The sequence below is a fragment of the Miscanthus floridulus genome, chromosome 6 (assembly GCF_019320115.1).
Source record: "Miscanthus floridulus cultivar M001 chromosome 6, ASM1932011v1, whole genome shotgun sequence".
NCBI lineage: Eukaryota > Viridiplantae > Streptophyta > Magnoliopsida > Poales > Poaceae > Miscanthus > Miscanthus floridulus.
Genome location: NC_089585.1, coordinates 45,741,200 through 45,811,432, shown reverse-complemented (window position 1 = coordinate 45,811,432; position 70,233 = coordinate 45,741,200). Strand labels below are relative to the sequence as shown.

Genomic DNA, 70,233 nt, shown 5'->3' with positions numbered 1-70,233 from the left:
CAGGCTCGTCAGGACGAGTTCCAGCGGCAGCAGCAGCTCCTTCAGCACCAGCAGCTACTAATGCAGCAGCAGCTCATGGGATTCATGCAGCATGTAGTGACAGCTATTGGGGTCCCCATGCCACAGCCTTCGCCCCAGCTTGCACAGCCTCCTACCACTTCGACGACTCCAGCAGTACAGCCCATCGGGCTTCAGAGTCAGGGACAGCCTCCAGTTCAGTTCACGACACCTCCAGTACAGGTGTCCCAGTGGTTAGCCTCACCGGGTGTTGCCCCGCAGTTCACGCCCTTTCAGACGGGCTTTACACCAGAGCAGTCTTCCTCGCTGTTCGTTGGCCTGAGTCGTCAGTCTCTAGGAGTCTTGGAGCATCATTCAGCGAGTTGACCCGGCATGCCTACTCCGCCTCACATGCATACTGCCGGTCCGTCTACAGCAGCTCCAGCTATCATGACCACTCAGAGGCTCCCCTCGTCTGTCGCCTCGTCAGATCCTACGACAGACTTACTTGCAGCGTCACAGGCAGCACCAGCCCCAGCTCCGACCCAGACCGCTTCAGCGTCACTTCCTGCTTCAGAGGGTCAGTCAGTTCAGAGCTCAGGATCTGATGATGATGCCGCCCAGTTCCATCTTGCTCCACGTACTTCAGCGCCCGACTCGTCCGCTGCGGCCCCGCCGTCCGACCCTTAGGTTTTGGTGTTTGACGCCAAAGGGGGAGAGGGTTTGAGTATGTAGACTTAGGGGGAGCGAGTCTTAGGGGGAGCTAGTTATCTAGTATTAGCTTATTATATACATTTGGAGTTTTATTTGTGTGATACACTATTACTTATGCATTCGTGTGTTTACTTTCATGCATACTATTATATATATGTGATAGTGCTATCTACGTGGTTGTGATATTTGACATGTGTGATTTCTACTTCGCTTTTCTATATGTCATATCACTTGTGATTATGCTCATTTGCGTTTGCTTCCGCGTTTATACTTCGAAGCAAATGAGCTTTGTTATTTGTACTCATGCTTAATTCATATCCTTTGAGTACATTGTGTTGGCTTGGGTCATATAAGCTTGACTAACTCTTTGTTCTTATTGACAAAAGCTTATATGAACCAAGCCCGTCAAAAACCTCACTCCATAACATACTCGAGGTAGTATTGTCATCAATCACCAAAAAGGGGGAGATTGAAAGCATCTAGGCCCCTAGTTGGATTTCGGTGATTAATGTCAATACAAGATTACTATGACTAACGTGTGTTTTGCAGAGGCAATTAAGTTAGGTCATGGTAATGGAGATCGATTGGGCAATCGAGGTTGTCATGCCCCTACGATGGAAATCGTTTCGGTTTTCAAAGGATGGACGACAAGGTTAAGGATGACTAGTTCTAAGTGTCGATTGGAGTTGGAGAGACACTTAGAGTAGTTTAGGACTTTGTTTTTCCTTTGGCCGTACTATGAAGGGGGGTATGAACGGGTAGCTTGACCTAGTTGAGTCTAGTGAGTTAGGTGTGGTGCACACTTGTTAAAACTAGCTCTAGGTAGCTCCTATGAATGCCTAAGATCCTTTGGAGCAAACTTCATTCACATTTGTTCGAAAGTTGGAAGTGAATGGAGGGTCAAACACTGACCGGACGCTGGCTCCGGTGCGACCGGACGCTGGCCGCAGGGTCCGGTCAGTTCGTTTGACTGAAGTGGTCAAGTCTGTTGTGACCGGACGCTGGAAGGTCATGTGACCGGACGCTGAGGGCTAGCGTCCGGTCGACTCCAGTAAGGGTCCAGACTTGGAAAAGAGTGACCGGACGCGTCCGGTCAGTGTGACCGGACCCTGTGTATCCAGCGTCCGGTCGTTTACAGTAAGCATCCAAGAGCGACCGGACGCGTCCGGTCGGTACTGACCGGACCCTGGCTGCGTCCGATCATCACTTGAATGCTGGTTCGCGGGTTGAACTGACCGGAGCGTCCGGTCATCACGACCGGAGCGTCCGGTCACCCCGCAGAAACTCATAACGGTTAGTTTTTCAGGCTGCCTTATAAATAGAAGCTCCACTCGTGAGTGGAGTGACTTTTGCTCATTCCAACAGCTGAGAAACACGTTTGTGAGTGCCAAGAAGAGCAAGGTCCTAGTGAAGTGTTTGTGATTTGAGAATCCAAGAGAGTAACCTCACTAGCAAATCAAGAGTAGCAAAGTGTGCATCCATTGTCTCATTAGGCTTCGTGTGGTCAAGTGAGAGTTCGTGCTTGTTACTCTTGGTGATCGCCATCACCTAGACGGCTTGGTGGTGATTGGGAGTTTGGTGTTCACCCGGCGGAGCTTGTGGGTGACCCGACTCAAAGTTGTGAGCGGCTTTGGGTGATTCGCCGCGACGGAGTGTCGAAGAATCAACCCGTAAAGAGCACTTGATCCTTGCGCGGATCAAGGGGGAGCTACACCCTTGCGCGGGTGCTCCAACGAGGACTAGTGGAGAGTGGCGACTCTTCGATACCTCGGCAAAACATCGCCGCGTTCCTTTCTCTCCCTATTTACTTTGAGCACCTACTTTGAGTATTTACTTTGAGCAATTCAATACTTGTTTTACATCCATAGAATTGCTTGCTAGAGTAAGGTTGAAATATAGGTTGTGAGTTCGTTGTGCATTAGTTTAATAGAAACACTTTTCTAGGCACAAGGGGTTAATTGGGCTATCCGTAGGATTTGTTTATTGCAAGAGAATTTCGAATTAGCCCAATTCACCCCCCCTCTTGGGCATCTTGATCCTTTCAACTCCGTCGTGGTGAATCACCTACCACCGCTCACAACTTGAGTTGGGTCATCCACAAGCACCGCCGGATGATCAGCAATCTCCCAATCACCACAAAGCCATCTAGGTGATGGTGATCACCAAGAGTAACAAGCACGAACTCTCACTTGACCACGACAAGCCTAATGAGAAGGGTGGATGCACACTTCGCTACTCTTGATCTCACTAATGAGGGCTCTCTTTGGGATTCTCAAATCTCAATCACCTCACTAGGACCTTGCTCTTATTGGCACTCTCAATGATGTTTCTTAGCTATTGAAATGAGCAAAAGTGCCCCTACACACGAATGGATAAAGTATTTATAACATGGGCTAAAAAACGAACCGTTATGTGCCTCTATGGGGTGACCGGACACTCCGATCATGTTGACCGGATGCGCTGGTCAGTTCACCCCAAACTCCAGTGTTTATAGTGTGATCGGACACTGGCCAGCGTCCGGTCAGCACTGACTAGACACGTCTGGTCATGATTTTCCCTCTCTAGAACCTTACTGGAGTTGACCGGACGCTGGCCCTCAGCGTCTGGTCACTTGACCTCTCAGCGTCCGGTCGCACCAAATGAAAATACCTCGGTCAAATGAACTAACCAGACCCTGAGCCGGCATCCGGTCAGTATTTGACCATCCATTCACTTCTAACTCTCGATCATACATGAATGAAGTTTGCTCCATTGGATCTAAGGGCTATTTTGGAGCTACCTAGTGCTAGATTTAGCAAGTGTGCACCACATCTAACTCACTAGACTCACCTAGGTCAAGCTACCCATCCATACCCCTCTTAATAGTATGGCCAAAGGAAAAACAAAGTCCTAAACTACTCTAAGTGTCTCTTCAACTCCAAACGACACTTAGAACTAGTCCATCCTTAACCTTATCGTCCATCCTTTGAAAACTAAAACGATTTTCATCATAGGGGCATGACCACCATGATTGCCCAATCGATCTCCATTACCATGACCTAACTTAATTGCATCTACAAAACATACATTAGTCACAGTAATCACATATTATCATTAATCATCAAAACCCAACTAGGGGCCTAGATGCTTTCAATCACCTAGTACTTGGTTAGGGGTAATCTCCTTTAATCCTCCTCTTATGATAAGCAATCTCAACATCTCAAACCTTGGAGGTAAGCACATCAAGAACTGATAAGAGACATCATCATCATTGAACTTTTCTCCCAAAGCCTTCAAGTCATTAACAATCACTTGCAACCGATGGAACATCTCCGGAATGCTCTCAGCATCCTTCATCTTGAAGCTTGTCAACTTGTCCTTGAGGATATACAACTTGGCACTCTTCACCGCTGGTGTGCCCTCAAATGTTTCCTCCAATCTCTTCCATACCTCATTAGCTCTATCACAATCCTTGATTTGCTCAAACACCTTGGAATCAATGGCATTGTATATGGTGTTGAGAGCCATTGTATTGCATTGCTTGTTGTCCTTGTCTTGCATGGTGAGGTTGTCAGGATCAATAATAGCATAGTCACTCTCGGTCACATCCCATACTTGATCATTGATTGAACCAAGATATATCTTCATCTTTCTCTTCCAATAATCATTACATGTGCCATCAAAGAACGGTGGTTTGCCCCCCACATGGTTGAACACAACTTGAACCATAATTTGACACCGATGTTGTTAAGCCTTAAATCAAATGCTGACCACACCTCTGATACCACTTGAAAGGTCCTAATATGGCTAGAGGGGGGGGGGGGGGTGAATAGCCTATTTAAAAATCTACAAACTAACTAGAGCAATTTGATTAGTATGACAAATAGCGAAATGCAAACTTGCTCTAGCTCTACAAGGGTTGCAAGCCACCTATCCAACAATTCTAGTTACTATGATCACTAGACACACAATTTGCTAAGTCACTACTCACTAAGAGCTCTCACACTTGCTACACTAAAGAGCTCCACTAGATGAACTTAAACTACAAAGCAAGCTCTCAATTCTAGCTATACTAAAGAGCTTACTACAACTAGTTTGCAAGAATGTAAATGAGTGAGTAGGGTGGTTATACTGCCACGTAGAGGAGTGAACCAATCACAAGATGAATACTAATTCAATTTTTGGGAGAACATCAAAGGGCAAGAGACAATCAATTTTTCTCCCGAGGTTCACGTGCTTGCCGGCATGCTAGTCCCCGTTGTGTTGACCAACACTTGGTGGTTCAGCGGCTAAGAGGTGTTGCATGAACCTCGTCCACACAATTGGACATAGCAAGAACCTACCCACAAGTGAGGTAACTCAATGACACGAGTAATCCACTAGAGTTACCTTTCGGCGCTCCACCGGGGAAGGCACAAGACCCCTCACAATCACCAGAAGATGGCCACGAACAATCACCAACTTGTGCCACTCCTCCACTGCTCTAAGCCATCTAGGTGGTGGCAACCACCAAGAGTAACAAGTGAATCCGGCAGCAAAACACAAACATCAAGTGCCTCTAGATGCAATTACTCAAGCAATGCACTTGGATTCTCCCCTAATCTCACAATCATGGAGAATCAATGATGGAGATGAGTGGGAGGGCTTTGGCTAAGCTCACAAGGTTGCTATGTCAATGTCAATGGCCAAGAGAGTGAGCTAGAGCTGGCCACATGCCTTTAAATAGAGCCCCCAACAAAATAGAGCCATTAGGCTATCACTGTAGCCTAACTCGAGACGATCGGAGGCACCGGTCAGGTTGATCGGACGCTGGACCCCTACGTCTAGTCTCCTGATGATCGCCATGTGTCATCAGCTTCAAATGCTGAGCGCCTGATTTTAATGGCTAGTCTGCTTCCCACCACGTGTTAAGTTACGACCGGATGCGCTGCTCAAAGTGACTAGACGCTCCATCACTAGAGTTCAATCGTTTCTAGTAAGGTTCCAGAGATGGTTTTTTGTGACCAGACGCGTCCGGTCATGTCCGTCCGGACTCGCCCAGCGTTCGGTCACTCACCCTCTTCTCTATGCACCACCACATCAGCAGGACCAGATGCTGAACAGTGTTCAGCCAGAGTCTGGTCACCTACGTCCGATCTTAGGCCGAGAGTACCACCTTCTTTTATAATTGACCGAACGCTGGAACCCGGAGTCCGATCACTTCAAACTTAGCGTCCAGTCACTATTTGACAGTGAAAAAACATCTCCATCAATTCACCAACTTCTCCACCCTTGCTCAAATATGCCAACCACCAAGTGTATCACCTTGTGCATGTGTGTTAGCATATTTTCACAAACATTTTCATGGGTGTTAGCTTTCCACTAGATCCTAAATGCATATGCATTGAGGTAGAGCATCTAGTCACACTTTGATAACATCATTTCGATATGAGTTTCACCCCTCTTGTAGTATGGCTATCGATCCTAACTGTGATCACACACGCTAAGTGTCTCGATCACTAAATTGAAAAACTCCTATCAATTTGACCTTCACCACATGTCATCAGCTTCAAATGCTGAGCGCCCAATTTTAACGGCTAGTCTGCTTCGTGCCACATGTTAAGTTGCGATCGGACGCGCTACTTAAAGTGATCGGATGCTCCATCACTAGAGTCTAGTCGTTTCCAGTAAGGTTCTAGAGATGTTTTTTCATGACCAGACGCGTCCGGTCACGCCCGACTAGACTCGCCCAACGTCCGGTCACTCACCCTCTTCTCTATGCATTGCCACATCAGCAGGACCAGACGCTGAACAATGTTTAGCTAGAGTCTGGTCACATGTGTCCGGTCTCAGGCCGAGAGTACCACCTTCTTTTATAATTGATCGGACGCTAGAACCCTGAGTCTAGTCACTTTGAACTCAGCATTCGGTCACTGTTTGACAGTGAAAAAACACCTCCTTTAATTCACCAACTTCTCCACCCTTGCTCAAATGTGCCAACCACCAAGTGTATCGCCTTGCGCATGTGTGTTAGCATATTTTCACAAACATTTTCAAGGGTGTTAGCTTTCCACTAGATCCTAAATGCATATGCAATGAGTTAGAGCATCTAGTGGCACTTTGATAACCGCATTTCAATACGAGTTTCACCCCTGTTGTAGTATGGCTCTCGATCCTAAATGTGATCACACTTGCTAAGTGTCTCGATCACTAAACCAAAAAGCTCCTATCAATTTCACCTTTGCCTTGAGCTTTTTTTTTGTTTTTCTCTTTCTTATTTTCTAAGTCCAAGCACTTGATCATCACCATGGCATCACCATCATTATGATCTTCACCGTTGCTTCACCACTTGGAATAATGCTACCTATCTCATAATCACTTACATGAACTAGGTTAGCACTTAGGATTTCATCAATTCACCAAAACTAAACTAGTGCTTTCACATGCCCTCAGCTGCTCTACCTACAGGAGAGGTGGGGCCCCTGTATCCCCCTCAACCTCATCGTCAAGGTCATCTATTGGGGTAGCCCCTCCCTCATGGATGCTTTTGATGTATCCCTCGGGGGTACCTACGATGAAACATTCTCGTGAGGGGTGATGGCTCCCCCTGATGGAGTCTGAGTTAGAGGGTGACTCCGATTCTCCCACGAGAAGGTCGTGGAAATATTCCACGATGTATTTGGTCATCCATATGAACTCGTCATTCATAGGGGATGGGGGCGTGCGTTGCGCCACAAGGTGGCCAACCGTCTCTACGGCGTTGTGCAGACCGAATAGGAGCACTGTCGGGGGGCTCCGGATGAGGTATTCTGGGCAGAGCGGCTCTCCTCTAGCAAGCTATGTCATGACATTAGTGAATGAGAAGGTGAGGCAGCATAGGTCCTCCTAGGACGATCGGGGTCCTTAGAAGGTACCAAGCTAGCTCTCTAGCCTCCCATAATCGAAGCTAAGGAGCTGATCGATCCTAGGGGCATGGGCCTCCAATGCGTGTAGCTATAGCTCCTAAAGCGCCTCGGTGATCATGTCAAGGCTGACGGAGTAGAGAGGCCAGATAGCGGTGGGAACCTACGCCAACTCTCCCTCCATCATAACGATGAAGTCTAGGTTCCCAAAGCGCACATGCATGCCTGGGACCCAGCTGACGCTGTGACTAGCCATCTGAGGCTTGATGTGGACATTGAGACGCGCAAAAAGCCCCTACCTAGCGTGCCAACTATCGGAGTTTTTGGACCACCGATGAGTAAGATTGTATTTGCGCGTCTGGCTCAGATGGTGTGCTCGAAGGATACAAGGGTTTATACTAGTTCGAGCGAAATGTCCCTATGTCCAGTTCACTGTTGCTCATGTTACTAGCACTTGGTTTGTAGTAGGGGTTATAAACAGGCAAGAGAGAGAGATGATCCCAAGTCTCTGGTGGAAGGAGTGAATGGGTGCTAAGAGGTCGCTTGCTGGTCAGTCGTGTGCACGTGTCATGCTCTTGTGTTGAGATCCCCCTTTCATGGGGTGCCTTGCTTCCCCTTTTATAGGCAAAGGAAAAGCATGGGTTATAGAGGAGGAAAAGGAGAAGAACGAGAGAGAGAGAGAGAAGAAGGCTTCTAGGGTTGTCGGGTCTTCTTCTCCTTCATGTGGATCCCACTGATCTTGTAGATGTTAATAGGGATGGCTCCATGTCATGGCCCTATTCATTACTGGAGCCATGCACAGGCGTCATCTGCCAGTCAAGGCATTCCACTCTGTCCCTATGGACGTCATGGTGAACTAATATGCCTGTCAGCGTCTGTACGAGGATTAGGCAGAACAACACCGACATGCCCAACACTATTCTTGATGTGAATCCATTGGTATGGACCGTCATGGCCATGGGTTATATCAAGGTGTGCCAGCCTCTTCCTTGGCATCATAGTTTTGACCTAGGCCCATATGCTTAGACCTAGAGTGGTTGGCGGCGATATGGGTGCCCGTTGGATGAGATAGAACATGCGTCCTCGAGGTCGAGCGAGATGGAGCCTGTGACCTTGGGTGAGATGGAAACCACATCCTTGGGGTCGGGTGAGACGGAGCCCACACCCAAGGGGTTGGGCGAGATGGAGCCCACGACCTCTAGGTCAGGCAAGACGGAGCCCGTGGCCTCAAGGTCAGGCGAGACAGAGCCCACGACTTTGGGTGAGACGGAACCCGCGTCCTTGGGGTGGGCGAGACAGAGCCCGCACCCAAGGGGTCGGGCAAGACAGAGCCTGCGGCCTCGAGGTTGGGCGAGACCAAGCCCACGGCCTTGGGGTCGGGCGAGACCTTTTAATATGTCTCGAGCCATCTGGGGAAGTCAGTGTGGGCGCTAACTTCCTTGCTTTGGGTATCCCTAATATCGATACCCGACACATGCTATCTTGTACTATCTCATCTAGCATCTAAAATCATACATGGCAATTTTTAACACTTTTTTTAAACTATTTTTAATTATAACATTGTTTTTTTCAAAAGTAACACTTTTGGACGCGCCTGTTTGCATGGCGCGGCAAATTCACGCTGTCGCGCCATGCATGGCGACGCGACATGAGGCAGTCAATGGCCACTGCGACCGCTGACGTGGCAGGGCTGACGTGCCATGCATCATGGCACGGTGAGGCTTTACTCACCCATTGTGGTGCTGGCTCCCTCCCTCTGTCTGTCTGCCCAACTCGAGGTGAGGCTGCTCGCGATGCCTGTGCCATTGCCTTCTAGCTCCCCCACGGCCAGCTGCCGACTTTCTCTCCCTTGCCGGCCCCCTCCCTACCTTCCCTGAAGCTCCTCCTTGGCCTTGTCAAGGTAATAAAGCTCCTCCTCGGCCTCCACGGTGGATCAAAGGATTTGAATGAGTAGTTAGGATATGGAGGAAAATATGAGTTCGTTAGAACGTTGGATTGAAGGATTAGGATTAGGATTGCCAATGTTAAGGTTACTTGGTTAGTTAGAATTATGATTACCATGTATTCTAAGGTCAATTTTTATATGATTTTTGCTTGTTTGAGTTTGCATCTCAACTTTTATATGTGAATAAATATATGGACACACTGTTGATGTACCAAATTTTATTTTTTAGTGACCAAAGTATAGTTTTTATATAGTTTGCATGTTTACATCTAAGATAGAGTTTGCACCAAAGTGTAGGTTATATTTTTATTTGTTGTAATGAAAATGGTTCTCATTGACATTAACTTATGATGTTTTGATTTTTGTTTGTTAAATTACAACCATTTTGTTAGATGCAAGACATGTATCAGGAGGAGTTTTAGTGAAAACAGGGTCGTCCTAGAGAATTATACCCCAACGCATCTAGCAAAGATGCCCCCAGACCTCCCTGTCCCTAACTATGACTGTGGTTTCTCGACCGACGTGTTTCAATCGAGACATCCAAACACAGTGGTGCGTTGCTTCTACACATGCAGTCGCTTTAATGTAAGTAATTATTTCCACTATCTTTTTTTCTTCATTTGTGTAAGTAGGCTACTAATATTTTGTTGAAATCTTGTTGTGTAGGCCCATGCGAGGTGCTTTTTCTTTTAGTGGATCGATGGTGTAGACAAGTTTGACCCTAGGTACCTCCTTTTTGACGATTGGTGTAGAGGGAGACATCCACGTGAGCACTTCAAGCGGTGGGTTCCACCCCCTAACCCCCCACCAATGACGGCTAAGGAGAAGCACCTAGCCACAGTTAGACAACTCGAGGAACCTCCTCTATGCGAATGTAGAGACCGAGCTATGATAAACCCTGAAAATACGTTGGAGTTTGTGTGTCCAAACAAGCACGAAGTAAGTGGAAAGTGTATATGTTTAAATATTTATCTCTATATGTGTGCGTGTACTAATGTATTCTCTTGTAGCATTATGGATTTGTAAAGTGTCATTTCAATGAGTGGCTCTATGGTCCTAAGAATCAATGGCCGGAGCCACCAAAGGCAAAGAAAAAGAAGAAAGAAAGGTTAATTTACAAAGCACCTCCAGTCATGTGCGAATGTGGTGTTAAATCCAACTATGGTCTAGTCCCTTCAGAGCTTGGAATAAGCCATTATTGCGGCCATATGGTTGACTATGATGAGGTTGGTTATTTTTGTGGTAAACATAAAATTGTATTTTGTTTTCTTTTGCTAGGACATATATGATATAATTTTTTGTTTGAACAGAGCACTAGGAAATGTAGGTGGGAATGTTATGATGATCAAGCTAAGTTCTTGGATGAACTAAAGGGGAGGCAAGTAATTGCACGAAAGAGGAGATATGGACCTAACTACGTCAACCTATTCGTTAAACAGCACAAAAGAAGTTGCGTGAGTTTATTAGATAGTGCGGTATTCATAACCCGATTGATGTTAGGCTTGATAAATGGGGGTTGGAGAGACAGAGTGCATTAGAGGAGGAGAGGGCAAGGAAGGAGGCAAGGGAGGAGACAAGAGTACAGATGTATGTCTTGAATGACCATGCTGTTGCATTATGTGCTAGTGAGTGCTTGAAAGCCTTTTTATTTTCATTGTCTGATTTTAAATGTAATATAATCACGTTGCTAACTGGTTGCATTTTATATATGAAGGGATTGGATGCAGCAAGGACCATGCCTCAGAGGTGGCCCGTGCAAGGTATGGGGAAAAGAAGTTAGATGAGCACAGAACGCGAGCTGGTCGCACCATCTAATCTTCGATTGTGTTGGCCGATGATGGGGACGAGGATGAGGACGACACTGTCAGGTTGAGCGATCTCATCGCTCTAGTGGAGGTGGGCTTGTAGATAGAGGAGGCTGAGGAAGACACTAGTAGACTTAGCGAGCTTATTGCTCAAGCAGATGCGGGCTGGTAGGCGGAGGAGGACGCATTCTTCTCTCAGGCCGCAGAGACCGTAGATGAAGCAGAGGTCGCTTACTACATGCGACAGATAGATCAGGGCAATGTAGGTGAGCCTAGCCACATGAGCCAGATGGAGGACAACACGTTCTTGACTCAGGCTGCAAAGGCCATAGGTGAAGCAGATGATGCCATACCTAAAACCCCCCTCGTTATATGCTAATGCCCACTTAGCCTTCTGTTCCATCTATGCCTCTAACCAGGCCTTGCTCGCTTTATTTAGCATCTTGTCTAGTTCTCTCTTTGTCTCCTTGAACTGGTGCTCTATACGTACACAACATAGAGCCTTTACCTTGTCACATATCTCCTTCTTCCTCTGACACCTCTAGAAATTAGCGGCAAAGTGTCTCATGCACCATCTGTGCACTAGAGGCGGGAACCCATCTATATGCTCAGCTGCAGCATTAAGAAGCCCTAGGTGATGGTCCAAGATCAAACATATAGTGCGAGATGGGCCAAGCACTTGTACACATAGAAGCCACGTGAACTATGACCATGACTTATTATTCTCTCCCTCTGCCAAAGCAAAAGCCATGGGTACTATCTAGTCCTCTGGATCAACAGCAACAACCATCATCAAGGTGCCCCTGTACTTTCCTATCAGGAAAGTGCCATCAACAAGTACGATTGGCCGACAAAATTGAAATGCATGTTTTGTTTGCGCAAACGATCAGAACACACGATGCAGGACATGCCTCAACGGGTCTCGAAAATACATCTCTTCGGTGTCCACAAACCATTTCAAGCCAGGGTTGTAGTAATGCATTGCTCATAAGATGTGGGGCACCTTGTTGTACGCTTCCTCCCAACTACCCCAATGAATTGCTAGGGCAATTTGCTTAGCACGCCAAGCCTTTCCATACTTCACATCATACTTAACGAATCTAGATATAGACTGTTGTAACAAACACACCAAAATGTCATTATGTCATCAACGAGCCTCAATATAAGACGGGCAAGGTAACGTGTAGTGAGCTACTGATGATTTTCCTTCCCCCTATTTGATAGGAAAGTGTGGGGTTTGACCACTTTACTTATCCTCCACTTGCCATCACTCTGTCTCTTTCGTGTATTTAACCTCCACATACAACCATTTTTGCATATCACGTGGTACCTTAGCTCCTAGTCTGAATGAGTGATGCTGTATGGCCTATGGTGATACACAGCATAATCCTAAAGGAAGAGCTTCATCTCTGACATTGTATTGAATATCATCCCCTTACTAAAGATTTTTTTCTCATGGTCATACAATGATTTCCTACACATCTAGAGACCGAGACCGGTGTCACAAACTACCATATCCATCATGCTGACATCCCTATAGTTTGGAACGTCCTTGAAAGGTACATTCATCGACCTTAGTTGCTCAAGCTCTATCGCTGTGTAAGATGGTGGTGGAACATACTGCTATGCTTCGCTAATTCTGCCCCATGAATCATAGGAGGTATCATCAGCTGGCAAATCTGTGACTAGTCTACCTTAAGCCGGCATAGCATGCAAAACCTCAGTTGGTACTGGTAATAGCATACCATGAATAGGTACTGGCATGACATCAACCGGTGTGGGCATAACATGTCTACCTCCTAGGTCATTATCTAAATCGTCTGAATCACTGCTAGCTACATCACCAATCCTGTTCTCCTCCTCCTGCTCCTCCTCTTCCCGTTCAAACTCGTTCACATCGAAGTCATTGCTTATACAGCCTACTTGACTTGAATAAAACTGCTTCTGCGTCAACTGACCATCCAAATCCATAGTACCCATAGTTGGTTCCACATGAACCCCACATTCTTGTTGAGTATCATCATCGAAGGACGACCCCTCCTGGAGATCATGCATCATGTACCCATTCTCCACAACCACCTCAGCCAAGGCCACATTGGAACCTTGGATTACCGTATTGTAGCGGGACCAGTGAGCATGGTCCCGCAAGGGCATCAACACGTAGTGTGCCCTAGTCTTTCCACTATCAAACCTTCCCTTCAGTGTATAATCACCGCCAAACTTTTCATTCAAACGGCCACAAAGATCGTTGAAGCTAGGAGGTTCATCAAACCATTCCAATTCTTCTTCTATATCCTCAAACATATCATCTTCTCTCCTAACACTTTCTCCGTAGAAACTCTAACACAACAATCCATCTACAAAAGTATTTCAGAAACTTCATCAGGTCATCGAAATCGTCGTGCGTACTAACTGACTACACCTATACTAACTACACCTATACCAACTAACTATACTAACTAATCTAATATTAATACCTATACCAACAATTCTAACTAACTATACTAACTAACTACACTAAACACACTAATATTAATACCGATACTTACTATACTAAGTAACTTTACTAACTATGCATATCTAGCTAACTACAAAACTAACTATAAAACTATACATAACTTATATTTACTAACCTCACTAAATAACTTTGCTAACTAATTATATAAATCTCTATCCAGTCAAACTAAATTTGAATCATAACCCTAGCAAAAAAATTGACAGAGATGCAGAAGAGCATTACCTCGACAAAGATTATGGGTCACCACAATCCACCAATGGAAAGGAGATGGCCGACGGCGGCAATGGCCTACCGGCAGCGACCTACTTCTGGAGGGCGGCAGTAATGGCCGGCCGGCCGACGGCAATCCCCCCTTCTAGAGGACGATGATGGGTAGCGCAACAATATCCTTCACGGCTCGAGACAGTGCGAAGAGATGGAGGGGCGGCAACGAGGACGGGCGGCGCACAGTAATGGGGAGATGGAGGGGCGGTGGAGGCAGTAAGGGAGGCAACGAGACAGGGGGAGATGAAGATGGAGTGAGGGAGGACAGGCACACGGCGGCGGGCGCGGCGGCGGGCGTGGCGGCTGGGGTCGCGATGGGCGGGAGCGCCGGGCGAGGCGCGTCGGGCGTGGGCGCATTGGGCGGGGCGCGATGGGCATGGCGATCGTAGGCTCGCCGGGTGGGCGCGGCGGACGGGAGTCGTGGCAGCGTGTTTTCTTGTCTAAGGACGGAGACACTAAGAGAGGGAACAAGGGGTCTGCTATGCTGTGATGCATGGCACGGCAGCCCCGCCACGCCGTTACGGGTGGCGCGTCAAACCTGCCATGTCAGCGGTCGCCGCAGCCGTTGACTACCCCCTGCTGTGCCGTCATGCATGGCGCGGCAGCGTGAATTAGCCGTGCCGTGCAAACAGGCACGTACAAAAATGTTAGTTTTGAAAAAAAATAAACAGTGTCAGCTTTAGAAATAGTTTAAAAAAGTGTTAAAAATAAAAAAGTGCTACATGGCTACATATGAGATTATTTAGTTCGATTGGATCAATGAGTTTTTCCTGGTGCGAGAGATAATAATTGCGACCCAAGACATTTTATTTTATTTTTTACTTTGGTACAATAGATTAGTTATAGTTACATGTGCTACAAAAAATTACTTAGGCTGTCTCCAACAACCAAAACTTAAACGCGACACCTATTTCACGGTTTGGGTTACGCACAGGGGAAAGGGTCACGGACCCAAAACCAACTCCAACATCCAAGAGGGCCAGAAACGGAAGGCGGGGAGCCGCAGAACATCCCCATGCCACATCCCTCGACGCCGGACGCCGCAAGAGGACGCCACCAGACCAGATCCGGTGGGGGAACGAATGGATCTAGCCATGAAGTTCCTAGATTCGGTTTTGGAGGCCCCAGATCGACCCAGCAAAGAACGGCGACAAGCACAGACCAACACTCAACTCCGGAGCCAGTGAGGTAAGGAGAGGAGGAGGAAGGGAGAGAGGCCGCACCTTGGGGCTGGGGCACCGCCGCACCACCGCGCCGGGGGAGGGGAGGGCGCTCGTCCCACGCCGCTGCACCGCCGTGCCTGGGGGCCTCCCTCGCCGGTGGGCTGTAGCGCGGACTTCACACCGCCCGTGGGCGCCGGCGGTGCCCGTCCCCGTCCCCGTCCTCGGCGCGGCGCGAGGGGGAGAGGAGGAGGAGGAGGAGGAGGAGGAGGAGGAGGCCGGCCGCAGCCGCCGTGCCCGCCCGCGCCATCCGTCGCCGCTCTGTCCGCGTGGGGATCGAGAGGGAGAGGTAGAGACCGACGGGTGAGATGGAGAGAGGATGCTTATTTGCGTTCCGCGTCGCCTCGGACGCAAAATGAGTCATGTGATTGCCTACTCCGTTGAAGCCTGTATTTTTATCGATAAAACACTGTGCACCACGTATTTTTGAGTATGGGTAGGAGGGGACATCTTTTGATCATTCTAGCTCAAGCAAGTCCTCAACGAGTGCACATGGTTAAAAGGAACATATATCATGGCGGATGGGGGCGACTTGCGTGACATTTTGCATTGCACACAGAGAGCAAGGTCGCCGTTGACTCCAGAGTTGACCCATCTTCCCCGGCCGACTGCATCTGCAAACGGCAGGAACCCAGCCGGCCAGCCCGAGTCGGCGAGTCAGGCCGTCGTCAGGCGGCAAGCGTTCTGCTCTTCTCGTAAACAGGAAACTCGCGAGCCCCGACCAATAGGAAGCCGAGGTCCAGCCGTAGTGACGTCGATTTCGATTAACCCGAGCCGAGCAGGCGCAAATCCGGTGTCACCGAAGCCCATCTCCCATCTCCAGCAAATTAACTCTTCTTCCTCCTCGTCGCATTCCTCGTCCGGATCTCCAATTCTCCCGTCCCGTGCGCCTCCGCCCCGGTCTCATCCCTCCGCTCCAGATCTGCGCGCCGCCACCGGATCCGCAGCCGGCATGGAGGAGACGCCGCCGGGGCAGCGGCTGCAGCCGCCGCCGGCGCACGCGTCTCCTCCGTTCGCCCCGGCGCCCTTCATTCCGCCGCCGCGCGTCTTCTCACCCGGCCTCGCCGCCGCGCGGAGCACGCCCAGCCCCGGCTCGGGGCCCAGCCCCGCGACGGCGCACCTCAGCACGCCACCCGGCCCGCCCGTCTTCTCCTCGCCGCTGCGCCCCGCGGCCGTGCCGTTCCGCGCCACCCCGGCCTCACCCCACCTCGTGCCCTTCGCCGCCTCGGGGGGCTACTCATCGTCCTCCTCCGCCACTGCCGCCACCACCGCCTCCCTCCCCACCTCGTCGGCGCCGCACTTCCTCAACGGCGCTGCCACGCCTCACGGGGACCACGCCCCCGCGCCGTCACCGCTCCTGGGGGACGGCCTCGACAACCCCTATGTACAGTTCTCCGCAAACAAGGTACGGTTAGCCCCGATGCAGCCATGATCGCCCTTCCTTCTCCTACACCTCAACTGTGGTGTGTACAAATAAGCACAGTACCATTTGGATCGGATCACAAATCCATCCCCGTTCATGGCATGCCTCCACACGCACACCCATTCACAAGGTTTTGAAAGCCAGCGCTGATTCTGGTCAGCCTTTTGCTATTGTAGGTGTTGAAACAGAAGAAGCTGCTCAATGCCCCTAGCTTGGGGTTTGGAGCTCTGGTTTCTCCAGGGAAGGAGGTGTCACCTGGCCCAGAGGTTGTGGAGCGTGATCCACGCCGTTGCCTGAACTGCGGGGCATATGTGAACTTGTACTGTGATGTCCAGATCGGCTCCGGGCAGTGGCAGTGTGTCATTTGTAAGAAGCTCAATGGCAGCGACGGGGAATTTGTGGTCTCCAGCAAGCAGGACCTGCTTCATTGGCCAGAGCTCGCATCCACGACTGTGGATTATGTGCAGGTGGGGAACAAGCGGCCAGGCTTTGTCCCAGTGTCCGACACAAGGGTGTCCGGCCCCATTTTTATCCTCATAGATGAATGCCTAGATGAGGCGCACCTGCAGCATCTCCAGGGCTCCTTGCATGCCTTTGTGGATTCGCTCCCTCCTACCGCAAAGATAGGAATAATCACCTACGGGAGAACTGTCTCAGTGTATGATTTCTCAGAGGGGGCAGCAGTGTCAGCGGATGTGCTACCTGGAAACAAGTCACCTACCCATGAGTCTTTGAAGGCTCTAATCTATGGGACGGGTGTTTACCTGTCTCCTATACATGCTTCGCTACCTGTTGCACACACAATATTCTCATCTCTGAGACCCTATCAGCTGAGTGTGTCAGAAGTGTCAAGGGATCGGTGCGTTGGAGCAGCAGTAGAGGTTGCCCTTGGTATTATTCAAGGGCCATCAGTGGAGTTGTCTCGTGGAATCATCAAGAGATCAGGTGGCAACTGTAGGATCTTGGTATGTGCTGGTGGCCCTAGCACCTTTGGACCTGGATCAGTGCCTCATTCGGTTAATCATCCGAACTATGCTTATCTGGAGAAGACAGCTATGAAGTGGATGGAGAGTCTTGGTCATGAAGCACAGAGACACAGTACTGTCGTTGATATCTTTTGTGCTGGACAATGTCCTGTGAGGGTCCCTGTTCTGCAACCATTGGCAAAGTGTTCTGGAGGTGTGCTCTTAGTTCATGATGACTTTGGAGAGGCCTTTGGGGTCAATTTGCAAAGGGCATCAACTAGAGCAGCTGGTTCCCATGGCTTATTCGAGATCAGGTGTTCAGATAACATGCTTGTTACTCAAGTTATTGGCCCTGGTGAAGAGGCGTCTCCTGATTCTCATGAAACATTCAAGCATGATAGTTCATTTTGTATCCAGATGCATAGTGTTGAGGAGACGCAGAGTTTTTCTGTGTCTATGGAGACAAAGGGTGATATCAAAAGTGATTTTGTTTTCTTTCAGTTTGCAGTCCATTATTCCAATATATATCAAACAGAAATCACTCGGGTGATCACTATGAGGCTGCAGACAGTTGATGGTTTGTCTGCATATCTGGCAAGTGTGCAGGAGGATGTTGCGTCGGTTATCATTGGTAAAAGAACCGTATTGCGTGCCAGGACTGCCTCTGATGCTATTGATATGAGGCTCTCAATTGATGAAAGAGTAAAGGACCTAGCTCTCAAATTTGGTACTCAGGCCCCAAAATCAAAGCTTTACCGCTTCCCAAAAGAACTAGCATCACTCCCAGAGTGTTTGTTTCATCTGAAAAGGGGACCACTTTTAGGTAGCATAGTCGGGCATGAAGATGAAAGATCTGTACTTAGGAATTTGTTCCTGAATGCGTCGTTTGACCTTTCGCTCCGTATGCTGGCACCTCGGTGCATAATGCATCGTGAAGGTGGTACATTTGAGGAGTTGCCAGCATATGATCTTGTCATGCAATCTAATGCTGCAGTGGTACTGGACCATGGAACAGATATTTTCATTTGGTTGGTATGTTACTTACTCCTTTCACATTTGACTTCAACTCTTCCACATAGTTATCGTTTATGAATCTCGATCCTTATTTTTCCCTGCATGCACTGTATCTGTTAGGATGCCTTTGTTCTTGATTGTCATATTTGAACCGTTTACATGTCCTGTAAGATGAACAAAAGTGAAAATGGGAACTTGCATCAGGGTTATGTGGTTAATGCAACAAGTACTTAAGAATCCGAAGTTCCGAACCACAGTGTGTGAATGTAATGTAAAAATGAAGGAACTGAAATTATTGGATTATCACCGATAGATACCCAAAACATAGGAAACTAGTTCATACTTAGAAACTAAAAAAAACGTATATGAGTTTATCTGAGACTTGGACTTATCAAAGATTTATTTTTGAATCATTTTTGACATTTCCTTTATAGCTTGTTTGTTTATTGCCAAAGAACAATAGTTTTATATAAACACCATTGCTTTGTCTTTTCAGGGTGCTGAGCTAGCAGCCCAAGAAGGACAAAGTGCAGCAGCTTTAGCAGCATGCCGTACTCTGGCAGAAGAGCTCAGCGAGCAACGTTTTCCAGCTCCCAAGATACTATCATTCAAAGTCAGTTTGCTTGTTCTCATTCTTCACTGTTACTTCTAGCTATTTTTTCTCATGATATCTGGGCAAATTTGGATGTGAGCACACTTTTATAGCGCCCTAACCAGAATACATCTAATATTTACTATTTCAGCAATAGATTTATTGTCTTAACTAGTGTAGGCCATGTCTGGTGGATTGCAACTTATGATTATAAATTTTGGTGCTGGACTATTGCTACGTATGTTCACTTCCATTTGAATCTTTAGTTTGCTTTGTAGTGCTTAATAATTTTTGCTTTGAAGTGCTTAATAGTTTATATGACATTGGACTGAAGATAACTGTGGCATGGGAGTTTTCTTAGTACCAATGTGGAAAAATCTTTCAAATTATTGAGTCTTTTAATACTTTCTCAATCAAGTAAACTAGAGTGAAAGATCACTTGCACAGAGCATGCTTTCCTTTTATAATTGACTGTTCTTTCTTATATTTCGGCACAGCATGGAAGCTCTCAGGCTAGATATTTTGTCTCACGCCTGATCCCAGCTCACAAGGACCCTACATATGAGCAGGTATTTTCTTCCTGTGACGTTACAATTTCGTTCATCTGAATTCACCGCACCTATGTGGTCTAAATGGAAACGGGTTGTCCTGCTGCAGCCCAAGTTTGTTAACAGATGAACTTTTGTGTGTTTCAGGAGTCAAGGTTTCCGCAATTACGGACGCTTACTCCTGAGCAAAGGGCTAGGCTAAAGAGCAGCTTCATCCAGTTCGACGACCATAGTTTTTGCGAGTGGATGCGCAGCCTCAAATTGGTTCCGCCAGAACCAAGCTAACACAAGTATTCTGAGCAGTACATTTTCGAACGGTGGATAGCAACAGAAGATATGGCGTGGCATCTGATAGAGTTTTGCCCAAACGATAGCTGAGATCTTTATGACCCAAATTGTGGCATCGCCAGACATGCCTGAGCTGATCACACATTGGTTTGGTGAACAGCCATTTAGGTGCGGTGGAATTGTATGATTTTGCATAATTCTTTTTTGTCTTCTCCTTTTGACCCTGATGTGGTGAGTAATTTCATAAACAATGCCTTGTCAATTGTCATAAAGGCAGAGAAATTTACACAGGGGAAGCCACAGCCCTTTTCCTAGGAGGATAAGATTGTCGCAGATGTTACATGTATACAAGCTTTTTTTTTGCAGATGGTCTCATTATATATTATTTGAAATTCATTCATTTCTCAGGGGAAGCCACAGCCCTTTTCCTAGGAGGATAAAAGCCTATGCAGTATAACTCTGCCACTGTTCCCCTTTTTGAAACGAGGGGCAGTTTTGCTCGGTCCATTCATCCACTTTTTGGAACGAGCACTTGGTCTTAAACTGAATATGGGCTCCGTCGACGGCCCACCCAGTTGCTTTATCCATCGTCTCCTTCACCTCCATCCACACTCCACAGCCACGCCACAGCCGTTGCCCACCACCACCCAGAGCACGCGGCGGCTTGTCGCCGTGCGCGCCGGCACCACCACCACACGAGGCGCCGGAGGAAGCCATCAAGCGCACGCGCACGCCCATGGCCGCGCCTCACGCCTCGGCGGCCACCGCAGCCGCTACCCCTGCGCTGCGCTTTCCCCACACTTTGTCCGCCACGGGCCTCTCCTCGTCGCCTCTCGCTGGGGGCTGCGGCGGCTGCCGGGCTCGGTTCCGCCCCAGCCGGCGCGGCCCGGGTATGCAGGGGCGGCGAGAAGGTGGCTCTCACGTGGTGCGCGTGGGGGGCCTGCTGGGCAGCGTATTCGGCGGGGTTGGCCGCGACGACGGGGAGGCCACGCGGAAGAAGTACGCTGACACCGTGGCGCGCATCAACTCCATGGAGCCCGAGGTCTCCGCGCTCTCGGACGCAGACTTGCGCGCACGCACCGCCGCGCTCCAGGACCGTGCTCGCTCGGGCGAATCCCTGGATTCCCTTCTCCCCGTACGTACCCAAATATAACGGGCACTCGTATGCTTTCAGTACAATGTGTCGAACGTCGAATCTAAAATGGACTTTACTAGTGACTACACTAAGGTGTTACAGTCTGAGATCATGATGATAATGTTTCAAGGAAGAACTAGGAAAACCATAGCCTTCTATTTAACTAAAAGCAACATTTTAATTTGATTATCTGAGTGACTAGAGTATATTACTATCGAAACAACTTCACCTTCAATTTATTCTCGGACCAGATTGTAGATAATAGAAACAAGGCTGTAGACATTCCGTTTTGCATTTGGATAATGCTTAACATGTATAATTTTGGAGCTTCATCTGAGAAGAATCAATTCACTGTCCAGAGTGTATGTGCAATTAGTGAACCAAGCATGAATTGAAATCCTTCATCAAAATTATGAAAGAAATCTATGATATACCAAGAGATAAATAAATAGACCAACTCATTGTTCCTTTTCATTAGCCACTTTAACATGATCTAAGATATGTTAAATCATGACTCCTGTCGAATGATATCTCAACTTCTCAATGTGGAATCTTTGTCATCATTTGTGCAGGAAGCATTTGCTGTTGTGAGGGAGGCTTCCAAGAGAGTTCTAGGCCTCCGTCCCTTTGATGTGCAGTTGATTGGTGGCATGGTTCTGCACAAGGGGGAGATTGCAGAAATGAAGACTGGAGAGGGGAAGACTCTTGTGGCCATTCTGCCAGCATACTTAAATGCTTTGAATGGGAAAGGAGTGCATGTTGTCACTGTAAATGATTATCTTGCAAGACGTGATTGTGAGTGGGTTGGTCAAGTTCCCCGATTTCTAGGACTGCAGGTTGGCTTAATTCAACGTATGTCATCACATCACATTATTGATTCCTGTTGGCTGTGCCGTCTCCAGTTGCGCATATTCTTCAGTTTCCACGTTAATATTGAAAATATTAATTGGCCCCTTATTTACCAATTGAAGCTCTAGCACCTGCACTTGAATGATTCATGAAAGTACTGATATGTATCTGAAAATAATGTTACATAAGCCTAAGAGGATGGCTTGCTGAACTACTGAACCATGAATAAACTGGCAGCTCCTACTATGAATGTTTAGCTGGGCCATTACCATTCTGAGTTATAGCATATGCTTCAATGCCTTATCACGCCGCAGCTTCATGTGTCCTACAATCCTAGCCCAACTAGCATTTTGATTATTTTTCTTTGTGCAGGCATTATTTATAGGTTCTGTTTCTCTGTTGCTAGTGATAGTTTGTTGAACAGAGTTTTTATTTTGACAGAGAACATGACACCTGAGCAAAGGAGGGAAAATTACTCATGCGATATTACTTATGTCACAAACAGTGAGCTTGGTTTTGATTATCTAAGAGATAACCTTGCAATGGTATGCATTTCTTATGTTGGAAATACTTTGTTATTAGTTACTCCCTCCGTTCCAAATTGTAAGTCGTTTTGGCTTTTCTATATACATCATGTCTAGATACATAGTAAAAGTTATGAATCTAGAAAAGCCAGAACGTCTTATAATTTGGAACGGAGGGAGTAATATCCAAGTGTTATTATCCTCATGGATCATTGCATCTCCTGCAATTGACTGAGTCTTCATTATTGCAGACTGTAGACGAACTTGTTTTGAGGAACTTCAATTACTGTGTGATAGATGAAGTTGATTCAATCCTTATTGATGAAGCAAGAACACCTCTTATAATATCAGGCCTAGCTGAAAAGCCAAGCGACCGGTATTACAAAGCAGCAAAAATAGCTGAAGCTTTTGAGCGAGACATTCATTACACGGTGAGCAATAAGCTTCTGTATGGATATTTGATCTGTTATTATGGGTTGATTATACAATAAAGTATGCCCTAACGCTCAATGTATTCTAGCCTCCTGATTTCTGAAACTTTTATTCGCCCTTCCGTTTTGAGATAAAAAATTACATCTCAAATATTCTATTACCATTTTTCTAGAAATATAAAACATATAGTAGTACTTATATGTGTCTATCACCTAGCCATAATTTTGTTTATTTGTTTCTTCAATTAACTTAATATAAATTGCCATCTAAAAATGACTATTTCTTCAGGTGGATGAAAAGCAAAGAAATGTTTTACTTACAGAAGAAGGTTATGCTGATGCTGAAGAAATACTGGACATAAATGATCTATACGATCCTCGTGAACAGTGGGCTTCATATGTTCTAAATGCAATCAAGGCTAAGGAGCTCTTCCTTAAAGATGTCAATTACATTGTTCGTAGCAAGGAAGTGCTTATTGTAGATGAGTTTACTGGCAGAGTTATGCCGGTGAGTATATTTTATCATTATTCTTAGTAGCACAAGACATGTTACTGTCCATAGGATCTAAAATCCTAAAACAGTTAGTACATACCTTTGCCTTCTAGTAAATGGATGACACTATGCTCAGTGATACATGTAAGGTAATAGTTTTCTGGTCGGTTTTTATGGCAAACCTTGACTTGTATACTTGAACTAATATTACATCATGCAAGTGCATTCTGACCAAGGTTCACACATACCAAGTTTGTGCATAGGCATATGTGTAATAGCAAACTTGCACTTCATAAATGTTAACATTCATACACGGTATATGAACATAAGAAGGAATGAAAGTAAGAGGGGGAGAGGCACATGATGAATTTTTAAATGCCATCCCGTTGTATGCCCTGGATGCCAGGGCTTTTTTGTCCACATCATTTTTTGTAGCATGAAGACAGATGTTTGAGTAGGAATCTCATTATTCTAGTTTTCACATTTGAGGTTTTGATGCTTTTGGCAGGGCAGGCGATGGAGTGATGGTCTCCATCAAGCAATTGAAGCAAAAGAAGGTGTAACTATACAAAATGAAACCATAACACTCGCATCAATAAGTTACCAAAACTTCTTTCTTCAGGCAAGTGCCAAACTGTTCTGTCTGGAGCTTCTGATGCTTAAAAATTACTGGAAAACAGACTAATCCACGAACAAAACCATTTCTGGTGCTTTTTAATGCTAATGGCCAGTAATCCTTGTTGAGCATTTTGGTTGATAGTGGTAGAGACTAATAAATAAATAAATGGCTCAGTGTGCTGGATGAACAGCTTCCTCCTAATCTTATCTTTGTTTTATGTTCAATCTATTACTTTGTCAAGAAATTAATAGACTTTTGTGACAGTTCCCCAAACTCTGTGGCATGACTGGAACTGCAGCTACAGAGACCCAAGAGTTTGAGAGTATATATAAACTTAAAGTTACTGTTGTTCCAACAAACAAGCCAATGATACGGAAGGTACTTGCACTCTGTTGTAATGATTGTTCAATATGTTGTAACTCTGAAAGATCTGTCCTTCTATTTCATCCCATTTTCTGCCAAAAATTTGATTTTGCTTCTTTCTTTGCAGGATGACCCAGATGTTGTTTTTAGAGCAACAAATGGAAAATGGCGTGCTGTTCTTGTGGAGATGTCAAGGATGAATAAAGTTGGCCGTCCTGTGCTTGTTGGTACCACCAGTGTTGAGCAAAGCGAATCTTTATCAGAGCAATTGCGTGAAGCTGGGATTCCTCACGAGGTATTCCTGTTAGTTTTTCATTAACAATAGTAGATCCTCCTTTTTTCAGTCAGGAATGCTGTTATTTATGCTCAGTGCTCACAGAGAAAAAATGTTGATACTTGAACAAAATCCTGTTCTAGTGTGAAATGATTATATATATCATTCTGTAGATATTTCTATGTACATAAGGTGACACAACAGAATTAACTCAGTAACATTTGTCTCCTGAACAAATTTCTTTCTTGACTCCACAGATAGTTTATTACCATTCAGCGCGCTACTCTGTTGTGCACTTGTAACTATGTAATTTATTTTATGTTTTTGAATAAATTAGTTTTCATTCTTTCACAGAAAGGAACCAATGAAAATAATGGAAACATGAACTATTTGAAAGGAATCTAGCTGTGTGACCTACTAACATGTTTGAAAGTTGCAACATCAGTTTCTCATTTACTAAGGTGCCAGAACTGTCTAAATTTTATTGTAATTTCTATTGAAGGTCCTGAATGCTAAGCCAGAGAATGTTGAGAGGGAGGCAGAGATCGTAGCTCAGAGTGGACGCCTTGGTGCTGTGACAATTGCCACCAATATGGCAGGACGTGGAACTGATATTATCCTTGGTGGCAATGCAGAATTCATGGCCAGGTTGAAGTTGCGTGAGATCCTTATGCCAAGGTACTAATTTTCCTTATCAGAATTCCAAATAACATTGTACAGTGCTTTGAATACATGGTTGTAGTTTTGGGGAAAAAATGCATGTTTGATTCATTAACTGGTTCTATTGACGCCTCTCTATGGGGCGCAGTTGTATCTGAACAGGTTCTAACTTCAACCCCACATGCACCCCCTCCCCCCCTCTCCGGCTCCATGTCCATGCACATACTCAGACCTACACACTACACAGTAAGCACAGTTAGGATTGTGTACCTAGTGATAATGACAGAGCTACAAGGCTTCTCAGGCGAACGGGATGTCACATTCCCCTTGTTCTTCACACATGAGAGGCAATATATAAAATTTATTTGTGGACAATCCCTGGTCAGACGCTCAAGCCTGGGGATCAAATGCTCACCGGCAGGATCGTCAAAGCTTGGGAGGCTTGAATGCTCATGGCAATGAATGTTGAGCCTGGGACGCTCATTGGCGGGATCGAAATGACTGATTCTACCACTGTGACTTCTCATTAGCTGGTTCTTCATGTGCCTGTTATTTGCAATGAATTAGAAGTTAAATTAGAGTCGATTGACATGAACAGCAGTTTGGTACTGTATCCACAGTGCTGTATCAACAATCCTAAAATGTTAGTTTATGCCTATTTCTAAATAAGTTAGTTTTTACATTTTTTGATAAAGATTGAGTTGTGATCTACATCCTTGATCTTAGAGATAGTGTTTTTTAAGAGGAGGGGGTTGTTTCTCTTTTAATCAAGCATTCAACACGATTACTACAGAATCTTCATTATCTTGAATAAATAATAAGTTGCAATGGAACTACCTTGTCTTTGCAACAGACTTCTATGGGATGCCTACGATTCCGAAAGAGACCTTTTTCCCCCAGTGTATATGTAGCGTAAATGTTGTTCAACTGTTCTTATAGGCTCTTTTGATTCTGAATGCTGCAGAGTCGTCAATCCAATAGATGGCGTTATTGTATCCAAAAAGCAGATGCCACCAAGAAAGACATGGAAGGTACATAACTGGCTATAGGTTCAGTAGTGATATGATCAACAACTGATGGTCTCAAGATTCTGGGACTTTTGCATCGGGTAGATGTATTATGATTTAACTTGTGATATAAGTTTATCTAATGACTTACTTGCACTTATTTTGCCTTCAGACGAACGAAAACTTGTTCCCATGTGAACTTTCAAAGGAAACATTATCATCCGTCAAAGATACAGTTGAAATGGCTGTCAAAGAATGGGGAGAGAAATCATTAACTGAACTGGAAGCAGAAGAGCGGTTGTCCTACTCATGTGAGAAGGTAGGCCTATTTCAGCAACCATGAGAGGTCAAATATTAGTTTTCGTGTGGGTGAGACAACTATGCAACTTCAGGGACTACTGGTGTTCCACATTTCAGACTGAATATTCTGTTAAAAGTTTTTGTGTCTTGAGGACTTAATTATGTTTCTTTATATTTCAGGGACCAACACGTGATGAAGTAATAGCAAATTTGAGAAATGCATTTATGAAGATAGCAGACGAATATAAAATTTACACTGAGGAGGAAAAGAAGAAGGTTATATTGCAAATAAAAGAAACATTGATAGCTCTATCTGTTGCTATTCAGTGTAGCGTAGTGTTCACATGATCAATTTTATTCAGGTCATTACAGCAGGTGGGCTTCACGTAGTAGGGACAGAGCGCCATGAATCGCGCAGAATTGACAATCAGGTAATATACTATTGAAGATATTGCTGTTAATATGCAGGGGTGAACCCAAGATATCTTTTCTGCTTGCTGCATAGGTGAATTGCTAGTTTGTCCCAAACTAAATTTAACAAGTCTAGCCTTAGAAAAATGTTGTTTCATGCCAAAGTCCATAATACATGTTCTGAGTGTCTGCATTCTGCAAAGCCAACAGTGAAGTGGTTAGCACATATCTTTTTTACTTTGATCATAACTGAATTGGTTTCTCTTTGTGGTTTAGCTCCGTGGTCGAAGTGGAAGGCAAGGGGATCCTGGAAGCTCTCGCTTCTTTCTTAGTCTCGAGGATAATATTTTCCGGATCTTTGGAGGTGACAGGATACAGGTTTGAGAAATCCAGTGGCTTCACTGCATAAAAATAATGTATTGCATAAAAAAAAACACCTCCTTTTGGTATCTCCATCATTTTAATGATATGACTTATTGATTGTACCTTACTAAATGACTCTGACAAAGTTGGATGTCGATCTCAAGTTGCATGTCATATTTTGAAATAATGGCAGATACTTTGTTCATTACAGTGAAATAGAATGTACTCAAATCCATTCACTGCCAATTTGTTTTGAAGGACAGAATGTGATGCTCTCATCATTGCTAGTAGTGGCTCCATGTGTGTTGAACTATATCCTGCTACTAGTTAAGTAGCTATAAACTAGAAATTTTTTGTAGCAAAAATGTTGAGAACCAAGTGGTAGTTTGGTTGGTAGAGCTTCCAAGAAAAGCCACCCACCTGGGATCAAACCCAGGTGCTTGCAGGTTGTTTGGGTACATCCCTAAAGGGTTGGTACTCCCCTCTCTTAAGACAAAGCTAGGGATGTCTTCTCCCTGTGGTGGAGTTCTATTTTTTTTAGCAAAATACCTGTTATAATTACTGTAATACACTTGTGTAAGCATACCTGCAGGAGTGTGTCTGGCAATTACTGCATCACTTGTACTAATAGCTGCTGCTCTCAGATATATCCTTGCATGACTTATCCATATGATTTCAATATTTCTTGACAGACAAGAATAAATCTGTAACTAATAATAGCATTTGGTTTCTCATCTAGGGTCTGATGCAAGCATTCCGAGTTGAAGATCTTCCTATCGAATCGAAAATGCTAACAAGGGCTCTAGATGAAGCACAACGAAAAGTTGAGAACTACTTTTTTGACATCAGGAAGCAGTTGTTTGAGTATGATGAGGTATTGAATAGCCAGAGAGATCGTGTATATGCAGAAAGAAGACGTGCTCTTGCATCTGACAGTCTTGAGTCACTTATTGTGGAATATGCTGAATTGACAATGGACGACATATTAGAGGTTGGTTATGGTGACCATGTGACAGCTGCACTTAAATATTGAAACTGAACACAGAGCTTTATATTTCTCTGAAGTCCTGATGCTATAATATTCTTCTCTCATTGGCAGGCTAACATAGGCCCTGATACTCCAAAGGAAAATTGGGACCTGAGCAAACTTATAGCTAAGCTGCAACAGTAAGTTTTCAGATAGTACATATACATGTGTATTTGGTCAATTGGATTTCTGGGGATCTGTTGAGTGTTGACTGACGTACTGTCACCAAAATTGTAATGTTTTTGTTTCTTTTCTACTAGGTATTGCTATCTGTTGGATGACTTGACACCAGAATTGTTGGAGGGCAAAAGCTCAAGCTATGAGGATTTGCGGGAGTACCTCCGTAAGCGAGGGCGTGAAGCTTACTTCCAAAAAACTGTTAGTTATTTCTCCTTTTTCTTTCATGGATAGTGTTTTTTTCACATGGGTCAAAGATTATAAAAAGTTTAATGCAAATATTTCTTGCACGCAAAGAGAGAGTCTGAGTAGGTAGTTCACACTTTAAGAACTACACCTATCAATTTAACTGTTGTTCTTAGTAGGGGTAAAACCAAATCCGAGCCGAAGGCAAAGCTAGATCTTAGCAGTAGATCATCTTGACAGGAGCTATGAGCCTATGACAAAAAAAGGTCTTCTGATTCTGAAATGTATATTCTTGTTTATAACAAGTGCATCTTATGAGCAAGACAAGTCTGAATATAATAATTCATACCTTTTTGTTAAAATGAAGAGCAGCACATTCATGTGTTTGGATGTCCAAATGCATTTCCCCGTTTTAAACCGTGTAAAACTAATCAGGTAAAATATCAGAAGCTATTTTCTTCGCAATGGTATTTCAGACTAGAAAAGTACAATAGCTTTGATAAACTATTAACCAAATATCAGGAGCACCATCCAAATAGTGAGATGTAGTTCCTCATTTTATAACTTCTATATTTGTATGCCAGGAAATTGTGGAGAAGCAAGCTCCAGGATTGATGAAGGAAGCTGAGCGGTTTCTAATTCTCAGCAATATTGATAGGCTGTGGAAAGAACACCTGCAGGCACTAAAGTTTGTCCAACAAGCTGTTGGTTTAAGGGGTTATGCCCAACGAGATCCCCTTATTGAGTATAAACTTGAGGGATATAATCTTTTCTTAGACATGATGGCTCAAATCAGGAGGAATGTTATTTATTCTGTATATCAGGTAAGTCCATCCACCTGTCCTAAAAAATGTCTTCTTTTATGCTACATTTTCGATTTAAGTAACATTTGAAACACTGAGTTTGGAGTGATGTAATTGTGACTTCCTTGCAAGATAAGTTTTATGTTTAGTCCGCAGACAGTTCCCCTGTGTAGTTCATGCATGATGCAAAGACTTGGTATGCATATAGTTGGATAAACTGTACCTACATAATAAATAATTTGAGGTTTTAGCTATCAGACTATCTTGCACTGTGAACTGGTGAAGCATCATGATCCTGACTCCTGAGTGGTCACATACTTCTTCACACAAGCAACTGACATATCTTAGTTTTCAAATGCATATCTTTGGTATTACTTAGCACTGATATCATCAGTTCTGACTCATCAATATCCTTTAGTTCAGATATATTCTGATTCTTCTATAATTATCCTTTCTTTTTCAACAGTTCAAACCAGTAGTGAAGAACCAAGAAGAGGAAGCATCCCAAAAGAAGATGTCAAAAAAGAAACTGGACAAAGGAGCTGACAAACTTGGTGCTGCCCAAGCTGCATCATGATCTTCCTGTGAGAAATGTTGCTGGTGCTTTTAGTTGCAGTGGCTGCAGTCTCCACATGTATAAAGATGGTTGATACGTATGAGAAATGCACTTCATGACATGAGTCAGCTGATTTTGGTAGCTTCATACTGGAACACAGCTTTCCATTCATACTGGAACACAGCTTTCCAGTGTATTTTTTTTTCTTGAGCTATTGATGTTATCAGCAGATCCTGTGCCTCAGCATATTGTTGTTCATAGAATGGATAGCATCAATTTTACTAGTTGTACAGAAATAGGACATGCTCAATGAAAGAGTTTTTGCTCCTCAACCCACAGTTTTGTATAATAATGCAATTCATTCTTATCAGCACTGATTACTGAAAGCTCCATTCTTCAGCTTTTGCAGGATTATCATGAGCAGGTACGCAGAATTCTGAATGTAGTAGTAGAAAATATTTGCTGGTAGTGCCAACTGACTAGAATGATAGATAGCTATTCCATTGAATGGATCACATGCTAAACAACAGCTGTAGAATCACTCCATGATCTACTGAAACATGTCATTACCATTTATTTCTTGTGTTAGTGTTCCTTTAATGGCTGTATTCAAATGCATTCCCAAATCAATATGATGTACACTGTTGAGAAAGCGTATGCTGTTCACTATGCGGACTAAATAAAATTGTGGATCTTCTCATATGATATGGTGGCAAGTGTTGTCGCAGGGATAGCGGCAGTCGATCGCCGTCACTTCAGCCCGATCGAAGTACCAGTCACCAACGGATTTCGCAATCCCCTGTGCAGGAACATCAAAATAAATGAATATCCATCAATTTCATCACGGAAAGAGATAGTCTCTTTTGTATCTAGCCAGTATATGGTGTATTGCCAACTGTTACCTTGTTTTGAATGGTGGGGGAGCCACCTGGTTTGGTGTTCCAGGTGCCCAGCTGCTCGGACTGGCAGTGCGCGAAGCAGGAGCTTATGAAGAGCCCGGTGCTCCTGGAACCGGAGAAGCCTTTGATGGATGCTACCATCTGGTCCCTGAAATCTGCACTTGTACGAATATGCTTTAGTCATTCGGATTTGTCATTTCCTGATGAAGATGAACGTACATATGGATTCCCAGTTTAACCTTGCAGGAAGCTCATCTGGGATGCACTGCAGGCCGTACGGTTGGACTTGCAGGCTTGCCAAGCGCCGCATGGGTCAGCTGTGTCTGGCGCCAGGCTGAGCACAATCTGACGGACCAATGCACGTAAGTATATGTCATCGGTAATACATTTGCTAGTTAGGGTGTCTGCTCCATACAGCGAAACTGATGTTCACCTGAATGAAGTCGTATGCGGCATTTAGCAGGAACAGTGGCGTCTTAATGCCATCGATTATGTTTTGTGGGAAGAAGGCAGTGTTCAGCTGCACTTTAAGCCAGCTTGTTCGGCTTATTTTTTCAGCAGGAGTAGTGTTTTTCTCTCACGACATTCCAGCATGAAACAATGTTTTTTTAATCGTAGCCGAACACTCTCTTGAGAGCAACCATCCCTTCCTCAGAAGCAACACATGAAACATCTAAATAAAACATTTGCAACTTGCAACATGAAACCACTTGCTGCAACATAAGACTGAAACGACTGAAATATTTGGAACATACTATTACAACATATGTGTGAAACATATACAACATCCAGATAAAAAACGATTGCAACATACATCTAGAAAACATATGAAACATTTTGAACAAACACTTACAACATGTCTCTGAAACACTTACAACATATGCAACATACCCCTATTTGCTTTTGCAACATCAAGACGAAATAATTGCAACATACATCTGAAACGTCTAAAACACTTGAAACATACATATGTAACATAGGGGAGGGGAAGGCTGGGGCCGGTCGATTTCGGCCGTCGGCCGGTCGATTTCGGCCGTCGGCCGAGGAAGACTTTAGGGGTCACGGCACGTGTGCCCTAACGGCCATGGCGCGGTCAGCGGCGCGCGACGGCGATGGGGACGGACGGACGATGAGGGAGCGAGGTGCGCAGGTGACTGGGATGGGGCGCGGGGCGGTGGGAGGAAGGGCACGGCGAGGCAGCCGACGAGCGCGCGGTGGTGGAAGGCGGCATGACAGGGCGGAGTGGGGTGGGTAGATATGCGTCCATGCACTCACGTGAGATGGGTGGTTGAGCGGATAAACACGGTGGATATATATATATTTTTTTGAGAGAGTGCATATGAGTGGATGAGAATGAGCCGCATGGGACGTGGCCAAACATTATCGTTTTTTCATTGTAGTCAGTTACCGGTTGGTAGTTGGTAAACTGTGAGAAAGGTCACCGATAGATACCTGATCAGCAGAGGCCATCCCAATGGAGAGGAGGTGCCGGATGACCGCGTTCCAGATGCGCTGCCCTCGGAAATAAATCCCAGTGTCCTACGAGTTAACTCAAGCAAAACGTATCCGACTAGTTAAAGTCATAGTTAGAAGATGCAAAATATAATGTCTGCAAACTACTACACTGATTGAAAAATACATATCACAAACTAAACTTTTAAGAGTCATTTTCACAAAGCTATGCTTCTACTGAGTAGTAATATTCTTTGGGTATGTGTATGCATGCACCTTATCAAAGGCCTCGCCGGCAAAAGATCCACCGTCGCAGTAGCGAATCTTTACCCGGTTCCAATTGTAGAAATCTGCACATATATATCAGCATCGGAGATGATGAGATGAGTAATGGACATGGACGGATAAGCTAATCTAAAATGAGGTGTGGAACTGTGGATAGACAGGCAGACCAGGATTGACGGCGGGGTTGCTGCTCATGATGCCGGTGAAGGGGATCTCTTTATCCATGTGGTCCGACGAGCCACGCCCGGAGCTCTTGGTATAAGCTGGCATGTCTTGGCGCTGTTGCACCATGCGCCTCCCTGCATGCGTCCATGCCCGGCATATGTATAATATAAGCTTATTACTCCGTTAGTGTACTTATGAAGAAAATAAAGTAGTACAACTTTGAAACTGTAAATTAAAATAGGAACAACATGAATCATATATACAGAAGTTTAATTAAGCAATTAAGTGCGAAGATAAAAAGTGGGGAGTTCTTACATAAGTACTAATGAATACTAATAAGAACAAGATGAATCATTTATAGAAGTTTAAGCTTACGTATGTGCTTTAACATTTCAAATGGTAGTATATATACTATCTGACCTCTAAGTTCACAATCCAGCTTTTGCTGCCCGCTCCGGAGCCAGGATCCAAGTTGTAAGCAGGTGGCGTTCCATCCATAAACACTGCGATAATATATATTATATACTACTAGTATTTCTTTAGTTCTTATAAAATACTCTTTGTTAATTTGGGCAAAGCTGAAAGTACCATGTGACATTTCTGTTGGCCCACAGGATCATCGGCTCCGGTGAGTGAACCCCAGTCTTGCCGAACACCCACTAGCTAAGCCGATCACGAATAAACGTTGTCTGTCCCCACACACTATAGCTCAAGGTTGAAGAAGAGGGAGAACATAGCATACACACACAGTACAAGACACCAGTGTTGGCCGAAGCCCTGTATGAGAGATGGCAAATCTAAACTTTTTACTGAGTTGCCGTGGTAGTCTATTTATACAACTCTATCAATTTAGTCCTAGTACAACGCACATGCTGTAACAGTAACTAGATAACACAGCAGGACTGACTTCTGCGCTTGTCCGTGCATGTGGCTACAGTAAGGCAGGTGAGCCGTTCGGCACCTGTTTGTGACAGCGGCTACAGTACCATAGCAGGGGGCCTTTTTGGCGCCGTCTTTTTTTTTGTGTGTTCACACAAGAAAGCAGTAGATTATTCTAACAATCTTTCCTTAATCCTACTGCTATCCCTTGTACCCCCTCCATGCCAATCATCTCCTTCAGCTCCGTGAGTCGAAGACGTCCGAGCGGTTTGGTATAACACCTCGGTGTTAAGCATGCATTAACATTCTGCAAATCATGAACATAATACATCATCAAGCATCATAATCATACATGCATAATCATGTTAAATAATAACTGAAACAATGCTTTGAAACATATGAAACATGCTCGTGAAACATGTATGTTACATTACTGTTTAAATGAACCTGGGTCGTGTTTGTGCTTGTAATAATGTTTAACATGATTGTTTGGGAGTACAAATGACTTAGAAATGTTTCACATGCATTTTGGAGCAAGGTTGGTATTTAAATTTTTCCAAAATTTGCTTTTAAAAATAATCTTCTAAAATAGGGTATTTGATTTAAATTAACTTTAAATCTATAGTTCAAAATCTAATTGGATTTTGGCCTTACTCTTTTTGGCAAAGTTGTAGAGTACATTTTTCTAAGCAACTTTTATTTTGGGTCCAACTTTTGAAATTACTTTGAAAATGTTTAAAAATTCATTTGAAAGAATTTGGGGAAGAAAATAAAAAGGAAAATCACATTTTTTCACCTTAATGGGCCGCACCCTCGCTTCTCGGCCCACGGCCGAAGCCAGCCCGGCCTGCCTCCGCGCCCGCCGTCCGCTCGCCCACACCCGCGCTCCGACCGCGCCAGGGCACCCGAGCCGCGTGGCGGCCATGCGCCGGCGAGCTCGCCGCACGGCACCATCGGCCTGCCCCATCCCTACCGGCCACGCTGCCTTCAAGGCCCGGCCAGCCGCACCCTGGCGCTGCACTCCAACCCTCTTGTCCCCCTGTCTCTCGTTCTCCTTTTCGAAATCTCGGGCGGGCGCCTGAGCTGCCGAGCTCGCCGACGCGCTCTGCCGGCGTCAAGCTCCCTCACCGCCACCCCTTTTTCCCGATTCTCGCCGCCAGCAGCTCCGCCTTGGACCCCTGCCTCGCTTGCGCTCACTCGCGGCTGCCGTCGTCGAGGTGAGAGGCCGTGTTTGCCGGTTTTCTTCTCCGCGCCATGGCCGAAGGTCCGGCGAGCTCGCGGTCCGCGCAGTCGACCTCGGTCCACTTCCTCTCCCTCCTTCATTTCTCGCGCTACGAGTCCGCTATGACCTCGCCATGCTCACGCGCGCCTCACCGGGCCTTGCCGTGGCCGGAGTCGGCGTACCGTCGACGAGCCGCGCCACCGCGCCGCCATGCACGCCGTCGGGCTCATTCCGAAGCTCCTCCGGCGCCCTCTCTTGGTGCATCACGTTTGCCTCGTCGCGGGTGAGCTGCTGGTGGTGACCACACCACCGGCTAGCTCACCGTCAGCGAGAGCGCGCCGGTTAGCGCCGCCCCCTGTTTCGGTCAGACCGACAGGTGGGGCCGTTGACCCGCGGGGGCCCGCTTGTCAGTGCCTCAGGCGCAGACCTAGGTGCACTGCACCGGGTGCACCCAGCGTTTTCATCGGCTGGCTTTTTTTCTAAAAGGATTTAGGAAATGATTTTCTAGAAAATGTTAAATGTTTTCAAAAATTCATAACTTGCTCAAAATAGCTCCAAATTTGTTGAAATAAGTTTTGCTAGGTTTCTTGTGACTAGATCTATCTGTTAAAAATATTGCATGTCAAATTTGTGATACTTTTTGTGTAGCTTTATTTAAATTGAATAAATGCTGATTTCTTAGAAAATGTCTAGTAAATAAAATAATTATCAGAAAAATATGGTTCCAGTTTTGTTAATCTCCTTTAGTGATGTACTTTGTAGAAAAAATATGTCATGCCTGTTCTGTAGAGAAATATTGATGTGTAGTTCAAGTGCCTTTAATTGATGATTTTGTTATTTTAATAGAGAGCAAAAATTGTATAAAACATGTGTATGATAATTTTTGTGCAGTGATTGTTTACTGTGTAGAACATAGAAAAAATACCAAATCTATTGTTTGACACTTTTCATAGTACAAAGTATTTTCATGCTCATATTTATGCCATAGCTTGTCATTTTTGTGTAGGCTATTTTACTTATCCAAATGCCATGAAAATTGTATGGTAGTCTACTTAGAGTAGTACTATGCTACTGTAATTGTCTCAGATTTTTATGAGCACCAGAAATATATGTTGCTATTGTAGCCCTAGTTTAAAATGAAATAAAATAATCTTCTTTAATGCATGTTTAGTTAATAATGGTTGCTTTGGTGTATCTTTGAAGCATCTTAACTTGCTGTGGTGACTTGGCATGTTAGTACAGTGGTTGTAGTAATAGTATAGTTGTACATGTTCTTGGATGATGTTGGCTACCTTGTAGAAGAGCTTTATTTCTACTATGTCCAATAAAGTTAAACATGTTCATCTACATTCCATGCATCATGATCATTACATGTCATCTCTCCAATGCACCTATGCATGAGCACTTATACATCTGCATCATACAGGATCGCAGGAGGAGTTGCTAGTAGCAGTTCAGGAAGAGCAGACCGGGACAGATCCACAAGAAATCCAGACATAGGAGGTGCCAGAGGAAGAGGAGCAAGGAGAGGACTTGCTCGAGTGTGTGGATCATCAACCTAGTTCGTTCATACGAGGCAAGCCCCAGAGTATTCTAAGTCTCCTACTTTATAAAAGCAATTCTTCCTATATATGAGTTTATATATTGTTGCATTAAGTTGTAGGAGTTGATTGAAACCGTTGATGCATTTGTTACTATCCTTGCCTACCTTATTACCTTTTTAGCCTATTAGGTCGAGATCAAATAACTGCTTAGCCTTGCTTAGACCGGTAGCGATCGGTGATTTCCGGTCACCGACATTTATAGGTGGTTACTGGAAGAATTTAGCTATGGAAAGAAGGATATCCTGGAATTAATCATGTGTGATGGATAATTGGAGATCGGATGGAAAAAGTTGGAGGCAACCAGACAAGGTTCTGGGGTGCTGTTAGTTTTTCATCTGTATCGATTAAGGACCGATCGTTGCTCGTCCCTCTTGTCATGTTGAACACATGCCTCACATTTAGCTGGCTGAATAAAGTACCTTTCAACCGTGAAGCTAGTGACACTATTCGAGCCAGGATAAACTCGGATTGGCAGACTGGTGCTGAAGGGGGTATGACGGGGACGCGAAGAGTGAGCCCAAGGTGCGTCCTAGCTGTTGGGCGGTCCCTGGGTAGTGCGGTCCCTGACTGTTATCCCACGGGTACTTGGAAAGTGTCATTGGTGATCTGTAGCTCACTTGATCGGTGAGTGTGGTTTGTGTGAGGAATAAATCACCAGCTGGTTAGGAATCGATTTGAATCACCATCGCTCCTGGATAGTGAGCACTTGACTCGAGCTATAATATTGTAGTAATTATAATGGAACATTGATGGTTATCTAGATGGTATGGGATATGCTAAATTTAAGTTGGTAACTGGATGTTATTGGTTAATCAAGTGATTGCTATAGTATAGGTGCTTACCTAGATGGATAGGTCATAATAAAGATGATGCAAAGTCCTTAAAATAGTTTCTTCATGATAGCTTATGCTTTTCGCAAACGAGTCAGCTAGCCTACTAAAGAAAGCCTTGCATAATCCTTGGTGTCGCTTTATTTCGGTTTAAGACGGGTAAGTCTAGCTGAGTACCTTCTCGTACTCAGGGCGTTGTTCCCATTGTTGTTGCAGATGGTCAAATGTACTACAGCTATTGCGTTAACTGCCTGTACCCGGTGATGGGTGACAACTAGGACCAAGGGCAATGGTCACTCCGTATCTCTCATCTGATGCTTTTGTTGGAGATGACTACCTACTGGCACTGTATCTAAACCAAAAGTGTGTGTGGCTTTAAAACTATTTGCTTCCGCTATTTCAGTTTGAACTTGGGTTGTAATAACTTTATGTTCTAAACTCTGATGTATCCAACTGTCATTGCGAACTTTATGTAGCATGTGACGGTGATTGCTAAACTTGTACGATCTTGGTTTGTATGTCGATTGGTTTGAAATCCTTCGTGGTTTCATAGACTACCGGGTTATATGGGCTTAAATTTGCTAAATTATCTGCTTTGACGGAAGATTTCCTTACTTAATCTCATATAATTGGTCGGTTCTATTACAGCTGCCATCAGAGTAAGGTTTAGCAGGTACTGTTCATGCATGTATTTAAAACAAAAGGGTTTTGTGTTACAAAACTAATTATGAACTTATAGTATATAGGTGTTTCAACCTCTAATTTAAAAACTTAAAGAGTGTGCCAGTGGTCATATCCTGTATGCCCAGTTAAGGACTCTAGGTGGCTTATTTAAGTACTGACTTGGGGGTCTTTGCATCATATTTCTATTTCATTGCTCATACGACGTGCTATTGTATGAGTGCCATTCACTTGAGTGGTAATGTATGGATCCATTGCCTCTACGCCTCGGTAAGTGAGAGTCGTGAGAGCATGATTGGATACACTGTCGATCTAGGGAAGTGCTTATATGATGCTAGATTATTTACATGCCATACGTGTGTTTGTATGAAGGTATCCAATGTGTGGGGAATTCTATCCTGTGGTGACGATGCCGTCGATAGGACGATGGTTAGGGTAGTTGCTACCATTGTACGCATATCTGGGGATGCATGTAGAGCGAGTAGATTACTTTACTGCTTTTGTGCATATTTTTCATAATGTCAGGGTTTGGGCTGAAGTGGATCTTTTGCAGGTACATAACATCACTATCGTGTAGTACGTATTAGCTACATTTATGAGAGACTGTTGTATGCCACCGTCTATGCCGCTAGCAATTGTTATTTTTCCTAAGTTTGTGAGAACATACGGACCGTGCATGCATCATGTTGTTACCTATCATTCATGGCATTGTTCCTCCCCTTATAAGTTGATTATCTCATTTTGATAAAAATGACAACTTAACCTTGTTCTCACGTAAGTAATAAAACAAAATTTGCTACAGATGGCACGCACAAAGCAGACCGCTTGCAAGTCCACCGGAGGCAGAGCTCCCCACCATTAGCTTACTCCACGTACCTGTCGGTGCCACATGTTTCTTGGAGAGTTTGGGATGCCCACACTCTTGTGGAGAGTGCTTAGCTATGTAGGCTATCCTGATGGAATGGAGCCTCGCTATTTCTGGACAAATGAGCAGTTGGGGGAAGGTCTCTTGGTTACTGTGGAGGCTGTTGTTCATCCCCGAGGTGATAGTTCTGAGTGGACTAGTTGGCATTATGAGTCAACTGGCAGGACCGTTGAAGAAGCAGCTGACAGGGCAGCCTTTGGGATACTGAGGGATATCATAGATCATTTTCCTCAGGAGTTGGCAACCGCTTTAGTTGGAGTCTTTCCAAGGGGAAACCCCTCCACTGACTCATGGCAGCAAGCAAGAGGAAGATCTCTAGAGATTGGCACAGCAGAAGGACAGAACAGTGATAACCCTGCTATGAGTGCCATGTTCGCAGTGATGAAGGCTTTTGATGGAGTAGAAGGTAGCCTGAGACATGTGTCTAGTGCTCTTGGTCAGGCCCGTGATGACCGACGTCAATGTCAGAGGGATCACGATGTCGAGATTGAGAGGCTCAATGCAGAGATGGCTTAGTTGACTCATCAGAGGGATCAGGTGACCCAGAGGACTGGAGTCTATGAGGGAGACATACATGCACTAAGAGAGCAGATTGAGCGTCTGACCACCGCCAATAGGAACGTGGAGCGCATGTTGATCCATGTGCTCCACTAGAGGAATGAAGCCTAGTCCGTAGAAGATGTTCTAAGAGCTCGACAGGTTGAGCTAGAGCAGTAGCTGGCCAATGCAGAAGAGTACAACGACAACCTACATGAGGAGGTTCATCAGCTAAATAACCAGCTCCACCCTTACGTTCCTCCTGGAGCAGTAGAGATGGATCTAGATGAGGACGAGGATCCCAAAGATCTTGAGGCACCAGCTGATGATGACAACGATGATGTGGATGGTGACAATGTTGACATCTCTGACTTAGACAGCGACCACGATGAGTAGGCTAGTAGTTGTTGCGCTAGCTACTAAGGTTTTGTTTGCGATGACCTTTTGCATGGTTGGCATGTAATAATGAGTAGAAAGACTAAGACCTTGATGTAATGTTGGAAAACTTGGATGTGTTTATGGCGATATCTGAACGTCAAAAGTCCAGTGTATGTATGCTGGCAATTTGGTTGTAATGGACGCGATGTGTGCGCTTAAGTAATCTAATTAGTGATGTTGTGTTAATTGGAATGACTTATTGTGCCCCTGTTTTATTGTATGAATTTATTCTCTCCAGTGAATTCAGTACGGCATAATTTTTCATTCACTTGCAATTTCTACAGCATCGCCTAATAATTACTATTGCTGAAATATGCAGATGCCGAACACTCGCCGTACCATGTATGACGCTACTGAGGTAGGCGGTAGTGCTGCTAGGAATGAGAACCATGATCCACCACCACCACCTCCTCCTCCACCGTACACCACGAAATAGTTCTTCGCACAGTTCCTTGGAAGTCAACGCAACATGGAGGGCATGCAGCAGAACATGGAAGCTGCATTGTGCCACATTGCTAACAACACTCGCCGTGGGTTAAATCTAGGTGGACATGAAGCGAATCAGCATAGCAGTTTCAAGGACTTTATGGACACCAGACCACCAATTTTCAAAGAAGCAGCAGAGCCATTGGATGCGGAAGAGTGGATAAACACCATGGAAGATAAGTTTTATGTTCTAAGGATGATAGAAGTGTTGAAAACTGAGTATGCAGCTCATCAGCTACAAGGCCCTACAGGAATGTGGTGGAAGCACCACCGCACCATTTCCCCCCTAATGCCCACATTACTTGGAGGGAATTCACTGAGGCTTTTTGTGGAGTTTACATTCCACCTGGTTTGATAGAAATGAAGTTTGGAGAATTTCTAGCACTAAATCAAGGCACCAAGACCGTGACACAATATCTACATGCATTCAACAATCTAAGTCGCTATGCCTCTAACATGGTGAATACCGATGCCAAAAAGATTGCTAGTTTCAAGAGAGGTCTGAATCCCAAGATGAGGAAGCACGTGGGTACCAACACCAGAACTGGTTTCAATGACTTTGTTAGTGACTGCTTAAAGCAAGAAAAGAACAACAATATATATGCTACATCCAAGACTCGCAAGAGGGCTTTTGAGTCAGGTCCGTCCCAGCCAAGGGCCCCAATGGCAAATCGTTCTACGTATCGTCCGCCTACCCCTGGTGCAAGGTTTAGGCCACCCTAGCGGAGGAATTAGAATGCCCAACAACCTTAGAGGAATCAGAAGCCATTCAAGATGGTGGTGCCACAAGCCAAGACCGGACAGGCAGTTCATCTGGAGCTGCTACTCAAGTAAGAGGACCGTGTTTCAACTGCAATCAACCTAGGCACTTTGTGAAGTTTTGCCCATATCCCAAGAAGCAGCAGAATCAGTACCAAGCTCATGTGCACCACACTACCATTGATGACATCCCAAAAGGAGAGCCCATGATAGCCGGTATGTTTTCTATCAACAATCATCCTGCAGTCGTTTTGTTTGATTCTGGATCATCTCATTCATTCATAAGTCAAGCATTTGCAAGAAAGTATGAGCAAAAGATAATTGAATTGGAATGTGCTTATCGAATAAGTTCAGCCAGGGCTGATCTGTTAACTAATCAGATAATCCAGGGGGTAACCCTATGTATAGCAAACAAGTAGTATAAGCTTAACTTGATAGTTATGCCAGGGCTAGTTCTAGATGTGATTATGGGAATGAACTGGATGAATAAGATGGGAGTAGTAATTGATGTTGGAGGAAGAAGCATTTCTCTCAAGGAACCTATTGGAGAAGGTACATTTCAAGTAACCTTACCTCGAAGAATAGATCTGACCAGTACAACTTGTGTAGTCCAAACTACTCTTCTAGCCAAGATTACAGTAGTGTGCGAGTTTTCGGACGTGTTTCTAGATGAGTTACCCGGTCTCCCACTAGACAGAGATGTTGAGTTTGCCATTGAGTTAATCCCTAGAACACCACCGATCTCAAGAAGGCCTTATCAGATGTCTCCAAATGAATTAGCCGAGTTGAAGAAACAACTCCAAGATCTGTTGACTAAGGGTTTAATTCGTCCAAGTTCATCAGAATGGGGATGTCCTGCACTGTTTGTGAAGAAGAAGAAGGATAACTCCTTACAGATGTGCATGGACTACCGACCACTAAATGCGGTGACAATTAAAAACAAGTATCCTCTACCTTGGATTGATATCTTGTTTGATCAATTGTCAAAAGCCAAGGTGTTCTCCAAGATAGATTTGAGATCAGAGTACCATCAGATCAAGATTAGACCACAAGATATACCCAAAACCGCATTCTCCACCAGGTATGGTTTGTACGAGTATCTTGTCATGTCCTTTGGTTTGACAAATGCTCCTGCATACTTTATGTATCTAGTGAATTCGGTCTTTATGCCGGAGTTGGATAAGTTCGTGATTGTGTTCATTGATGACATTCTAGTATACTCAGAGAACGAACAGGATCATGCAGAGCATCTAAGAATTGTCTTGACTAGACTCAGAGATCACTAGCTATATGCCAAGTTTAGTAAATGTGAGTTCTGGCTAAAGACAGTTCCTTTTCTCGGTCATGTGTTATCTGAGAATGGAATCTCAGTGGATCCTAGTAAGGTACAAGAGGTTTTGGACTGGAAGGCACTAAGCACAGTTCATGAGGTTCGGAGTTTTCTTGGATTAGCCGGTTACTATCGTTGTTTTATACCAGACTTCTCAAAGATTGCCAAGCCAATGACAAGTTTGCTATAGAAGGATCATAAGTTCGTTTGGACAAAAGAGTGTGAGGCAGCTTTCTGCACCTTGCGAAATTTGCTAACCACTGCTCCTGTTCTAGCGCAACTGGATATAGAAAAGCCATTTGATGTGTTTTGCGATGCATCAAAGAATGGTTTAGGATGTGTTCTGATGCAAGATGGAAGGGTCATTGCTTATGCCTCACATCAGTTGAGGAAGCATGAGGTTAACTATCCTACGCATGATTTAGAGCTTGTAGCCGTGGTGCATGCTCTAAAGATTTGGAGACATTACTTGCTTGGGAATGTGTGCAATATCTTTATAGATCATAAGAGTCTCAAGTACATATTTACTCAGTCTGAGTTGAATATGCGACAGAGAAGATGATTAGAGCTAATAAAGGATTATAATCTGAATGTGCACTATCATCCGGGAAAGGAAAATATAGTAGTAGATGCCTTAAGTAGGAAGTCACTTTCTCTTGCTGTGCAACCGTTGTTTGAAGATGGGTTCAATTTGTTGTATCCTACTGTGTTGCATAATATCCGGGTTAGTTGTACCTTGGAGAGCAAGATCATTGAGGGTCAGAAAACAGATAAGGGAATATTCCATATCAAGGAGAAAATGAAGAAAGAACCGACCAAGCACTTTAGAGTGGATGAACAAGGAGTGTTATGGTTTAAGGACCGTCTGGTTGTACCTAAAGATCGAGAGCTCAAGAACAAATTGATGGATGAAGCTCATCACTCTAAGTTGTCTATCCATCCTAGAAGTAACAAAATGTACCAAGAATTGAGACCTCGTTATTGGTGGACGAAGATGAAGAAGGAGATTGCAGCATATGTTGCTCGTTGCGACATGTGTTGTAGAGTGAAAGCTCTTCACATGAGACCCGCAGGAATGCTGCAACCTTTGTCAGTACCAGATTGGAAATGGGATGATATAAGTATGGATTTTATCACTGGTCTTCCCACCACACCAAAGGAGAATGATTCGATTTGGGTGATTGTAGATTGCCTTACCAAATTAGCTCACTTTTTACCAATCAAGATCGCTTTTCGACCCTCTCAGTATGCTGAGAAGTACATTGCTAAGATTGTCCGATTACATGGTATACCAAAGACTATCATGTCTGACCATGGGTCATAGTTTACCGCTCATTTTTGGGAGCATCTTCATAAAGGTTTGGGTACTAGCTTGGTTCGTAGTACAGCTTACCACCCATAGATAGATGGGAAGACAGAGTGAGTTAATGCTGTTCTTGAAGACATGCTTTGAGCTTGTGTGTTATCATCTAGGGGTTCATGGGAATCATGGTTACCTTTGGCAGAGTTTGCTTACAATAACAGTTACCAAGAAAGTACCAAGATGGCTCCATTTGAAGCATTGTATGGCAGGAAATGTAGGACACCGTTGAATTGGGTTGAGCCTAGAGAGAGAAGGTTTTACAGAATCAATTTTGTTGACGAGGCTAAGAAAAAGGTCCGTATTATCCAACAAAACATGAAAGTGGCACAGTCATGCCAGAAGAGTTATGCAGATAAGAGAAGGAGACCGCTAGAATTTCAAGTTGGTGACTATGTCTATTTAAAAGTTACCCCAATGAAGAAGAAACGGTTTGGAATCAAGAAGAAACTTACTGCTAGGTTTCTAGGACCGTACAAGATCATAGAGAAGAAGGGTCCCGTGGCTTATAAGTTACAGTTACCAGAAGCGATGGGGTCGATCTTTCCAGTCTTCCATGTATCACAGTTGAAGAAGTGCTTGCGTGTTCCGGAAGAGAGAATAGAACCTTAGAGCATTCGACTCAAATCAGACTTGGAATACCGTGAGCAACCGGTTCGGGTTTTGGACACTAAGGACCGAGTCACTCAGAATAAAGTGGTGAGAATATATAAGATACAGTGGAGTCATCACGATGATGGTGATGCGACGTGGGAAACAGGAGAATATATGCAAAACGCTTATAAGGATTTTTATAACAAATGGTTCGTAACTCCAAATCTCGGGACGAGATTCTTATAAGGGGGAGGGCTATAACACCTTGGTGTTAAGCATGCATTAACATTCTGCAAATCATGAACATAATACATCATCAAGCATCATAATCATACATGCATAATCATGTTAAATAATAACTGAAACAATGCTTTGAAACATATGAAACATGCTCATGAAACATGTATGTTGCATTACTGTTTAAATGAACCTGGGTCGTGTTTGTGCTTGTAATAATGTTTAACATGATTGTTTGGGAGTACAAATGACTTAGAAATGTTTCACATGCATTTTGGAGCAAGGTTGGTATTCAAATTTTCCCAAATTTTTCTTTTAAAAATAATCTTCTAAAATAGGGTTTTTTATTTAAATTAACTTTAAATCTATAGTTCAAAATCTAATTGGATTTTGGCCTTACTCTTTTTGGCAAAGTTGTAGAGTACATTTTTCTGAGCAACTTTTATTTTGGGTCCAACTTTTGAAATTACTTTGAAAATGTTTAAAAATTCATTAGAAAGAATTTGGAGAAGAAAATAAAAAGGAAAATCACATTTTTTCACCTTAATGGGCCGCGCCCTCGCTTCTCGGCCCACGACCGAAGCCGGCCCGACCTGCCTCTGCGCCCGCCGTCCGCTTGCCCGCACCCGCGCTCCGACCACGCCAGGGCATGGCACCACCGGCCTGCCCCATCCCTACCGGCCGCGCTGCCTTCAAGGCCCGGCTAGCCGCACCCTGGCGCTGCACTCCAACCCTCTTGTCCCCCTGTCTCTCGTTCTCCTTTTCGAAATCCTGAGCAGGCGCCCGAGCTACCGAGCTCGCCGATGCGCTCCGCCGGCGTCAAGCTCCCTCACTGCCACCCCTTTTTCCTGATTCCCACCGCCAGCAGCTCTGCCTTGGAACCCTGCCTCGCTTGCGCTCACTCACGGCTGTCGTCGTCGAGGTGAGAGGCCGTGTTGGCCGGTTTTCTTCTCCACGCCATGGCTGAAGCTCTGGCAAGCTCGCGGTCCACGCAGTCGACCTCGGTCCACTTCCTCTCCCTCCATTTCTCACGCTACGAGTCCGCTATGACCTCGCCATGCTCACGCGTGCCTCACCAGGCCTTGCCGTGGCCAGAGTCAGCGTACCACCGACGAGCCGCACCACCGCGCCGCCATGCACGCCGTTAGGCTCATTCCAGAGCTCCTCCAGCGCCCTCTCTAGGTGCATCACGTTCGCCTTGTCGCAGGTGAGCTGTTGGTGGTGACCACACCGCCGGCTAGCTCACCGTCGGTGAGAACGCGCCGGTCAGCGCCACCCCCTGTTTTGGTCAGACCGACAGGTGGGGCCGTTGACCCACGGGGGCCCGCTCATCAGTGCCTTAGGCGTAGACCTAGGTGCACTGCACCGGGTGCACCCAGCGTTTTCATCGGCTGGCTTTTTTTTCTAAAAGGATTTAGGAAATGATTTTCCAGAAAATGTTAAATGTTTCCAAAAATTCATAACTTGCTCAAAATAGCTCCAAATTTGTTGAACTAAGTTTTGCTAGGTTTCTTGTGACTAGATCTATGTGTTAAAAATATTGCATGTCAAATTTGTGATACTTTTCTATGTAGCTTTATTTAAATTGAATAAATATTGATTTCTTAGAAAGTGGCTAGTAAATAAAATAATTATCAGAAAAATATGGTTCCAGTTTTGTTAATCTCCTTTAGTGATGTACTTTGTAGGAAAAATATATGTCATGCCTATTCTATAGAGAAATATTGATGTGTAGTTCAAGTGCCTTTAATTGATGATTTTTGTTATTTTAATAGAGAGCAAAAATTGTATGAAACATGTGTATGATAATTTTTGTGCAGTGATTGTTTACTGTGTAGAACATAGGAAAAATACCAAATTTGTTGTTTGACACTTTTCATAGTACAAAGTATTTTCATGCTCATTTTTATGCCATAGCTTGTCATTTTTGTGTAGGCTATTTTACTTATCCAAATGCCATGAAAATTTTATGGTAGTCTACTTAGAGTAGTACTATGCTACTGTAATTTTCTCAAATTTTTATGAGCACCAAAAATATATGTTGCTGTTGTAGCCCTAGTTTAAAATGAAATAAAATAATCTTCTTTAATGCATGTTTAGTTAATAATGGTTGCTTTGGTGTATCTTTGAAGCATCTTAACTTGCTGTGGTGACTTGGCATGTTAGTACAGTGGTTGTAGTAGTAGTATAGTAGTACATGTTCTTGGATGATGTTGACTACCTTGTAGAAGAGCTTTACTTCTACTATGTACAATAAAGTTAAACATGTTCATCTAGATTCCATGCATCATGATAGTTACATGTCATCTCTCTGATGCACCTATGCATGAGAACTTATATATCTGCATCATACAGGATCGCAGGAGGAGTTGCTAGTAGCAGTTCAGGAAGAGCAGACCGGGACAGATCCACAAGAAATCCAGGCACAGGAGGTGCCAGAGGAAGAGGAGCAAGGAGAGGACTTGCCCGAGTGCGTGGATCATCAACCTAGTTCGTTCGAACGAGGCAAGCCCCGGAGCATTCTAAGTCTCCCACTTTATAAAAACAATTCTTCCTATATATGAGTTTATATATTGTTGCATTAAGTTATAGGAGTTGATTGAAACCGTTGATGCATTTATTACTATCCTTGCCTACCTTATTACCTTTTTACCCTGTTAGGTTAGGATTGAATAACTGCTTAGCCTTGCTTAGACCGGTAGCGATCGGTGATTTCTGGTCACCGACATTTATAGGTGGTTACTGGAAGAATTTAGCTATGGAAAGAAGGATATCCTAGAATTAACCATGTGTGATGGATAATTGGAGACCGGACGGAAAAAGTTGGAGGCAACCAGACAGGGTTCTAGGGTGCTGTTAGTTTTCCGTCTGTGTCAATTAAGGACCGATCATTGCTCGTCCCTCTTGTCATGTTGAACGCATGCCTCACATTTAGCTGGCCGAATAAAGTACCTTTCGACCGCGAAGCTAGTGACACTATTCAAGCTAGGATAAACTCGGATTGGCAGACTGGTGCTAAAGGGGGTATGACGGGGACACGAAGAGTGAGCCCAAGGTGCATCCTGGCTGTCGTGTGGTCCCTGGGTAGTACGGTCCCTGACTGTTATCCCGTGTCTACTTGGAAAGTGTCATTGGTGATCTGTAGCTCACTTGATCGGTGAGTGTGGTTTGTGTGAGGAATAAATCACCAGCTGGTTAGGAATCGATTCGAATCACCATCGCTCCTGGATAGTGAGCACTTGACTCAAGCTACAACATCATAATAATTATAATGGAACACTGATGGTTATCTGGATGGTATGGGATATGCTAAATTTAAGTTGGTAACTAGATGTTATTGGTTAATCAAGTGATTGCTATAGTATATGTGCTTACCTAGATGGATAGGTCATAATAAAGATGATGCAAAGTACTTAAAATGGTTTCTTCATGATAGCTTATGCTTTTCGCAAATGAGTCAGCTAGCCCACTAAAGAAAGCCTTGCATAATCCTTGGTGTCGCTTTATTTCGGTTTAAGACAGGTAAGTCTAGCTGAGTACCTTCTCGTACTCAGGGCATTGTTCCTATCGTTGTTGCAGATGGTCAAATGTACTATGGCTATTGCGTTAACTACCTATACCCGGCGATGGGTGACAACTAGGACCAAGGGCAATGGTCACTCCATATCTCTCATCTGATGCTTTTGTTGGAGATGACTACCTACTGGCACTATATCTGAACCAAAAGTGTGTGTGTGGCTTTAAAACTATTTGCTTCCGCTATTTCAGTTTGAACTTGGGTTGTAATAACTTTATGTTCTAAACTCTGATGTATCCAACTGTCATTGCGAACTTTATGTAGCATGTGACGGTGATTGCTAAACTTGTACGATCTTGGTTTGTATGTCGATTGGTTTGAAATCCTTCGTGGTTTCACGGACTACCGGGTTATACGGGCTTAAGTTTACTAAATTATCTGCTTCGGCGGAAGATTTCCTTACTTAATCTCATATAATTGGTCGGTTCTATTACATTTGGTGAGGACATCCGCGAGTTGCTGACCAGTTTCGATGAACTCGATGACGATTTGCCCTGCATCTACACAGTCCCTGAGGAAGTGGAACTTCATGTCGATGTGTTTGCTTTGGTCATGCAGAACCGGATTCTTCGCGAGCGCGATGGCAGGGTGGTTGTCCACCATCAGTGCTGGTGGGTGAGCTTCCATGTCGGTAGGCTCGTCCAGCAGCCGGCATGGCCACACAACTTGACACACCGTTGTGGCCTCCGCTACGTTCTCTGCCTCGCATGTAGATAGTGCCACCACCTTCTATTTTAGCGATAGCCATAAAATTGGGGCTGACCCGAGGAAGACAAGCACGCCAGAGGTGCTCTATCGTCCGTTGATGTCCCCCGCCATGTCCGCATCACTAAACACAGTGAGTTACAGCCTACTTTCATCGGTCTTTGGGAAGATGATCCCATGATCTACCATCCCCTTGACATAGCGTCGTAGCCGCTTCACTGCAACCCAGTGATCCTCTCTAGGATCCTCTATGAAGCGACTGACATAGCCCATGGCAAATGCAATGTCCGGCCTCATGTGGAGTAGGTAGCGTAGACCACCGATGATGCCCCGGTAGAGTTTTGCATCCACCTTTGCCACGGTGCTGGCCTTCATCAGCTTTAGCCGCTCCGCCATCGAAGTCACGCATGGCTTGCACTCAACGATGTCGCTCCGCTCCAACAGCTTGGAGGCATACGCACTCTGACCGAGCATGAGTTCCTCCTTCCCCTATCTCACCTCGATGCCGAGGTAGTAAGAGAGTGCACCAAGATTGCTCATTCAAAAATGAGCCGCCATCTCGCGCTTGAAGCTGTTGATGTTCTCCGTGCGTATGCCGATGACGATCAAGTCGTCCACATATACACCGATGATGAGCTCCTCCTTCCCCCGTCATCACATATAGAGCGTGTGCTTAGTTGCGCACCATTGAAACCCAAGCTCACCCAGCGTGGCGTCAAGCTTGGCGTTCCATGCTCATGGGGCCTACCACAGCCCGTAGAGTGTCTTGCGCAGTTGGAGCACCCTGTGCTCCTCTCCCTCGATGGAAAAACCTAGAGGTTGCCTGACGAAGACCGTCTCTGCCAGCTCGCCGTTGAGAAAGGTTGATTTAACGTCCAAGTGATGGACGCACTAGTCTTTTGCTACTGCCAAGGCTAGTAGCAAATGAACCGACTCCATGCACGCTACTGGCACAAAGACCTCCTCGAAGTCTATGCCCTCACGCTGAACAAAGCCTCGGGTGATGAGGCACGCCTTGTGCTTGACAATGGCACCGAGCTCGTCCCATTTGACCTAGTACACCCACTTCAGGCTAATCAGATGGCATCCTGGAGGTGGATCAATGAGCTGCCATGTCTCGTTTTCCTCGATCGCCTTCATCTCCTCCAGCATCGCCCGTCGTCAATTTCTGTCCCGTTCGGCAAGCGTGAACGTGGGTGGTTCCTCTACACTAACGAGCAACAGCTCTGTGTCATTGAGCAGCTGACCAGCCAGTCCTGAGGGTCCTATGCCACCGACGATGATGTCTAGCCTACAGAACCGCACCTCCTCACCTTCATGGAAGGCATCCACGAACTCAGTGATGTCACTTGGAGGTGAGGCGAACTCAATCGGCATCGATGAAGTTCCCTGTTCCGCCAGAGTGCTTGGCACCCTTGTTGTAGTGCTCGGCACTACTTCTGGACATCTCGTCACTACTCCTGTAGTGCTTGTCACCACTGTAGGAGTGCTCAGCCTCAGTCTTGGAGTGGTTGGCACCACTGCAAGACCTCTTGACTCCACCACAGGAGTGCTCAGCACCCATCCTGGAGCGGTCGCCACCACTGCAGAACCTCCTAGCGCCACTCCTAGCATGCTCGACATCCCTCTAGGAGTGCTCAGCATCCCTCCCAAAGTGCTCGGCACTGCCCCAGGAGTGCTTGGCTCTACCGCTAGAGTGCTCAGTGCTCCTCCCAGAGTGCTCGGCACCTCTTCCCCAGCGCCTCCACCACCATGGATGACCAGGTGCTTGACGATGAAGGTATTGGTGAAGCCGCCAGCTTCCCCCGTGCTCGAACTAGTCTAGTCCCAAGCCACCTTCTCATCGAATACAACGTCGCGCGAGACAAGCACCTTGTCTCCGCGTGAGTCGTAGAGCTGGTATGCTTTGGTACCCTCTGTGTAGCCCAGGAACACCATGGGTATGGTCCTGTCCTCCAGCTTGGTGAGGTTCGGCTTTGTCTTCCTGACGTGGTCGATGCAACCGAATGTCTAAAGGAAGGACACGCTCGGCTTGCGCCCATACCAAGCTTCGAATGGCGTCTTGCCCGTTAGGGCTTTGGTCGGAGCGCGGTTGAGGATGAACACCGCCATGGTCACCGCCTCCCCCCAGAACCTTGCTGGCATGCCTTTGGCCTTCATCATGGATCAGGCCATGCTGACCACCGTCTGGTTCCATCGCTCCACCATGCCATTCTGTTGTGGCGAGTACAACGCAGTGTGGTGTCGCACCACACTCTGATCCACGTAGTACGTAGCGAACTCCACCAAAGTGAATTCACTGCCGCGATCAGTCCTCAGCACACGGAGCTTCTTGCCACTCTCGGCCTCCGCACGTATCTTGAACTTTTTGATCACTGCCACCGCTTCATCCTTGCTCGTCATGAGTTGTAGCCACATGTAGCAACTACAATCATCCATGAGCAGGAGGAAGTACTGCCGACCACCGTTTGTAGCAGGTGTGATTGGCCCGCAGAGGTCATCGTGGATGAGCTCGAGAGGGTCCTTCGCGCGATACTTGGCCGCCTTTGGGAATGGTAGCCTCGTTTGCTTCCTAGCCAGGCAACTGTCACATAGCTTGCCTCCATGCTTGATGTGGGGTAGCCCTCAGACCATCTTCTCTAGCCGATCAAGCGCATCAAAGCTGAGATGTCTGAACTGGGCATGCCATATCCACTGTTGCTCGGTGTGCCTTGCCACCAGACACACCGGCTGCTATACCTTTAGGTTGAGCAGGTACAACCGGTTCAGGGACCTCTTCACCTTGGCAAGAAGTCGCTGCTCCTAGTCCCTGATCCTAAGGACTCCATCCTTGATCAGTACCTCGCTACCGTGCTCATCCAGCTGACCAATGCTGATGATGTTGGAACACAGCTGTGGGATGTAATATACATCCGTTAGCATGCGGTGCTCCCCGTTCTGGCACCTGAAGATGATGGTGCCGCGCCCTTGGATAGCCACCCTTGAGCCATCACCAAACTTCACCGTACTGGTAACATCGTCGTCAAGCTTAGAGAAGGATGCCTTGAAGCCCGTCATGTGGTTGCTGGCACCAGAGTCCAGATACCACCGCTACTCCTGGTCGGCGCCCACATGTCCGAGGTGGACTTGGGCACGTGGTTCGTCGAGGTTGTCAGTCTTTAGGGCCTTCCTAGGTCCTTCTACCATCGTCGCCTCTTCCATCTTCTCGGCCTCGATATCGTGCAGTGCACAGAACGTCACCATCAGGATAGTGGCCTCATTCTCATCATCAGCTTGCGCCATATGAGCATCAACCTTCTTCTCCTACTTGCGATTTGGGCACTCCCATGCCTAATGGCCCATCTTCCTACAGCGCCGACTAACATTGGGGTTGACCTGCTTCTTCTTTGAAGAAGCCCTGCCGTGGCGCTTGCCATCGCCACCGCGGTTGGAGGAGGCTGTCTTCCTGGAGTTCCTCTGAGTAGCCCACTCCTCTTTTGTCAATAGCAGTTTGCCACTGTCCTTCGTTGCTATCGCCTGCTCCAGGCGCCCATCCACCACCCGTAGATGGCCTGTCACATCCTCAATGGTGAGGGTGGATAAGTTCAGCATCATCTCTATGGAGAGAGCGATCTAGATGTACTTTGCCGGCACGGAGTGGAGGTACTTGGAGACTGCCTCCTCTTCGTCGATGGTGACGCCATGGCTCTTCAGCTTGCTGATGAGCGTCTGCAGGCAGAGGGAGAAGTCCTCAACTGTTTCACTATCTTTGAACTTGAGGTTGGCGTACTCCTGCTTTGCGCGGTCGGAACCGACGCGCAAAGCCACAATAGCCTCCCACGCCTCCTTAGCCGAGCTCTTCGCCTCCAACGGTTCCCTGTACTCCGCCGGTACAGCAATGAGGATAGCCTCCAACGCTGACATGTCATCTTCCTCATTATCGGTGCCCTTATCAACAACATTCCAGAGCCATTGGGCTCTGAGCTTGACCTTCATGGTCACCGATCACTCTCCATAGTTGGTGCGAGTCAGCGCCGTCCAACTAGTGCCGCTGACCTCCCGCATCATGTGAACAACGACCTTCGATCGTGGCTGGGCAGCCACAGCAGTGCCACTGCTGTCGCCCATCTTTGAACCGCCCGTCATCGCCAGTGGTTAGTCTGGCAACGACACTTGTACGGTTCTAATACCACTTGTTAGCTCACAGGATCACCGGCTCAGGTGAGTGAACCACTCACCAGTCTTGCTGAGCACCCGCTAGTGTTGCCGAGCACCCACTAGCTAAGCCGACCATGGTAGCCTGTATGAGAGATGGCAAATCTAAACTCTTTACTGAGTTGCCATGGTAGTCTATTTATACAACTCTATCCATCTAGTCCTAGTACAGCGTATATGTTGTAACAGTAACTAGATAACACAGCAAGACTGACTTCTGCGTCTGTCCCTGCATGTGGCTACAATGAGACAGGTGAGCCGTTCGGCGCCTGCCTCTGACAGCGGCTATAGTACCACAACAGGGGGTTTTTTCGACGTCGCCTTCCCTTGCTATGTATTTACACAAGGAAGCAGTAGATTATTCTAACAATTTCCAACATTAGTTTTACAATGCATAGTTCATCAGTTCCCATTCATCTACCGGTATTTCAGATATTGTTTCACCAGATACGTAGGAAATCGACCAATGAACACCAGTAGAAATACTGAACGTCTGAACCTTAAACTACCAATTATAGTATAATAGTCTTCAGACCATTACAATTAGCACAAGAAATAGCTCAAATCTAGACTGTAACTAGTAATAACTAGCAAAAGCTATAGCTTGTCACAATGGAGACTAGCTAGAGTGCGCCTTGATTGATTCCAAAAAAAAATGTGGGTCGCAATCGCATCCGGCGTGGCACGCCGCACACACCGTAGTATAACAACCGAAATCGAAGCGATATGATCTCAATATTAGGACCTCCATCTCTTGACCCCCAAGATCAGATGAGCAACATGCAGCAGCATACATACCAGCTCCGTCGCTGACTGCGGACTTGAGGATGGTGATGGGCACCATCACCGACGCCGCGCGCCGCCGGCGAGGTTGACCTCGCCACGCTCACGCAGCAGTAACTGCCCACAAGAACGGCGAGAGCAATGAGAGCCGGAAGCGATCTCCGATCCATCATCTCGTTACCTCTTGATCGATCGATCGATCGATTGATTAACAGGTAGGCTACACGGCCGCACCTGCAGCCAAGCATATGAAACAGCGAACTGGATCAGGTGCATATATATATAATTAGCGCACACGAAGCAAGAGGTGGATGGACATGTGTGTGCCTAGTACTCCACACACTGCAGAGCACTAGCCTACAGGGAATCAGAGGAGAGAAGTCAATACCACGCTTCGAGACCTCCGCCAACCAACAAAAGTATTGCATTGATATATGCATCGCAGCACATGAACTGATGAACATGCATGTAGACCATCTCAGTTTGCCAGTGAGGTGAGCAGTGCAGCAGGTTAAAAAAAAGATTATTGGGTGGGTAGAGCAGCATGCCCGTCGTCTGTTTGACTGTGCGCGGGGATTAGGGACGAAGCGATAATAAGGTTGGGAACTTGAGATGGGTTCTTGTAAATATACATATGATGAGTGATTGTCATGGATAATAAGTCCTTCCAGTTTGAGTTGCTCTTGCTTACAACTAACTGGTGGTGAAGTGGTGGCAGTGCAATGTGTCTCTTGGTTGTGTATATGCAGGCATTGGAGAGCAAAGTTTTGTGATGTTATACTCCGGGAGGTCAAGGGCGACCAAGAGGGCTTGGATGGGGGACTAAGGCCTAGAGAACCATATGGGTGATCGATACCAAGCATAAGAACGACAAGAGGGCGTGCATAAGGATGAACGCAGCATTGACTAAAGTCAAGGCAGGATCAAGACCAGAGTTAAGCGCGGATCATGAAGGATATGCAGATCGCTAGGCAAAGGACGAAGTATATACACATTGACATCAGGTTGTTTCACTACCAGAAACTGGAGATTTCGTGAGTGAAAAACACGTCACGAAATATGGTTTTACTCCCACGAAAATAATTCGTGAGGGTACACCGTCACACATCACCTCTCACGATAATAGACACACGAAAATCCCATTTTCATGAGACTTCACCGCCATGAATTCTTTTCGTGGCGGGAGTGCGTGATGGCTACCCTCATGAAAATAATGTTGCCACCAGGTTTGCATCAGTGTTTTCATGATGGTATTTTGTACTATTTCATGAGAGTCACTGTCATGAAATGGATTTCGTGAGAGTTTGGTATTTCATGAGTGTTCCAATAACTCACAGGAAATATAGTATTTCATGAGAGCACACCACCATGAAAAATATGTTCAGACCATCAAAGAAGTATATTTTCCTGAGAGTCAAAACCCTCATGAAAATTACCCAATAGCACAAAAGCATGTTTTCCAGAGAGTCGAAACCATCATGAAAATTACCCAACAGGAGCATCTCAAACCAAATTCCAAATGTACACATATGACCCAAATGCCAATCCAACACATATAAAATAGATTCCAAATCACAATATATTCCAACTCCATCCAAGTGTCCAACCATTACACTAAAAGGCTTACTAGCTCATAATCCTAAACATCCAGAATGATAAGTTCCAACACATAGTCCTAACCATGCATGCATCCAATATAACAAGTTACAGCACATACACATACTGCAACACCAAAAGAAGCACAAAGCTCCAGACATACACATACTTACTCCATCCAAGTGTTCAAACCAAGGATGGCTGGTTCGCAAAAGAAGCCAAAAGGTTAGCAATGGTCAGGTTTCAATCACATCCATTGCATTAGTTATCACTGATATCAACCCCATTGGTGTCACGGCCATCCTCTTCTTCTCTATGGCTGCTGTTAATGTCGTTATCTTCACTGCCTCTCAAATCATCATAACCATCATCATCTTCATCAAAGTCATCACATATATCATTGTCATCATCATAGTTGTTACTGTCGTCCATCTCATTGTAGTCCTCGTCATCATCATCAGTGACTATGTCATCAGCATTGCTAAGCATTTCAAGTGAGTGAGTGGCGGCATGTGATGATGCAGATATCTACAAAAGATCAAGTATGTTTGAAATGTTTCAGTCTTCAAGTAAAAAGAGATTATATGGTGGTCTCATATTTTTCTATAGAGTACTAACTAATTTTTGTCGAAAACTAGGATCATGTTTGGTGAATAGAACCACATTTACCTAATGACGACGGGCATCAAGATTTGTTAGACGGTTCATTAGAGCAACAGGTGGTTGCTTATTAAGATCTTCAAAATTTCTCTAAATTTTTTGATGTGTAAGCACATGAAATCAATGCATATTATCAATAAGTTGTTGAATGAAAAGGTATTGTTTATTACCAGCATAAGCTTACGATTAACACCATTTTCCTCAATGAAAATCTCATTATTCTCATTCAGTTTCTTATTTGTTCGTTCCAAGGCTTCATTCCTCTCCTTCTACTGCTCATATTCATCTACTATGTTTTGATAAGCAACAGTGCTTGCTGAAGCACGATGGGATTTAGCTGTTGCTGCAAGTGCTTGCTTATCCACACAACCATCACCTATTGGCACTATGCCATGGGCCATTCTATGTTCCATGACATACAATGCTTGTAAATCCAGATCTTTTGCATTCTCAGGTAGCTGTGTTCTTGTACTGTAGTTAGCCTGAAACAAAATACCAGAGCATTGATATGTAGTAAGAAAGCTGATACTTGCCCCCCTTGACCTTTTAGGTTATTTATGGCTAAAATGAACTACAGTAAAAATCAGACATTGTATTTTCTGCAGTTTTTTAGCTATGACTCTCCGTACAGCCTACAGCCACATGATCAGGTCAGATTCACATATGTACAAACAGAGCCACATGTTCAGGTTAATACACAACATTATTTGTCTCAAGTTAATACACAGATTCTCTCTTCTAAATATTGTTAAGTTTTGCAATATTTGTCTCAGGTTAATACACAAGTGAGTATTTGTCTCAGGTTAAAACACAGCAATACACAAATTGTCTTTCTTCTAGAGATTGTTAAATTTTTTCAATATTTGTCTACAGATTGTCTCTCTTCTAAAGATTGTTAAATTTTGCTTGCTCACATATACATGTTTCAAGTTAATTTTGCATAAATATATTGGGTGAAATACATACCAAACGCTTTTGTGCTTTTCGACTAGGAATTGGAGCGCTTTTTCTAGTGCTGTCCACTTTTTTTAATCCAGACTTCATTACAACATAAGTGTTCACAGTGCCAGCCTTATCAGGGCCAAATTTATATTCCTACATGACCACCCAAGTAAATTTCCTAATCTTTGAAAACTGTGATTTCATACAAGACCACAAAAGAACAAGGATTTCATACTAGCAATTGTTGTGTCTCTGCAAATAGCCTCGAACCTCCCCTGTTCCGAGCAGCATCTTCAGACTTTAGGCGTGAAGCTTGAGCTGTCTTCCTCTTTTGCATGTACCTCTCACTTGCCCAATACTTTGACAGAAAGCACCAAGCATCTTGAGCACACCACGCTAGCTTGCTGTTTATGTATTCTTCTTCTGTAAGATGTATGGTGCGTGCTTGATTGTCATCGCATTTTGCATGAAACTTAACAGCATCTAAACGAGTTTGATATATCAAATCAGAAACCCTTTTCTTTAGGCACTCATCCAAATTATAGTCAACTTTTCTTACATCAGCTCGACTTACCTGGAACACTCTCTAATACATAAAGAGGAAAATTCAGGTATTTAAAGTCAAATAGTAGAGCAAAAAAGGTACAGGATGGTTAGTTTCATTACACAAAATTCACACTTGACTAGTTTGGCATATGTTATTCCAGTGTTATCCTTTTTGCAGTAATAATCATGCCACGATATTGCTGCCCGTCTTTCAACAAGTATGTCGTCCTCATCACGGATATCGACCATACTCGGGTACAGCCGTCTGATAATAGCTCCAACTTGTGAACCATACTTGTAGTCTCTAGGGTTGTAGTTCACATAGGTGAATTGACCGTAACAAAGAATATAACATCTCAGGTTTCTTATATTATCATTTGGAGGCAAATTGAATATCATGCAGAATAGTATATACAAAAATAATGGCATAATATTGAACGAACATATATTATCTAGATATCTTGTGCATGTCCTGGTACCACAAACATCTAGAGGTTGTAGACTAGTTAGAAAAGGGTTTCAGCAGCAAAAAAATGATAAATTTTGAACCAACAGTGCACATCCTAGTACTAGTAACACACTGGAGGTAGCAGAAATAGTAGCAAAAACATTTCAGCATATACGCACCGGGTACCCATAGGCTTCAGCATAACCCTCTCATTAGGTGGAGGCACTCTCAATTCTGTCAAATTTCTTTTCCCTCGCCCTCTTGCCTTTTTTGGAGGTTCATCCCTAACCAATAAAGAGCCACTTGCACCATCATTGGAGTCAAGACAACCACAAGTGCTCATTTGTGTGTCAATTTGATCATCGACGACTCTTTGTGAGTTGTCAGTGCCAACATCAGCATTTGTTCCATGAGAGTTCCCATTGGTGGGTCTTTGAGAGTTGGCAGTGCCACCATCAGCAATGGTTCTTTGAGAGTTCCCGCTGGTGGGCCTTTGAGAGCTGGCAGTGCCACCATCAGCATTGATCCCTTTGGAGTTCCCACTGGTGGCTAAGCATGGCCTTTTTTTGCAAGCCCCCTGTGTCGAAGCCCATACATGTCCTGCATTATTACGAAATGTAGATTAGAGAGCACATATTTTAGAGGAACAACACAGTACAATAAATGAAACCTAAATGTTAGATGAAAAGAGCACATATTTTAGAGGGACAACACAAATACAATAAGCGAAAACTGAATGTTAGATGAAAATGCATCCAGCAACACATAAACTTCTAGCAGAGGTAGTAAACATTCAGCAACACATATAACTTCTAAAAGAGGTAGTAAACATTCAGCAGTACATTACTTCTAGCAGTACATTACATAGTAGTACAACCAAATTTATTTTAAGAAAACAGTAATATAAAAATCATCAGGGTTAGTAGGTGCATATTCAGGCAGATCATCTTGGCCATCTTCTCCATCTCCATCAGACTCTAGATCATCCATATCTTCATCTTGAGCATCAGTATTTAATTTGGCCAAAAATTCGAGATCAGCAGGATTGGTTATCTCATCAGAGACAATTGGAACTATGTTGTCTAGTTCAGCCCCTAAATCAATGACAAAAGAGCCTAGCAGCCCATCCTCTTGATAGAATGACACTTCTGTTGGCTCATTAGGAGGATTTGAGTCATCATTGGTGTCATTTGGCGGAATATAGTTCCATGGAGACACAATATATACAACCCACTAATCCATTAGGTCAGATTTGTCATTGCATGCTGTTGATGGTAGTTAACAACCATTATAAACCATCAATAAAACATATATAAGGTCACAATTGTGATCACCAACTAAGGTCTATGGGTTTAAACTAATAAATTCCATGAGTTTTGGTGAATCTGTATTTTCTGTAGGGTTATCAAGAAAACCGTCAAGGCGGACCTACATGTTAGAATTAATCGTGCTTATCTGCCGTGAAACGGGCATGAAAAGGTTCTAGAGGACTCCAGAGGACACCACACCGAAGCAGGAGCCGAGGGGCTGCCAGGCGGTTGGCCCCACCTGCAAGCCACCTAGCCCTAGGGCCACCTGTTAGCCTCCACCTTATTATGTTGGTTCTCCACCACCTCCTAGGTTGCATCTACGCCACCCTTTAAGTTAGTTTAATCCAAGGGCTCAATTGGACGCTCTAGCCTATATATATCAGCCCCTATCCTCCATCCTCAGCAGATCCCTGAAACCCTAATTCATATCTTCAGGATTAGAGCTAGCAATCAAGAGAAGATTAGTCCTCCATAGGATCTAGTCTTATAAATAGAATAGTGAGATAGAGAGTGAAGAAAGAGTTTGGAGGAGGTGCTGGCCTATCGGTGCTCACTCTACGGCTTGTACCTTGGCAGATCTTAGTTCTAGTTGAGCTTGCCTTCGAGATCTCTTTGGTAATCAACTTCTGATTCAAGTAAGCATCTTGTTTATATTGTTCATCAGGATCACGACTCTCTTTTGAGTGCTTTAATCTATAGACGCTCTAGGTTAAAGTATTAATCATAAGTGTAAGCGTGGTGCTTAGACTTGGGTTAATCATGGAGGCCCCCTACATTCCAGAAGGTGGTAGATCACGTGTGTGACATAAGTTCTATATAGCCTGTACTATATAGCTTCATTGATCCTTTGTAGTCCACCTCCCGTCTATAGGCGTAAGTAGGACGTGGTTGCAAAGAAAAGCATCCTCTGATGGTGCCTTTCCCTAGTAGTATCCTCAGTTAAATAGTAGAAGACATAAGCTTACCCAAGTCAGAACTAAAGAATCTTAGTTATCCTCTCTATGCTCCTATTTATCCTTACCTTGTTGCTACCCCTAATTAAGTTAGACCGTAGTTAGTCTCACACATTTCCCTATGAATATGATACTTGGAATACCTCTGGGTGAAAGCTACAATGGTATCCGTGCACTTGCGGATTTATCTGTGTGCATTAAAATATACCAACAAGCTTTCTATCACCATTACCGATGAAATGGTTACTGAATTAACTACAAGCCTAGCTTAACCTTTTACCTTTTATTCTTTCTTTTGTTTTACCTTTTTTGTTTAGCATGGATTCCACTCCTATCTATCAATATGCTAAACCCACAAGCGCAAGCCTAAAGCCACTTAGAATCCTCAGATCCTATCATAACACCTGGTTATGAGCTGCGCCTATATTTGATAAAATTGATTCAGGATAAATCCTTCTTGGGAGAAGGCAATGAAAACCCATACTCACACCTACGGGAGATTGAACAGACCTATGCATGCTTGCATATCGCTGGCATGTCTGACAAAACCTTAAGATGGAAGTTGTTTCCGTTCTCTTTGACGGGAAGAGCTAAACAATGGTACAGTCTAACCGTAGGAAGTATGCAAGGAGATTGGGAAATATTATGCTCTAAATTTTATTTATGTTTCTTTCCCATCTCTAAAGTAGTTAGCCTTCGGAATAAGGTTCTAAGTTTTAGACTACTAGAAGAAGAATCTCTTAGTACATCATCGGATCATTTTAATGAACTAATCATCACTGGCCTAGACCTTGCCATTCAAGACCCTGTACTTCTTCAACATTTTTACATGGGTCTTAGCAAGGATTCCAGGGAATCCCCTAATGCAGCCTCTAGAGGAGCTTTCCATCATTTGTTTGCTAGTGAAGCAAGGGCTATGCTTGATAGAATTAGTGGAAAGACTCCCTGCATTAGCATTCATTACAAACTCCTCAAAGAAGAGAAGGAATCCTTTCTCGATCAAGAAGAGGAAGTTCTGATAGCCAAAGCATAACCATTTCAATCCCAAGATTTAGCTATTAATCTTGAACCACCAATACCCCCGAAATCCCCCAAAAGAAGAAGGAATTCCACCTTTGTAAATCCCTGTTGAGATTAAGGATGACCTCTTTGGTGCTAATTTTGGGAGAGCATTAAATTCTCATAAGAGACCTTTAAGCGAATATAATTTAAATCCTCTCAAGAAAGGATCTCTTAGAAAGCGTCCTTATTCCCATGTGGGACATTGGGAAGAATTCAAGAATGGCATGTCTAGTGATGCCATAGGAGAGTGAAGCCATTTAGAAGCCATTCATATCCTCTCCCCTTCTATGCCCACATTAGATGTTTTATCTGAACCCATCCTTGACCCCGATGATCCCTCTTATGCTCTCTCTCCTAAGTCTCATGATGACCCTAGAAATCTATTAAGACAATCAAAGCATAGGAGTCATGAAGACCATAAGGATGACCAAGAAGAGCAACGGCAATGGCTGGAATGTATTAAGAATTGGCTGGAATGTATTAAGAATTCATATGCCATTGCTAAAGAATGGATGGACAAGGATGAAGCCTTATGGGTAGAATCCAAACTTGGCCTAGATTCAAACGGTGAGCTTAAATCAACCTCTTTAAAAACATGACTCATCCAAGTTTGGAGTAGGCCTTAGAGAAGATCACCCTGAGAGTCTCCAATCCAAGGAAAATATTACACATTTATGAAGAAACATCCTTGGAGCTTGAAAAGGAAGATGACTATAAGGAAAATGGACCCTAGGCCCATTTACTTTGGATTTTGGTGTTTGATGACCAACAAAACCAAATTGGACTAATGAATTTACAAGTAATTGATTTTTAGTTTAATAAAATGCAAGACATGACTTAGACGAAGGCGACATGATGATCCCACAATCAACACCATAAGCAAGACCCTAGAAGCACAAAAGAAGACCCAAGATATCAAGCAAAGTCCAAGCACAAAGATGGGAACCAAGCTAGACATAAGACCATGAAGAAACAAGCATGGCAGAGGTGACCGGATGCGCCCTTTTGTAAGGACCAAATGCATCCGATGTGTAGTCCCAGTCCGAGACAGCGGTAAGTGTCAGCAGGCAACCAGACGCTAAAGAAGAAACATGACTAGACATGACTATGGCACTGTTCATCATCTCAGCAACACCTTCAGCATGACTAGACGCGGCAGATGGATGACCAGATGCACCAGGCAGCAGCATCTGATCGGTTCCAAAAAGGTTCTAGAGAGGCACAAACGCGACCGAACACGTCCGGTGGCAAGTGACCGGACTCAGCGCTGAGTCCGATCAATGCGCTTGCTTCAATGGTTGGGACGATTGGACACGTTCAGTCAGGACGACAGCAGCATCCAATCAGTAGCAAAAAGCTGGGTTTCGCCCCCAACGGCTACTTTCTCCATAAGGCTTATAAATTAACCCCCAACTAAAGATGTCAACGGGGCCTCGTTCCCTGATTCTCCATAGGGAATTCACCCATTAGGGGACGGGGATGGTACAAATCTTCTCCCCATGGGGAATTAAATGGGGGAAAAATCATCCCCATCGGGTATGACGGAGGCGGGGATGGTATGCATGCCCCCATCCCCATTCACCGCGGGGACCCGAAATGTTTAAGGCCCATCTAAGGAGCCTTTTCTATGTGCACTAAGGAGGCTGCTGCTTAAGCTAGCTGGGCTAGCTATCTGCTGGGCGCATAGCTGGGCTGAGAAGAAAGAGAGCGCGTGGGCCACTAGGCACTGAGCGCTGTGGAGAAGCTAGGCCGGCTCATCATAGTGCAAGAGTTGGGCCAGCGGCTTGCGTGGCATGGGGGCATAGCTGATGCGCGTGGCCCGGCCATCAGGTGGTGAGTTGATGCGGGGATGGGAATCCCCGTGGGATTAAATCTTTGAGCAGGGATGGGGATGGGGAAGAAGTGCTCCCCGTGAGCCTTCACAGGGACGGGGACAGGGGAAATTTGCCCCTGCGGGGATGGGGATGGGGCAGTAACCCCCAGCGGGGAATTCCCCATTGACATTGCGACCCCCAACCGGCCATTTGAGAAGTGGAGAAGTAAGGAAACATACCAAGGGTGTTGATACACCATTTTAGTGATCTCCACTTGCATAGTACTTAGTGATTCATTAGGTAATTAGCGTAGGTGCTTTATAAAGTGCTTAGGTTGATTAAACCACCGCTTATGCGCTTGCTCTAGGTTTAGGCCTAGTGTTTAGTGATGTTTGCACACCTCTTATCACTCGGTGCTTGCGCGCACCATTGTTGTACATCAGAGAGGCTTGTAGTTTTGTGAGATCACACCAACCGTGTTTGTGGTATGTTCGCCACCGTGTACCAAAGGGAAAAAGGCCCACGGTGTTTCGGCTGCAAGCTTGATAGTGAAGACAGCGGGGAGCATCCGGGAGAGGCTTCCTAGAAGGTGTGTCAGAGACCCACTTGTATGTGGGGATGGCCCGAGGCTATCCATGAAGTTACCTGACTAGGAGCTTGGCCCTTACGAGGGATTCCTTGTGAGAGGCTCCAACGAGGACTAGGGGGAAGCTTACGCGCTTCTCGATACCTCAGTAAAAATACTAGAGTCATCGATGGGAGTCTGCATATCTCTACCTTACTCTTTAGTTTCCGCATTTACATTGTAATCTTGGTGTGTGCTTTACTTTCCTAGCTTAGTGATAGGCTAGTTGATAGGTTTGGAACCTAGGTTGCATAACTCCTTTTGCGGTAGAGATATCAACATACTAGAATAACCATAATTGCACATTTAGATAGTTTATCTATTGCATAGGTTTTGCTAAGGGTGGAAAAAGAGGCCATAGTTTAGAGTTAGAGTTTTTAGTTGCCTAATTCATCCCCCTCTTAGGCATCATGGTCCCTTTCAATTGGTATCAGAGCCGGTTGGATCAATATGGACCTTTGGCTTCACCATCGTTGAGCCAATGCTATTTAGAGTGGTTGGGATGGATACCTTTAGGCCTCCATACTTTGACGGTACTAACTTCCTCTACTATAAAGCTAGAATGGCTTGTCACCTTGAGGTGGTAGATTTGGGTGTTTGGAGAGTCACTCATGATGCGATGAAACCCATTAAGAATCCTGATAAACCCACAAAGAGTGAAGAAAAAGAAATTCATTTCAATTGTAGAGCTAAAAATTGCTTGTTTGAATCTTTTAGCATCGATGTGTTTAACCAAGTGTTCACTTTAAATACGGCACATGAAATTTGATTAAAACTCCAAGAGCTCTATGACGACATAACTAATGTCCATGAGCCAAAACATTATCTAGCTAAATAAAATTATGATTCCTTTAAAATGAATGATGATGAGCTTGTTCGTGATATGTATTCTCATTTGAATCTAATTGTCAATGAACTCCATTCAATAGGATTAACAAAGCTAGATGATGTGTACATTGTGAGGAAGATCATCTCCGTGCTACCACAAAAGAAATATGCAAGCATTATCGTAGAATCGACCAATTTATAAGAGCACAAGTACAATGGCGGCCCACAAGTGGTCGCACTGTCATACTTGAGCCCATATAAACCTGGTAGTTCACCGAGTACCACGACGGGTCTCGATTAACCATCAACATACAACCAAGATCGTACATGATTCAACATACATGTTACATAAGGTTCACAAATACAGTTCATTCATCAGAGTATGAATTAAGGTTATTACAAACCAAGTTTAGTAAATAGTAGCGGAAGCAAATTAAAGTTTGAAACAAACATCTACCATCATAGTTCAAATATATAGTGATAGTTCATGGTCACACTCCCACAAAAGCATATAAAGAGGATTAATAAGAGATGCTTGCCTAGGGCTCACTCCTTATCCATAGCGGGACAGAAGCAGTTCTTGCAATAGCAATGATAAACCGTATCATATGCAATAATGGGAATAAAACCCTGAGTACAAGAAGGTACTCAGCTAGACTTACCCGTTATAAACCAAAAATAAGGTGACTCCAAGGATTATGCAAGGCTTTATAGTGGAGGTAGCTTGACAACATTTTGCATAAAAGCGACTAATTCAGTTATACAATTATACTTTGATCATCAAGTTAATTATAGCTATTCATCTCTAGATTAGCAACTAACATGTGCCAAACAAGTGGTATATCATTTAGTAGCATACAATAGTAACCATAGCCGATGTAGTAATTCCATGTTCATCCAAACCATCATATTCCATAACACAGTTACTACGATGTTGGGGCTAGCCAAGTTTCTCACTGTCTAGGAGAGACGACGATTCGAATCGATTTCAACCAGCTTGGAATTTATTCCTAACACAAACCCAGGCAAACTAGATCAACGGTCACCTTAGGTCACCTTTGGTACAACTAAGGTCCACACTTCATGGGTTCGCCCAGCGCCACACAATCAGGGACAACCAGCTGCCAGGATGATCAGGACTACCCTACCCTTGGGCTCATGCCTGGCTCCCTGCACATCCTTACTACCATCCAGAGTGCGCACTTTTACAGAACGGGGCCTGACCTAAGTTGAGTTACTCGGCTTCGCAATCGAAATCAGTTATCCGACCAGCTAAGTGAGAGACATGTGTTCAATCTTGTTAGAAGTGCCAACAATGGTACGGTCCTTAATCGGCACAGACAGAATCACATGAGTCAACCTACACATAGACTCTGCCCGACCTCCATTTACATTACCCCATGGTTCTTTTCCATGATAGCAAATATAGCCAACCATGCTTTGGTATCCACCTATATCTCATAGGTGACAGGAAATCACCCGACTTCTACCGGTCTAAGCATGGCTAAGCATATGTATGATCCTGGACCTACATAGGGTTAAAGGTATATACAACTAGACAAGGTAGTTCTATGCATAAAGTGTTTCCAATCAACTCTTATAACCTAATGCATCAAACATAAAGGACTCAAGTAATATTTTATAAAACATGGGAGACTTAGAATGCTCTAGGACTTGCCTTTGAGGAAAGGGGTTGGCTGGTGCTCTGAGCACTCAGGGAGATCTTTGAGATTCTGCTCCTCTTCTCCTGAAGCTATGGCCTGAGGCATCTCCTGCTGATCCTCTTCCTCTTCTTCGTTGAACTTCAACAGAGTTATTTCTTCGGACGATCCTATATGCATGAGCATAAATTAAGATATCATGAATGCATATATGATGACATGTATAATATGATATGATATAATGAATGCATTCTCATAAGTGTTTTCAATAGCTTTGCATTAAAGTAATAACAAGTTGTATCTTATTTTACTGAGTAGGTGCTTATCTCTTCTCTAGTAACTTAAGCAAACATCTATGTAATCATTTTTGGAACGACAAGACAACCACCACTTGTTTTGACCATAACTAGAGTTATACACATCAAAATAATATGGTTATGGATATTCTAGAAATCTTATAAAATGGCCTACAACTTTATTTTAATACCCTTAATGTGATTCAATAGTTATCTAGGTCAAACAATTCAATCATTCAAATCTGTCCAGAGAGCAAGCATTTCTGACAGCAGACTTCTAACAGCTATAATTCTTAAACCGTAAGGCCTATGACTATGAAATTTTAAAACCAGGTAGATAAGTAAGTTATATACAACTTTGTTATTAACAAGTTTTATAGAAAAGACCATCATCATCATGGAATTATTATCACAACCAAAACTATACATGTGGCCATCTAGTTGAATTATAAAGCAATAATTGACTAGTTGCATACAACCCATTGCTTTTAAGCCTAAATAATAACATCAACAGATCATATGCATCTCAAGCACCATAGAAAACATTGTGGTTAAACATAACTAAATTATTTATATCTATTTATATCTATTTATTAATTTCCTTAGATAATAAGGCGATTTCAAGGATAAATAATTCTATAGCTTAATAAATTCTGAGAAAATTACAGTAGCCTAAAAATGACCACAATAGTCCGCTGTACAAATTTCATGTCATTTGGACAAGCACAACTACCTCTACAAAAATAACAAGTTATATAGGCTTATTCTAGCAAAAATAGTTTAGCATAGTGAAAGGTATCAAACAACAGATTTAATATTTTTATTACATTACCCCAAGCATAAAAATACTGTGTAAAAATTTGTACGATCACATGTTATGTATTTTTACCCCAATTAATTCCACTAGAAACTAGCAATTAATTAGAATTAAATATGAAGACCATATTGAAAGTATGCTTACAGTAGGTTTAATATTTTTACTAGCTATAACATGTCAACACAAGACCAGCAAAATTGGAATCACAATTTTATCACTTTTCTAACTCAAGTTATGCAATTTACAAGATAGAAACCATTTAAAAGCATTTATTTTCTACATTTTATTCTCCTAAAAATACTAGAAATAGTGCATCTCATATTTTTATCAAATACTACACTTTAAGACGAAACTAACAAAATTTGGTTCACCAAAATTGGACACTCCTAGCTTGAGATATGAATTTTTGAAACATGCATTCAAATCTAGAAAAATAAATCAGAAAATCAACATCATACAGACTAATAGTTGGGGCCCGCGGTCAACGAGGACCCACTCGTCTGTCACACAGAATAGAGCATGATGGTTGATCGGCCATAGCTCATTGTCGGTGAGGTCACCACCGATGACTTCGCTTCGATGTCCCGCATCGATGGGTGCACTCAGTTGGTCCAGAGACTCGCCAGAGTAAACTCGACGGCGGCCATGGCGGATGGCGGAGGTCGGTGGTGGTACACTAGCCATCTCTGGCTACTACACACTCAGGCAAGGATGGCTACTCCATCCTGGTGACCTAGCAGAGCTACATGGCATAGGTGAGGGCTCGGGGTGGTGTCGGCAAGCTCGGCCGCGTGCATGGCCATGCGGCGACGCACAGAGCATGGCAGTGCTCGTGCTATTCCAGCTAAATAGCGGTGAAAGGTGGGTCTCCATCATGTAATTAGCAAGGCCTAGAGTTACTCAATCTAAGGCACATGAGAAAGGAGGGAGCCGATGAACTAATTTGATGGCGGTGAGCTCGAGTGCCACGGCGGCCATGACGGGCGCACGAGGAGCGACAGCTCGTTCTGGCGCCGTCAAGTGGTGGCATCATCCCTAACTCTGGCCTAAGCTTCTATAATCTAGCGCATGCTGGACCAAAGAAAATGAAGGCCTGCGATGCAGTGGGATGGCTGGGGTCACGGTGAGCCACGAGCATAGTGGCACTCCAGTGACAACGGCGGCTGTGGCGAGGTGAAATGCCACACTACCTTGGGTCGGTAGGCGATGCTAGTGGCTCGAGGAGGTGGAGGCTATGGCGTAGCAACTATGGCCGAGACGAATTGATCGATGAGGCTATGTCGGTAGCGAGCAGCTATGGCAGAGCTGCGGTGGTGTTGCGGCAAGCTCGGCATGGCGCTACAGAGAGGTAGAGCGAAAGGGAGAAGGCGAGGGTGGGTGAGCGGAGTGAGTAGCAGGGGCGCGACGTTTATGTGCACGCTGGCCTGATCGGCCAGGCCAATGCCGGCATGCCACCACCATGCGATGGCCATGGCCTATGGCCGGTCAGCCACTGCCGGGCGTGTAGGCGTGGGTTTAGTCACCATGATCGATGTCTGTAGCGTGACTTAGCGATTCAATTACTCCTAATCTGTTGTAAATTAGCAAAAACTTCCTTAATGAAAGTTGTAGAGCTACATGAGATCTCTAACTTTGCTTTAAGAACAAACATCTAGTTCTCACTGGTTAACAAATTACATTGCTCCAAAGTTTGTACTTTGAAACTGAAAATCATTCCCACACTTAGAAAATTTTGCAAGTCTCAAAACATCATTTTGTTGAAACTAGTGAGCTCTTTTTGAGCATGCTATGCACTGAATTAGACCCTGACCCAAAAATAAAAGTTGTTACCCTAGTCAAGTACTACAACTTTTACTTAGGTCACATAGCCATGCAAACACTCTAAGCTACTGTTCAACTTTAGTTAAACTAGCATCATGAAAATGACATTTCAAATGAACCAACACTTTGAAGCAAAATTGGCCTAGGTCATGAATACAAATATTGTTCTATTTACCATCCTAGATGTGTCTAAGGTGATTTCATGACCTCACCACCATCTCATACATTGGTCATACATGATTGCAAGCATAAACACATATAAATCAACATTTCATGTGACAATGTATAAGAATGAGATGAAATTTCATATGCTTATGTTCATGAATGCTTGGATAAGCTAATGAAATGCAGATGACAAATGCAATGCTTAACACTAGGGTGTTACAAGCATCATCACCATCCATCACAACTTGAAGGACTTGAGCACCATGACCCCGACCATAGTCATTGGCAAGATAGTGGCATTTGAAATGTCATGGAAGATGGGTCAAGAAGAAGCCTCATCATCAAGCAAAGACAAAGCTCTTGCATATAGTGAGAAAAAGAAGTTGAAGGGTAAGCAAGTTGAGACAAGCTCGAGC

At 44.6% G+C, this 70,233-nt stretch overlaps 2 protein-coding genes and 1 pseudogene across 2 annotated transcripts; 2 read left to right on the top strand and 1 right to left on the bottom strand.

Annotated features, from left to right (window-relative positions):
* The first annotated feature begins 15,893 nt into the window (after positions 1-15,893).
* On the top strand, positions 15,894-20,467 carry LOC136455996 (protein transport protein SEC23 A-like). The gene is made up of 5 exons (XM_066455747.1): positions 15,894-16,728; positions 16,923-18,743; positions 19,222-19,338; positions 19,815-19,886; positions 20,013-20,467. The coding sequence occupies exons 1-5, from the start codon at positions 16,276-16,278 to the stop codon at positions 20,148-20,150; spliced, it is 2,601 nt and encodes an 866-aa protein (XP_066311844.1). The 5' UTR covers positions 15,894-16,275; the 3' UTR covers positions 20,151-20,467.
* A 245-nt stretch (positions 20,468-20,712) lies between these two features.
* LOC136455994 (protein translocase subunit SECA1, chloroplastic-like) lies at positions 20,713-30,663 on the top strand. The gene is made up of 19 exons (XM_066455746.1): positions 20,713-21,288; positions 21,861-22,140; positions 22,579-22,682; positions 22,913-23,092; positions 23,382-23,600; positions 24,094-24,207; positions 24,469-24,582; positions 24,695-24,862; positions 25,344-25,519; positions 26,466-26,532; positions 26,681-26,827; positions 26,989-27,084; positions 27,171-27,239; positions 27,496-27,597; positions 28,322-28,573; positions 28,682-28,749; positions 28,870-28,987; positions 29,557-29,796; positions 30,242-30,663. The coding sequence occupies exons 1-19, from the start codon at positions 20,890-20,892 to the stop codon at positions 30,350-30,352; spliced, it is 3,024 nt and encodes a 1,007-aa protein (XP_066311843.1). The 5' UTR covers positions 20,713-20,889; the 3' UTR covers positions 30,353-30,663.
* A 138-nt stretch (positions 30,664-30,801) lies between these two features.
* LOC136460553 (pectin acetylesterase 3-like) lies at positions 30,802-54,446 on the bottom strand (annotated as a pseudogene).
* Between the last annotated feature and the right edge of the window lie 15,787 nt (positions 54,447-70,233).

Excerpts from the sequence above, each read along its gene's own strand:
- LOC136455996 (XM_066455747.1), top strand. The coding sequence starts at position 16,276 with ATGGAGGAGACGCCGCCGGGGCAGCGGCTGCAGCCGCCGCCGGCGCAC. Across the intron at positions 19,339-19,814 it reads CCAAGATACTATCATTCAAA|CATGGAAGCTCTCAGGCTAG; the intron begins GTCAGTTTGCTT and ends ATTTCGGCACAG. Across the intron at positions 19,887-20,012 it reads AGGACCCTACATATGAGCAG|GAGTCAAGGTTTCCGCAATT; the intron begins GTATTTTCTTCC and ends TGTGTGTTTCAG.
- LOC136455994 (XM_066455746.1), top strand. The coding sequence starts at position 20,890 with ATGGCCGCGCCTCACGCCTCGGCGGCCACCGCAGCCGCTACCCCTGCG. Across the intron at positions 21,289-21,860 it reads CCCTGGATTCCCTTCTCCCC|GAAGCATTTGCTGTTGTGAG; the intron begins GTACGTACCCAA and ends TCATTTGTGCAG. Across the intron at positions 23,601-24,093 it reads TTACTGGCAGAGTTATGCCG|GGCAGGCGATGGAGTGATGG; the intron begins GTGAGTATATTT and ends TGCTTTTGGCAG.